We start from the raw sequence: 60,948 nt of genomic DNA, 5'->3' as shown, positions 1-60,948 counted from the left end.
GGTTTCTGGCGTGCCCAAGGGACGCAACTCTGCACAGCGAATCGCGGCGCCTTAGACGACTGGGGCACCCGTGCCCCCCTTTTTTTTTTTCTTTTTTTTTTTTTAAGCTTGGCAGCAGTGTCAGGTACAGATGAGACATCACAAGCAAATAATAATGAAAACACGTCAGACACGTGGTGAGCTATAAAACACTTATCCCTGCTTCCTCCTCCATCATTACAGAAAGCTGGTTCATGAAGGTAATGAAGAAATGGGGAGTCAAGGTACACCCTTGACGTGTGCCACTGTTACTTTTGAAGTATGGTGAGCTGGTTGATGAAAGTGATGAAGATATGGGGACTCAGGGTACACCCTTGACGTGTGCCACTGTTACTTTTGAAGTATGGTGAGCTGGTTGATGAAAGTGATGAAGATATGGGGACTCAGGGTACACCCTTGACGTGTGCCACTGTTACTTTTGAAGTATGGTGAGCTGGTTTATGGAAGTCATCAAGATATGGGGACTCAGGGTACACCCTTGACGTGTGCCACTGTTACTTTTGAAGTATGGTGAGCTGGTTTATGGAAGTCATCAAGATATGGGGACTCAGGGTACACCCTTGACGTGTGCCACTGTTACTCTTGAAGAATGGTGAGCTGGTTTATGAAAGTGATGAAGATATGGGGACTCAGGGTACACCCTTGACGTGTGCCACTGTTACTTTTGAAGTATGGTGAGCTGGTTTATGAAAGTGATGAAGATATGGGGACTCAGGGTACACCCTTGACGTGTGCCACTGTTACTTTTGAAGTATGGTGAGCTGGTTGATGAAAGTGATGAAGATATGGGGACTCAGGGTGCAGCCTTGACGTGTGCCACTGTTACTTTTGAAGTATGGTGAGCTGGTTGATGAAAGTGATGAAGATATTGGGACTCAGGGTGCAGCCTTGACGTGTGCCACTGTTACTTTTGAAGTATGGTGAGCTGGTTGATGAAAGTGATGAAGATATGGGGACTCAGGGTACACCCTTGACGTGTGCCACTGTTACTTTTGAAGTATGGTGAGCTGGTTTATGAAAGTGATGAAGATATGGGGACTCAGGGTACACCCTTGACGTGTGCCACTGTTACTTTTGAAGTATGGTGAGCTGGTTGATGAAAGTGATGAAGATATTGGGACTCAGGGTGCAGCCTTGACGTGTGCCACTGTTACTTTTGAAGTATGGTGAGCTGGTTGATGAAAGTGATGAAGATATTGGGACTCAGGGTACACCCTTGACGTGTGCCACTGTTACTTTTGAAGTATGGTGAGCTTGTGGATGAAAGTGATGAAGATATGGGGACTCAGGGTACACCCTTGACGTGTGCCACTGTTACTTTTGAAGTATGGTGAGCTTGTGGATGAAAGTGATGAAGATATGGGGACTCAGGGTGCAGCCTTGACGTGTGCCACTGTTACTTTTGAAGTATGGTGAGCTGGTTGATGAAAGTGATGAAGATATTGGGACTCAGGGTACACCCTTGACGTGTGCCACTGTTACTTTTGAAGTATGTTGAGCTGGTTTATGAAAGTGATGAAGATATGGGGACTCAGGGTACACCCTTGACGTGTGCCACTGTTACTTTTGAAGTATGGTGAGCTGGTTTATGAAAGTCATGAAGATACGGAGACTCAGGGTACACCCTTGACGTGTGCCACTGTTACTTTTGAAGTATGGTGAGCTGGTTTATGGAAGTCATCAAGATATGGGGACTCAGGGTACACCCTTGACGTGTGCCACTGTTACTCTTGAAGAATGGTGAGCTGGTTTATGAAAGTGATGAAGATATGGGGACTCAGGGTACACCCTTGACGTGTGCCACTGTTACTTTTGAAGTATGTTGAGCTGGTTTATGAAAGTGATAAAGATATGGGGACTCAGGGTACACCCTTGACGTGTGCTACTGTTACTTTTGAAGTATGGTGAGCTGGTTGATGAAAGTGATGAAGATGTGGGGACTCAGGATACACCCTTGACGTGTGCCACTGTTACTTTTGAAGTATGGTGAGCTGGTTTATGAAAGTCATGAAGATACGGAGACTCAGGGTACACCCTTGACGTGTGCCACTGTTACTTTTGAAGTATGGTGAGCTGGTTTATGGAAGTCATCAAGATATGGGGACTCAGGGTGCACCCTTGCCGTGTGCCACTGTTACTTTTGAAGTATGGTGAGTTGGTTCATAAAAGTGATGAAGATATGGGGACTCAGGGTACACCCTTGACGTGTGCCACTGTTACTTTTGAAGTATGGTGAGCTGGTTTATGAAAGTCATGAAGATATGGGGACTCAGCCACTGTTACTTTTGAGGTATGGTGAGCTGGTTGATGAAAGTGATGAAGATATTGGGACTCAGGGTACACCCTTGACGTGTGCCACTGTTACTTTTGAAGTATGGTGAGCTGGTTGATGAAAGTGATGAAGATATTGGGACTCAGGGTACACCCTTGACGTGTGCCACTGTTACTTTTGAAGTATGGTGAGCTGGTTTATGAAAGTCATGAAGATATGGAGACTCAGGGTACACCCTTGACGTGTGCCTATGTTACTTTTGAAGTATGGTGAGCTGGTTTATGGAAGTCATCAAGATATGGGGACTCAGGGTACACCCTTGACGTGTGCCACTGTTACTTTTGAAGTATGGTGAGCTGGTTTATGAAAGTGATGAAGATATTGGGACTCAGGGTACACCCTTGACGTGTGCCACTGTTACTTTTGAAGTATGGTGAGCTGGTTTATGAAAGTCATGAAGATATGGAGACTCAGGGTACACCCTTGACGTGTGCCACTGTTACTTTTGAAGTATGGTGAGCTGGTTTATGGAAGTCATGAAGATACGGAGACTCAGGGTACACCCTTGACGTGTGCCACTGTTACTTTTGAAGTATGGTGAGCTGGTTTATGAAAGTCATGAAGATACGGAGACTCAGGGTACACCCTTGACGTGTGCCACCGTTACTTTTGAAGTATGGTGAGCTGGTTTATGAAAGTGATAAAGATATGGGGACTCAGGGTACACCCTTGACGTGTGCCACTGTTACTTTTGAAGTATGGTGAGCTGGTTTATGAAAGTGATGAAGATGTGGGGACTCAGGGTACACCCTTGACGTGTGCCACTGTTACTTTTGAAGTATGTTGAGCTGGTTTATGGAAGTCATCAAGATATGGGGACTCAGGGTGCACCCTTGACGTGTGCCACTGTTACTTATGAAGTATGGTGAGTTGGTTTATAAAAGTGATGAAGATATGGGGACTCAGGGTACACCCTTGACGTGTGCCACTGTTACTTTTGAAGTATGTTGAGCTGGTTTATGAAAGTTATGAAGATATTGGGACTCAGGGTACACCCTTGACGTGTGCCACTGTTACTTTTGAAGTATGGTGAGCTGGTTTATGAAAGTCATGAAGATATTGAGACTCAGGGTACACCCTTGACGTGTGCCTATGTTACTTTTGAAGTATGGTGAGCTGGTTTATGGAAGTCATCAAGATATGGGGACTCAGGGTACACCCTTGACGTGTGCCACTGTTACTTTTGAAGTATGGTGAGCTGGTTGATGAAAGTAATGAAGATATTGGGACTCAGGGTACACCCTTGACGTGTGCCACTGTTACTTTTGAAGTATGGTGAGCTGGTTTATGAAAGTCATGAAGATATGGAGACTCAGGGTACACCCTTGACGTGTGCCTATGTTACTTTTGAAGTATGGTGAGCTGGTTTATGGAAGTCATGAAGATATTGAGACTCAGGGTACACCCTTGACGTGTGCCACTGTTACTTTTGAAGTATGGTGAGCTGGTTTATGAAAGTGATGAAGATATGGGGACTCAGGGTACACCCTTGACGTGTGCCACCGTTACTTTTGAAGTATGGTGAGCTGGTTTATGAAAGTCATGAAGATACGGAGACTCAGGGTACACCCTTGACGTGTGCCACCGTTACTTTTGAAGTATGGTGAGCTGGTTTATGAAAGTGATAAAGATATGGGGACTCAGGGTACACCCTTGACGTGTGCCACTGTTACTTTTGAAGTATGGTGAGCTGGTTTATGAAAGTGATGAAGATGTGGGGACTCAGGGTACACCCTTGACGTGTGCCACTGTTACTTTTGAAGTATGGTGAGCTGGTTTATGGAAGTCATCAAGATATGGGGACTCAGGGTGCACCCTTGACGTGTGCCACTGTTACTTTTGAAGTATGGTGAGTTGGTTTATAAAAGTGATGAAGATATGGGGACTCAGGGTACACCCTTGACGTGTGCCACTGTTACTTTTGAAGTATGGTGAGCTGGTTTATGAAAGTCATGAAGATATGGGGACTCAGCCACTGTTACTTTTGAGGTATGGTGAGCTGGTTGATGAAAGTGATGAAGATATTGGGACTCAGGGTACACCCTTGACGTGTGCCACTGTTACTTTTGAAGTATGGTGAGCTGGTTGATGAAAGTGATGAAGATATTGGGACTCAGGGTACACCTTTGACGTGTGCCACTATTACTTTTGAAGTATGGTGAGCTGGTTTATGAAAGTCATGAAGATATGGAGACTCAGGGTACACCCTTGACGTGTGCCTATGTTACTTTTGAAGTATGGTGAGCTGGTTTATGGAAGTCATGAAGATATGGGGACTCAGGGTACACCCTTGACGTGTGCCTATGTTACTTTTGAAGTATGGTGAGCTGGTTTATGGAAGTCATCAAGATATGGGGACTCAGGGTACACCCTTGACGTATGCCACTGTTACTTTTGAAGTATGGTGAGCTGGTTGATGGAAGTGATGAAGATATTGGGACTCAGAGTACACCCTTGACGTGTGCCACTGTTACTTTCGAAGTATGCTGAGCTGGTTTATGAAAGTGATGAAGATATGGGGACTCAGGGTACACCCTTGACGTGTGCCTATGTTACTTTTGAAGTATGGTGAGCTGGTTTATGGAAGTCATCAAGATATGGGGACTCAGGGTACACCCTTGACGTGTGCCACTGTTACTTTTGAAGTATGGTGAGCTGGTTTATGAAAGTGATGAAGATATGGGGACTCAGGGTACACCCTTGACGTGTGCCACTGTTACTTTTGAAGTATGGTGAGCTGGTTTATGAAAGTCATGAAGATACGGAGACTCAGGGTACACCCTTGACGTGTGCCACCGTTACTTTTGAAGTATGGTGAGCTGGTTTATGAAAGTGATAAAGATATGGGGACTCAGGGTACACCCTTGACGTGTGCCACTGTTACTTTTGAAGTATGGTGAGCTGGTTTATGAAAGTGATGAAGATGTGGGGACTCAGGGTACACCCTTGACGTGTGCCACTGTTACTTTTGAAGTATGGTGAGCTGGTTTATGGAAGTCATCAAGATATGGGGACTCAGGGTGCACCCTTGACGTGTGCCACTGTTACTTTTGAAGTATGGTGAGTTGGTTTATAAAAGTGATGAAGATATTGGGACTCAGGGTACACCCTTGACGTGTGCCACTGTTACTTTTGAAGTATGGTGAGCTGGTTGATGAAAGTGATGAAGATATTGGGACTCAGGGTACACCCTTGACGTGTGCCACTGTTACTTTTGAAGTATGGTGAGCTGGTTTATGAAAGTCATGAAGATATTGAGACTCAGGGTACACCCTTGACGTGTGCCTATGTTACTTTTGAAGTATGGTGAGCTGGTTTATGGAAGTCATCAAGATATGGGGACTCTGGGTGCACCCTTGACGTGTGCCACTGTTACTTTTGAAGTATGGTGAGCTGGTTTATGAAAGTGATGAAGATATATGGACTCAAAGTACACCCTTGACGTGTGCCACTGTTACTTTTGAAGTATGGTTAGCTGGTTGATGAAAGTGATGAAGATATGGGGACTCAGGGTACACCTTTGACTTGTGCCACTGTTACTTTTGAAGTATGGTGAGCTGGTTTATGGAAGTCATGAAGATACGGAGACTCAGGGTACACCTTTGACTTGTGCCACTGTTACTTTTGAAGTATGGTGAGCTGGTTTATGAAAGTCATGAAGATACGGAGACTCAGGGTACACCCTTGACGTGTGCCACTGTTACTCTTGAAGTATGGTGAGCTGGTTTATGAAAGTCATGAAGATACGGAGACTCAGAGTACACCCTTGACGTGTGCCACTGTTACTTTTGAAGTAAGTTGAGCTGGTTTATGAAAAGTGATGAAGAAATGGAAACTCAGGGTACACCCTTGACGTGTGCCTATGTTACTTTTGAAGTATGGTGAGCTGGTTTATGAAAGTGATGAAGATGTGGGGACTCAGGGTACACCCTTGACGTGTGCCTATGTTACTTTTGAAGTAAGTTGAGCTGGTTTATGAAAAGTGATGAAGAAATGGAAACTCAGGGTACACCCTTGACGTGTGCCACTGTTACTTTTGATGTATGGTGAGCTGGTTTATGAAAGTCATGAAGATACGGAGACTCAGGGTACACCCTTGACGTGTGTCACATTATTTTGGAAGTATGGCGATGAGCCATGGTGAGTTCTCACACAAGCAGACAGCGAGTGAGTGGGTGAGTGTAGTTTTACGCCGCTTTTAGCAATATTCAAGCAGTATCATGGCGGGGGAAACCAGAAATGGGTTTCACACATTGTACCCACTTCGGGAATCGAGCCCGGGTCTTCGGCGTTACGAGCGAACGCTTTAACCACTAGGCTACCCGACCGCCCGGGAGTTTTCAGAGGAAATTAACATTAGCACCCTACCTTTAGCAAGTCCAAGTTTGGCGGCATGAAATGGACGTACAACGCAGCCCACGAAAGAGTCACATATCCCACTAAAATGCAGGTAGCAGCGACTAACGGGATCGATCGGGTGGTCAGGCTTGCTGACTTGGTTGATCCATATCATCGTATCGTATATGCCTCAAATACTCGCTCTACACTCTGCTATCATAATATGAAGTTCCGTGACCCTCATCCAGTCACATTACTGTGCAGAGTTGCGTCCCTTAGGCACGCCAGAAACCTATGATTGTGGGTTCGAATCCCGGTTCGCCCCGATTATGTTTCTAGGTTTGTCAGCACAACTCCCGTGCTCGTGGGTTTCACCGAAGTGGTAAACGTCTGAGACCTGCATCACTTCGGGCTTTCCTCCCACATTAAGCTGACACGCCGCGATATAACTGGAATACTGTTAAAAGCGGCGTTAAACCCAACTCACTCACCCACTCACTCATCCACTCATATGCTGGATTATTTCTGGCAGGAAACATGGGTGCTAACTTTTAGAAACATGTCATACGAACACCGGGATGGACGAATGCACAACGAAGCAGACAATGCCACCAAAACCATATAGGACACCTTGAATATTTTTAGATGAAAAAAAGAAGATCAGACTAGTGGTGAACTTGGCCTTTCCGGATATTGAAAAATACTGAACAGCATTATTATTTTCTTCACTGAACTGAAGATATCCAAAGTGGGGTGTAAGTACCCAAAGTCAATTGCAGAATTGTTCCAGGGCCCCGTACCACAAAGCGATCGTAGCGCTAAGATGATCGTAACTCCCATACTTTAACATAGACTTACGACAGACTTAGTGCTAAGATCGCTTTGTGCAACGGGGCCCTGATTTGGTGTGTTGGTGTGTATGTGTGTGGGAAAGGTTGTGTTATGTTATTATCTCCTAAAGATTCTTGCTCCTTTTGACCATGTTAACACGGTGTCACGCTTGTTGTCATCGTTCTAACAATTGTATTCATTATTGTAAAACCTGGGGTGATCCCGCATTATTTCCTTGAGCATGTTAACACCAGGTGTCACTCTTTTTGTCATCGTTCTAACACTTGTATTCATTATTGTAAAACCTGGGGTGATCACGCATTATTCCCTTGACCATGTTAACACCAGGTGTCACGCTTGTTATCATCGTTCTAACAATTGTATTCATTATTGTAAAACCTGGGGTGATCCCGCATTATTCCTTTAAGCATGTTAACACCAGGTGTCACTCTTGTTATCATCGTTCTAACAATTGTATTCATTTTTATTACACCTGGGTGATCCCGCATTATTCCCTTGAGCATGTTAACACCAGGTGTCACTCTTCTTATCATCGTTCTAACAATTGTATTCATTATTGTAAAACCTGGGGTGATCCCGCATTATTCCCTTGAGCATGTTAACACCAGGTGTCACGCTTGTTATCATCGTTCTAACAATTGTATTCATTATTGTAAAACCTGGGGTGATCCCGCATTATTCCCTTGACCATATTAACACCAGGTGTCACTCTTCTTATCATCGTTCTAACAATTGTATTCATTATTGTAACACCTGGGGTGATCCCGCGTTATTCCTTTAAGCATATTAACACCAGGTGTCACTCTTGTTATCATCGTTCTAACAATTGTATTCATTATTGTAACACCTGGGGTGATCACGCATTATTCCTTTAAGCATGTTAACACCAGGTGTCACTCTTGTTGTCATCGTTCTAACAATTGTATTCATTGTTGTTAAACCTGGGGTGATCCCGCATTATTCCCTTGAGCATGTTAACACCAGGTGTCACGTTCATTATCATCGCGTTCTAACAATTGTGTTCATTATTTTAAGATCCGGGTTGATCCCGCAGCATTCCTTTTGACCACACTTGTTGTCACACTTCTCAGAAATAAATCGACCATCATCTATTATTGTAACATGTAGTACAGTCACTACAGATATATGACGTGGTCATCCTGCGGTGTCGCGTGGTGTTGGCTGATAGGGATGTAGACCAAGTGTCAGCAGCAGTCTGAAGTAGGAGATATTTAGCGTCCTGTTTCCATGGAAAAGTAGCAAAAGGTAAATCACGTATCAATACTTTGAATTATGTAACCCTACGGCATCAAAGTTATGTTAATTTCTTGATTTGCTGCCTCGCAGCCTGCTACATAATTAGTGTTATTCTTGGTGTAAGCGTGCCTGGTTCATCTCTCACTGTAACATATGAAAACTGAGCTGGTGAATGTGAAGGGCTGTGTTACGGACTGACTCCCGCGAAGTCTTTCTTTATGTCGGTGGGTTTAGAATGACACAAATTCGGATCAGTGTTGAGAATATGTCGATGCTAGTGACCATATTTGCTTTTATGCCTGTTGTTTGCGTTTTTCTAGATTTCTGTTTCAAGTTGTGCAGCATGCTCTATTGCATTTCACAATAACTCAATAACTCAATAAAGTTTTGAAGTTTTCATTCTAAACAGTTTTCCGTAAAAATAACCATAATGCTTGATAAATTGCATAAATGCATCAAATGCAATAAATTCCCACCTAATCTTGCCATCGACATGGAGCCATCGTCATTTCGGGCGTGACCAACATATTATCATTGAAACTTGTGTGTACGTTTATGAATTAATTTCCAAATATTCGGCGTAGTTTGGAACGCAAAAGGGAAATTGTATTTCAATAATTAGATGTTCATGTAGATCTTGAACAAAGTAACCATTATTATTTGAAGATGGTCGTTATGAACCATACATCCTAAACAAAAAACATTATATGCAGTTGCTCGTCAGTTGCATATTCGGCAAACGCCTATTGCGTTTGTACAATGCGGTATTTATATATTGGTAAGTAAAAAGCGTTCGTCTATAAATAGTATGCATCACTCTATTTCATTCACAAAAACATATTCCTTAAAACGTTCTTGTATTTGTGTCATCATTTAGTCTAACATAGTACAATGAACTACGTTCATAACGAACACGCTTATAACGAACTGACCGATATAACTTTTATTTTAGTCCCGGCCATTTGTTGCATATGCTGTATATATGCTTATAACGAACTACGGTTATTACGAACTGAAGTTAGTTGCCCCTTTGAGTTCGTTGTAACCGTAGTGTACTGTATGAGAGGAGGTAGCACGGAGAACGTAAGGGAGCCCAGTGAGATACTGTTGTAAATAAGGTGGTTTTCTTAAACCTTGGCATATGTCAGTTCTTATGTCAGTTCTTATGTCAGTTATTATGTCAGTGCTTGAAATGGTGCAATCTCAGAAACAAGAAATTTAATTCTGTCAAAACGTTTCATTTTTCTACGTTGTACTCCACTTTCCTACATAACAAACTTAAGGAAAACCGTCACTCCTAGATCCACGGGGTTTTCTTACAAAACGTGGTGACACAGCTACATACACAGTTACATATGTATCTTCAGAGGTCCCAGACAGTTTGAACACCATGTATCGTCATTGTTTGACATGCTCTTGATATGGTCGAAAATGTACAATCGACTCTTTTTATAACACTTCTTAGGGGCAGTCGGGTAGCCTGGTGGTTAAAGCGCTGGCTCATCGCGCCGAAGATCAAGGTTCGATTCCAAAAATGTGTACAATGTGTGAGTCTCATTTCTTGTGTCCCCCGCCGTCATATTGCTGGAATATTGCTAAAGCGGCGTGAAATCAGACTCACTCACTCACTCACTCACTCACTATAACACTTCTTATGGACATGGAAAAGATTTTGTCTCTTTTGTTTGCATGTATACGACTCGTCAAAAACGTCATTTATAAGATTTCATGAGAACGCGTCTATCAATTGCGTTGTTTCTCTGAGGTAAAATGTAATGTAACTGTTGGAGATCAATAGACGATATGTCCTCTTCTTGAAGTGTGTGGTCGGCGGTCGGGTAGCCTAGTGTTTCAAGCGTTGGCTCATCGCGCCGAAGATCCGGGTTCGATTCCCGACGTGGGTACAATGTGTGAAGCCCATTTCTGGTGTCCCCCGCCGTGATATTGCTTGAATATTGCTAAAAGCGGCGTAAAACCATATTCACTCACTCACTCACTCTTGAAGTGGGTGTGGCACTGGTATCGCACTGCCCGTGCCTACACTCACGTCAGTCACCGCCATGTACGATCAGGTGTCAATGTTAACATCACTTACAACAACGCTATAGCGGGGTAAGTTATATCACGGCGACCGCCTCCGTGGTCTAGTGGTAGAGCGTCCGCCCGGAGAGCGGAAGGTCCGGGGTTCGATCCCCGACCGCGTCATACCAAAAGACGTTAAAAGATTGTAACTGTTGTTACCCTGTCTGGCGCTCGGCATTAAGGGGCTAAAACAAGGACTGGTCGGCTCGGAGTCAGTATACTGTGTCTGAGTGGGGTATTCATGTTAAACTGCGGCATGGTATCTCAGTGAGCTAGCACTATAAATCGGCATCAGTCCGGACTAGTACAAGCAGCCACACAAACACATGTGCATGCACGTCGCTATATAAGTGCAATAATCTTGGACGCGACGTTAAACCCCATTTCACCTCACCTCACCTTATATCACGGCAGCTAGATGAGGGATTAAACTCCAAAGTAATGCAACTCTGAGACGTTTACCATTTTTGTGAAGCAAATGAGCACGGGGACCATGCTTGTGTGGATTCGAACCCAATATCATGCCTTTCTTACACATCTACGGGAGGGGCGGTCGGGTAGCCTAGTGGTTCAAGCGTTCGCACGTCACGCCGAAGACCCGGGTTCGATTCCCGACATGGGCACAATGTGTGAAGCCCATTTCTAGTGTCCCCCGCCGTGATATTGCTGGAATATTGCTAAAAGCGGCGTAAAACCAAACTCACTCACTCACTCACTACACATCTACGGTAGGCAACGCAAAGCGCATTGGCGACTGGTGACCAACACAAAGTCATGGAACGTCAATACGGGGGCTGGTCAAATAGTACTAAGTTCTCGTATGAAATGTAAATATTTATTTTCAATTTGTAATATGTTCAATGTTGTACAATATTTATTGTTTCATATATGCAATTTGGATAAACAACGTCCGTAAGCACAATGCGAACATTACATCGTGTAGATCTCTTGAAATTAAAGTATGCCGGGAGCAGTCACCTTATTTAGGTCACTCAGATCGAGATTTGTGAGACTGGAACCCTCCATCTGTTTCCCGACAGCGGATGGCTGTCGAGTGCTTGCGCACGCACTTGATCTAGGAATGCGTGCAGGAATCTGCTCATCTTGCAATCATGGTATTAATCTTCTCATGCTCGTCTTTGATTGATAAAGTATGATGTGAATATGACCACGGGTATAATTTCAAAAATATTTCCTTGTGTCAAGAAGAGTTAGATACTTTTCTATCGTTTTATATCTTGTCACACTCATTGTCATGTAAGTTATAATTGCTAAATGGGGCGTAAATCCCTACTCACTCACTCACTCGTTAGTGTATAAAACAAAGTAGTATGTACAGTACATTGGTAGTGCAATAACAATATGATTTTGACAATACATACAGTCTATCCCTACTCATTCACTAACTCACTCACTCACGCACTCATTGTATAAAAACGAAGTAGCTAAAGTACATTGGTAGTGCAATAACCACATGTTGTTTGAAAATACATTCAGTCTATCCCTACTCAGTCACTCTCTCCTTAGTGTATAAAAACGTACTAGCTACAGTACATTGGTAGTGCAATAATCATATGTTGTTTGACAATACATACAGTCTATCCCTACACACTCACTCACTCCTTAGTGTATAAAACGTATTATCTACAGTACATTGGTAGTGCAATAATCATATGTTGTTTGACAATACATTCAGTCTATCCCTACTTAGTCAATCACTCCTTAGTGTATAAAAACGTACTAGCTACAGTACATTGGTAGTGCAATAATCATATGTTGTTTGACAATACATTCAGTCTATCCCTACACACTCAATCACTCCTTAGTGTATAAAACGTATTATCTACAGTACATTGGTAGTGCAATATTCATATGTTCTTTAACAATACATGCAATCTATCCCTACTCACTCACTTACTCCTTAGTGTATATTGCCGATGTGACATAAAGCATTACCTCACTCACTCACTCACTTAGTGTATAAAAACGTACTAGCTACAGTACATTCGTAGTGCAATATTTATATCTTGTTTGACAAAACGTACAGTCTATCCCTACTCACTTAATCCTTAGTGTATAAACACGTACTAACTACAGTACATTGGTAGTGCAATAATCATATGTTGTTTGACAATACACTCAGTCTATCCCTACTCGGTAAATGACTCCTTAGTGTATAAAAACGTACTAGCTACAGTACATTGGTAGTGCAATAATCATATCTTGTTTGACAATACATACAGTCTAACCCTACACACTAACTCACTCCTTAGTGTATATAATGTAGTAGCTACAGTACATGGGTAGTGCAATAATCATATGTTGTTTGCCAATACATACAGTCTATCCCTACTCACTCACTCACTCCTTAGTGTATAAAAACGTACTAGCTACAGTACATTGGTAGTGCAATAATCATATGTTGTTTAACAATACATACAGTCTATCCCTACTCAATCACTCACTCCTTAGTGTATAAAAACGTAGTAGCGACAGTACATCGGTAGTGCAATATTCATTTGTTGTTTCACAATACATGCAATCTATCCCTACTCACTCACTCACTCCTTAGTGTATATTGCCGATGTGACGTAAAGCATTACCTCACTCACTCACTCACTTAGTGTATAAAAACGTACTAGCTACAGTACATTGGTAGTGCAATATTCATATGTTGTTTGACAAAACGTACAGTCTATCCCTACTCACTCAGTCCTTAGTGTATAAAAACGTACTAGCTACAGTACATTCTAAGTGCAATAACCACATGTTGTTTGACAATACATTCAGTCTATCCCTGCTCGGTTACTCACTCCATAGTGTATAAAAACGTACTAGCTACAGTACATGGGTAGTGCAATAATCATATGTTCTTTGACAATACATACAGCCTATCCCTACTCACTCACTCACTCCATTGTGTATAAAAAACCGTACTAGCTAGAGTACATTCTTAGTGCAATAACCACATGTTGTTTGACAATACACCCCGTCTATCCCTACTCACTCACTCACACACTCCTTAGTGTATAAAAAAGTAGTAGCTACAGTACATTCGTAGTGCAATATTTATATCTTGTTTGACAAAACGTACAGTCTATCCCTACTTACTCAGTCCTTAGTGTATAAACACGTACTAACTACAGTACATTGGTAGTGCAATAATCATATGTTGTTTGACAATACATTCAGTCTATCCCTACACACTCAATCACTCCTTAGTGTATAAAACGTATTATCTACAGTACATTGGTAGTGCAATATTCATATGTTCTTTAACAATACATGCAATCTATCCCTACTCACTCACTTACTCCTTAGTGTATATTGCCGATGTGACATAAAGCATTACCTCACTCACTCACTCACTTAGTGTATAAAAACGTACTAGCTACAGTACATTCGTAGTGCAATATTTATATCTTGTTTGACAAAACGTACAGTCTATCCCTACTCACTTAGTCCTTAGTGTATAAACACGTACTAACTACAGTACATTGGTAGTGCAATAATCATATGTTGTTTGACAATACACTCAGTCTATCCCTACTCGGTAACTGACTCCTTAGTGTATAAAAACGTACTAGCTACAGTACATTGGTAGTGCAATAATCATATCTTGTTTGACAATACATACAGTCTAACCCTACACACTAACTCACTCCTTAGTGTATAAAATGTAGTAGCTACAGTACATGGGTAGTGCAATAATCATATGTTGTTTGCCAATACATACAGTCTATCCCTACTCACTCACTCACTCCTTAGTGTATAAAAACGTACTAGCTACAGTACATTGGTAGTGCAATAATCATATGTTGTTTAACAATACATACAGTCTATCCCTACTCAATCACTCACTCCTTAGTGTATAAAAACGTAGTAGCGACAGTACATCGGTAGTGCAATATTCATTTGTTGTTTCACAATACATGCAATCTATCCCTACTCACTCACTCACTCCTTAGTGTATATTGCCGATGTGACGTAAAGCATTACCTCACTCACTCACTCACTTAGTGTATAAAAACGTACTAGCTACAGTACATTGGTAGTGCAATATTCATATGTTGTTTGACAATACATACAGTCTATCCCTACTCACTCAGTCCTTAGTGTATAAAAACGTACTAGCTACAGTACATTCTAAGTGCAATAACCACATGTTGTTTGACAATACATTCAGTCTATCCCTGCTCGGTTACTCACTCCATAGTGTATAAAAACGTACTAGCTACAGTACATGGGTAGTGCAATAATCATATGTTCTTTGACAATACATACAGCCTATCCCTACTCACTCACTCACTCCATTGTGTATAAAAAACCGTACTAGCTAGAGTACATTCTTAGTGCAATAACCACATGTTGTTTGACAATACACCCCGTCTATCCCTACTCACTCACTCACTCCTTAGTGTATAAAAAAGTAGTAGCTACAGTACATTCGTAGTGCAATATTTATATCTTGTTTGACAAAACGTACAGTCTATCCCTACTTACTCAGTCCTTAGTGTATAAACACGTACTAACTACAGTACATTGGTAGTGCAATAATCATATGTTGTTTGACAATACATTCAGTCTATCCCTACACACTCAATCACTCCTTAGTGTATAAAACGTATTATCTACAGTACATTGGTAGTGCAATATTCATATGTTCTTTAACAATACATGCAATCTATCCCTACTCACTCACTTACTCCTTAGTGTATATTGCCGATGTGACATAAAGCATTACCTCACTCACTCACTCACTTAGTGTATAAAAACGTACTAGCTACAGTACATTCGTAGTGCAATTTTTATATCTTGTTTGACAAAACGTACAGTCTATCCCTACTCACTTAGTCCTTAGTGTATAAACACGTACTAACTACAGTACATTGGTAGTGCAATAATCATATGTTGTTTGACAATACACTCAGTCTATCCCTACTCGGTAACTGACTCCTTAGTGTATAAAAACGTACTAGCTACAGTACATTGGTAGTGCAATAATCATATCTTGTTTGACAATACATACAGTCTAACCCTACACACTCACTCACTCCTTAGTGTATAAAATGTAGTAGCTACAGTACATGGGTAGTGCAATAATCATATGTTGTTTGCCAATACATACAGTCTATCCCTACTCACTCACTCACTCCTTAGTGTATAAAAACGTACTAGCTACAGTACATTGGTAGTGCAATAATCATATGTTGTTTAACAATACTTACAGTCTATCCCTACTCAATCACTCACTCCTTAGTGTATAAAAACGTAGTAGCGACAGTACATCGGTAGTGCAATATTCATTTGTTGTTTGACAATACATGCAATCTATCCCTACTCACTCACTCACTCCTTAGTGTATATTGCCGATGTGACGTAAAGCATTACCTCACTCACTCACTCACTTAGTGTATAAAAACGTACTAGCTACAGTACATTGGTAGTGCAATATTCATATGTTGCTTGACAATACATACAGTCTATCCCTACTCACTCAGTCCTTAGTGTATAAAAACGTACTAGCTACAGTACATTCTAAGTGCAATAACCACATGTTGTTTGACAATACATTCAGTCTATCCCTGCTCGGTTACTCACTCCATAGTGTATAAAAACGTACTAGCTACAGTACATGGGTAGTGCAATAATCATATGTTCTTTGACAATACATACAGCCTATCCCTACTCACTCACTCACTCCATTGTGTATAAAAAACCGTACTAGCTAGAGTACATTCTTAGTGCAATAACCACATGTTGTTTGACAATACACTCAGTCTATCCCTACTCACTCACTCACTCCTTAGTGTTTAAAAAAGTAGTAGCTACAGTACATTCGTAGTGCAATATTTATATCTTGTTTGACAAAACGTACAGTCTATCCCTACTTACTCAGTCCTTAGTGTATAAACACGTACTAACTACAGTACATTGGTAGTGCAATAATCATATGTTGTTTGACAATACACTCAGTCTATCCCTACTCGGTAACTGACTCCTTAGTGTATAAAAACGTACTAGCTACAGTACATTGGTAGTGCAATAATCATATCTTGTTTGACAATACATACAGTCTAACCCTACACACTCACTCACTCCTTAGTGTATAAAATGTAGTAGCTACAGTACATGGGTAGTGCAATAATCATATGTTGTTTGACAATACACTCAGTCTATCCCTACTCGGTGACTGACTCCTTAGTGTATAAAAACGTACTAGCTACAGTACATTGGTAGTGCAATAATCATATCTTGTTTGACAATACATACAGTCTATCCCTACACACTCACTCATTCCTTAGTGTATAAAACGTAGTAGCTACAGTACATTGGTAGTGCAATAATCATATGTTGTTTGACAATACATTCAGTCTATCCCTAATTAGTCAATCACTCCTTAGTGTATAAAAACGTACTAGCTACAGTACATTGGTAGTGCAAGAATCATATATTGTTTCCCAATACATTCAGTCTATCCCTACTCAATCACTCACTCCTTAGTGTATAAAAACGTACTAGCTACAGTACATTGGTAGTGCAATATTCATTTGTTGTTTGACAATACATTCAGTCCATCCCTACTCACTAACTCACTCCTTAGTGTATAAAAACGTAGTAGCTACAGTACATTGGTAGTGCAATAATCATATGTTGTTTGACGATACATACAGTCTATCCCTACACACTAACTCACTCCTTAGTGTATAAAAACGTAGTAGCTACAGTACATTGGTAGTGCAATAATCATATGTTGTTTGACAATACATTCAGTCTATCCCTACTCACTCACTCCTTAGTGTATAAAAACGCACTAGCTACAGTACATTCTTAGTGCAATAACCACATGTTGTTTGACAATACACTCAGTCTATCCCTACTCACTCACTCACTCCTTAGTGTATAAAAAAGTAGTAGCTACAGTACATTGGTAGTGCAATAATCATATGTTCTTTGACAATACATGCAATCTTTCCCTTCACACTTACTCACTCCTTAGTGTATAAAAACGTACTAGCTACAGTACATTCTTAGTGCAATAACCACATGTTGTTTGACAATACACTCAGTCTATCCCTACTCACTCAATCTTTAGTGTATAAACACGTACTAGCCACAGCACATTGGTAGTGCAATAATCATATGTTGTTTGACAATATATACAGTCTATCCCTACACACTCACTCACTACTTAATGTATAAAAACGTAGTAGCTACTGTACATTGGTAGTGCAATAATCATATGTTGTTTGACAATACATACAGTCTATCCCAAGTCACTCACTCACTCACTCACTCACTCACTTACTCACTCATTCATTTACTCACTCATTCACCCAACCATCCACCAATCACTCAATCACGCAATCACTCACTCAATCACTCACTCAATTACTCACTAGCTACTGTACATTGGTAGTGCCATAATCATTTGTTGTTCGACAATACATACAGTCTATCCCTACACACTCACTCACTCCTTAGTGTACAAAAAACGTTCTAGCTACAGTACATTAGCAGTGCAATAATCATATGTTGTTTGACAATACATACAGTCTATCCCTACACACTCACTCACTCCTTAGTGTATAAAAACGTACTAGCTACAGTACATTGGTAGTGCAATAATCATATTTCGTTTGACAATACATTCAGTCTAACTCTACTCCCTAACTCATTCCTTAGTGTATAAAAACGTACTAGCTACAGTACATTGGTAGTGCAATAATCATATGTTGTTGACAATACATACAGTCTATCCCCACTCACTCACTCACTCACTCACTCACTCACTCACTCACTCACTCACTCACTCACTCACTCACTCACTCACCCACCCACCCACCCACTCACTCACTCACTCACTCACTCACTCACTCACTCACTCACTCAATCACTCACTCACTCACTCACTCACTCACTCACTCACTCACTCACTCAATCACTCAATCAATCACTCAATCAATCACTCAATCAATCAATCAATCAATCAATCACTCAATCAATCACTCAATCAATTACTCAATCAATTACTCAATCAATTACTCAATCAATCAATCACTCAATCAATCAATCACTCAATCAATCACTCAATCAATCACTCAATCAATCACTCAATCAATCACTCAATCAACCACTCACTAGCAACAGTACATTGGTAGTGCGATAATCATATGTTGTTTGACAAGACATACAGTCTATCCCTATACACTCACTTACTCCTTAGTGTATAAAAACGTTCTAGCTACAGTACATTGGTAATGCAATAATCACATGTTGCTGACAATACATACAGTCTATCCCTACACACTCACTCGCTCCTTAGTGTATAAAACGTACTAGCTACAGTACATTGGTAGTGCAATAATCATATTTCGTTTGACAATACATTCAGTCTAACTCTACTCCCTAACTCATTCCTTAGTGTATAAAAACGTACTAGCTACAGTACATTGGTAGTGCAATAATCATATGTTGTTTGACAATACATAATACAGTCTATCCCTACTCAATCACTCACTCCTTAGTTTATAAAAACGTACTAGCTACAGTACATTGGTAGTGTAATAATGGTATGTTGTTTAATAATACATACAGTCTATCCCTACACACTCACTCACTCCTTAGTGTATAAAAACGTAGTAGCTACTGTACATTGGTAGTGCAATAACCACATGTTGTTTGACAATACTTTCACTCTACATTGAATATGATATGCAAGATTTAAACGATTAAGCTCCCACCGATATACAACTGGCAAACATGTGTCGTCCGCCCGTTCACCAGATTATATCAAACGTGCTCCAACAGATTACATTAAACGAGCTTCAACAGATTACATCAAACGTGCTCCACCAGTTTACATCGAACGTGCTTCAACAGATTACATCAAACGTGCTTCAACAGATTACATCAAACGTGCTTCATCAGATTACATCAAACGTGCTCCACCAGATTACATCAAACGTGTTCCACCAAATTACATCAAACGTGCTTCACCAGATTACATCAAACGTTCTTCCATAGATAACATCAAACGTGCTCCACCAGATTACATCAAACGTGCTTCACCAGATTATATTAAACGTGCTCCACCAGTATATATCAAACGTGCTTTACCAGATTACATCAAACGAGCTCCACCAGATTACATCAAACGTGCTTCACCAGATTACATAAAACCTGCTTCCACAGATTACATCAAATGTGCTTCAACAGATTACATAAAACATGCTTCAGCAGATTACATCAAACGTGCTTCCACAGATTAAATCAAACGTGCTTTAACAGATTACATCAAACGTGCTCCACCAGATTACATCAAACGTGCTCCACCAGATTACATCACACGTGCTTCACCAGATTACATCACACATGCTTCAACAGATTACATCAAACGTGCTCCACCAGATTACATCAAACGTGCTCCACCAGATTACATCACACGTGCTTCACCAGATTACATCACACATGCTTCAACAGATTACATCAAACGTGCTCCACCAGATTACATCAAACGTGCTCCACCAGATTATATCAAACGTGCTCCACCAGATAACATCAAGCGTGCTTCAGCATATTGCATCAAACATGCTTTTACAGATTACATCAAACGTGCTCCACGAGATAACATCAAACGTGCTTCACCAGATTATATTAAAACGTGCTCCACCAGATTAAATCAAACGTGCTCCACCAGATTACATAAAACCTGCTTCCACAGATTACATCAAACGTGCTCCACCAGATTACATCAAACGTGCTTCAGCAGATTACATCAAACTTGCTTCTACAGATTGCATGAAACGTGCTTCTACAGATTACATCAAACATGCTCCACCAGATTATATCAAACGTGCCTCACCAGATTACATCAAACGTGCTTCGCCATATTACATCAAACGTGCTACCACAGATTACATCAAACGTGCTTCACCAGATTACATCAAACGTGCTTCACCAGATTACATCAGACGTGCTCCACCACATTACATCAAACGTGCTTCACCAGATTACATCAAACGTACTCCACCAGATTGCATCAATCGTGCTTCTACAGATTGCAGCAAACGTGCTTTTACAGATTACATCAAACATGCTCCACCAGTTTATATCAAACGTGCCTCACCAGATTACATCAAACGTGCTTCGCCAGATTACATCAAACGTGCTACCACAGATTACATCAAACGTGCTTCACTAGATTACATCAAACGTGCTTCACCAAATTGCATTCAAATGTGCTTCAACAGATTACATCAAACGTGCTCCACCAGATTACATCAAACGTGTTTCACCAGATTACATCAAACGTGCTACCACAGATTACATCAAACGTGCTTCACCAGATTACATCAAACGTGCTTCACCAGATTACATCAGACATGCTCCACCACATTACATCAAACGAGCTCCACCAGATTACATCAAACGTAATCCACCAGATTGCATCAATCGTGCTTCAACAGATTACATCAAACGTGCTTTTACAGATTACATCAAACATGCTCCACCAGTTTATATCAAACGTGCCTCACCAGATTACATCAAACGTGCTACCACAGATTACATCAAACGTGCTTCACCAGATTACATCAAACATGCTCCACCAGATTACATCAAACGTTCTCCACCAGATTACATCAAACGAGCTCCACCAGATTACATCAAACGTAATCCACCAGATTGCATCAATCGTGCTTCAACAGATTACATCAAACGTGCTTTTACAGATTACATCAAACATGCTCCACCAGTTTATATCAAACGTGCCTCACCAGATTACATCAAACGTGCTACCACAGATTACATCAAACGTGCTTCACCAGATTACATCAAACATGCTCCACCAGATTACATCAAACGTTCTCCACCAGATTACATCAAACGAGCTCCACCAGATTACATCAAACGTAATCCACCAGATTGCATCAATCGTGCTTCAACAGATTACATCAAACGTGCTTTTACAGATTACATCAAACATGCTCCACCAGTTTATATCAAACGTGCCTCACCAGATTACATCAAACGTGCTACCACAGATTACATCAAACGTGCTTCACCAGATTACATCAAACATGCTCCACCAGATTACATCAAACGTTCTCCACCAGATTACATCAAACGTGCTCCACCAGATTACATCAAACGTGTTTCACCAGATTGCATTCAAACGTGCTCCACCAGATTACATCAAACGTGCTCCACCAGATACATCAAACGTGCTCTACCAGATTATATCAAACGTGCACCACCAGATTATATCAAACGTGCTTCACAAGATTACATCAAACATGCTCCACCACATTACATCAAACGTGCTTTACCAGATTACATCAAACGTGCTCCACCAGATTACATTAAACGTGCTCCACCAGATTACATCAAACGTGCTCCACCAGATTATATCAAACGTGCTCCACCAGATTACATCAAACGTGCTTCAACAGATTTCATCAACCCTGCTTCGCCAAATTACATCAAACGTGCTTCTACACATTACATCAAACGAGCTATACCAGATTACATCACACGTGCTTCACCAGATTGCATCAAACATGCTTCTACAGATTACATCAAACGTGCTCCACGAGATAACATCAAACGTGCTTCACCAGATTACATCAAACGTGCTCCAGCAGATTGCATCAAACGTGCTTCAGCAGATTACATCAAACGTGCTCCACCAGATTATATCAAACATGCTCCACGAGATAACATCAAACGTGCTTCACCAGATTGCATCAAACGTGCTCCACCAGATTACATCAAACGTGCTTCAACAGATTACATCAAACGTGCTCCACCAGATAACATCAAACGTGCTCCACCAGATTACATCAAACGTGCTTCAACAGATTACATCAAACGTGCTCCACCAGATAACATCAAACGTGCTTCGCCAGATTATATCAAACATGCTTCAACAGATTGCATCAAACGTGTTTCACCAGATATAACCGAATACACTTAACATCAAGATATAACCGAATACACTTAACATCCAGATATCACCAGGTTCACTTAACATCCAGATATCACCAGGTACACTTAACCTCTAGATATAGCTGGATACACCTAACGTTTATATATAAATGGGAAACTTAACATCAAGATATGACCAGGTACACTAAATATCCAGATATGATTGGGTGCGCTTAACGTCCAGATAGAGCCGGATACACTTAACGTCCAGACATATTCGGGTTCACTTAACATCCAGATATAACCCAATACACTTAACATCCAAATATAGCCAGATACACTTAACGTTTAGATATCACCGGGTACATTTACCACTTAACACTTAAGACCCCAAAATAACCAGATACAATTGACATCCCAAAATAACCAGGTACACTTTACATCCCAAAATAACCAGGTACACTTGACATCCCAAAATAACCAGGTACACTTAACACCCTAAAATAACCAGGTACAATTGACATCCCAAAATAACCAGGTACACTTAACATCCCAAAATAACCAGGTACACTTAACATCCAGATATAATTGGCTCCCCTAACCTATAGATATAACTGGATAGATTTAACGTTCGTATATAACTGGGTGCACTTAACATCCAGATATGACCAGGTACACTTAACATCCAGATATGACCAGGTACACTTAAAATCCAGATATCACCAGGTACATTTAATATCTAATATATAGCCGGATTCACTTAACATCCAGATATAACCGGGTACGCTTAACGTCCAGGTATAACTGGGTACACGTAACACCCAGATATAATCGGATCAACTCAACATCCAGATATAATTGGATAGACTCAAAATCCAGATATAACTGAGAACACTGAAAAGCGGGTACAACCCTTTACAATTCAAATACACCTTGTGTCGGGACGGTCACACGCTCTGCAGTTCACTGTCAGTCAGCTGCATACAGAGGCCCTTGGCCTCATCAAAACGATAAACGTCTACGATCGCTAATCATTTCTTCTCTCACACATTAAATTGAGGTACAGTGATGTAACTGTAATATTGTTCAACGCTTATTGAAGCCATACTCAGGCAACAGGCACGGATTCACAGTCCTTCAGTCAAAACAATAATGCATGATCAATCCAATCATGCGGAATGTCCATATTTCAGGTGACTTCAGGACGTTATCAGACCGCCTCCGTGGTCTTGTGGTAGAGCGTCCGCCCGGAGAGCGGAAGGTCCAGGGTTCGATCCCGTCATACAAAAAGACGTTAAAAGATTGTACTTGTTGTTACCCTGTCTGGCGCTCGGCATTAAGGGGCTAAAACAAGGACTGGTCGGCTCGGAGTCAGTATACTTGGTCTGAGTGGGGTATTCATGTTAAACTGCGGCATGGTATCTCAGTGAGCTAGCACTATAAATCGGCATCAGTCCGGACTAGTACAAGCAGCCACACACACACATACACGTACATGCACGTCGCTATATAAGTGCAATAATCTTGGACGCGACGTTAAAACCAATTTCCAAAACCTCACCTCAGGACTTTATCACAAACTTAAATGTTCCACGTTTATTTGTTGACCAGGTAACAATCAAAGGACCTCAAGGTAAAGCCTCCAGACAAGACTGTGGCCGCTTTGGTGAACAAATACCGGAAGAGCACCTAGGAGGGAATAATGGTACGAGTAAAACCGTTGAGGGTTGATTCACTTGACCAGAGCTCTGAGGCAGCTCATGTTATATTCAACGAAGACTCTGCGGAAGACCGTGTCGTTGTACAGACGCTGTGTGGAGGCATGGAGAGATCTGGGATCTCCTGTACATACCATGAGAGGGATGGGAGAGCCGGTAGGCCGGAGGTCGGGGACAGAGGCAGCATGATGGAGAACGCTGTCTGGGTGATCATAGTCTACCTTCAGATGTCGGTTGGAGACCATGATGCGATGTTTGCCTTTGAGGAGAATATGGCTCTCTTTTTGGCAATAACGCATGATGTGCAAAATGTCATCTACTTACTGGGAGGTGATGTTGAAGCTGTCGTGTCAAAGGGGTTTCCCTTTTTCCGTATGAAGAAGGATAAGAATTGGCTTGGGCATTTAACAGGTTTAGTGGAGACTACACCTACTAAGATTACATCAAACCTGTTTCACAGATTCTACTACCAACTAGTGCAACAAAATGGTTCCTTCTTTCCGATATCTCGAGAATCGTTATCTGTTTGGGCAAGTATATTGTCTTACACAAGCCTCAGTCTGAATTGGACACTACAGCAATCCAGTGGGTCTCAGGTTTATAATGTGACCTTTAAAGATGGGTATTTGGTAATAACACGATCAGAGATCCAGAACAATAACGAATCCAACGGTCAGGTAACAGAGACGTTATTTTCTGATAACCCAAGTGACATTATTCGCGATTGTGATAATGCAGATTCCAGTGACAAAGTATCTGAAGACTCACCTTTTCTGATTGAAAGGAATACCATACACAACATAAATTGGACTGATGTGAGAAATATTGAACCATCGTTGATACCAAATGATAGCATATGTACGACTGAGAGTATAATACTAATACAAGGTTTTCAGGTGATGTTCTTTATAGGGATAGGTGTCATGCTTGGTTATTGTACAGCCCCTATCCCTATTGGTCTCCACCTGTCACTACCTTACTTGTCAGAAGTACAACTAGGTTTCGTTGCTATAAGCTTCCTTCTCTCAGCTCTCAATGTGTTCCGCAGTAGACGCCTGATGTCAACTGAACTATCATACATGACATGCTACCAGTTGCTGGTTGCTTTTGTGTCTGTTATCCTACAAGGGCTGTTCACTGCAGGCCGTCTTCCCTTCCCTGTGAGAGTGACACCTCAAATAGGAGGTCTTGCCTTCTTCAGTATCTTCAACATGGGGCTCGTAAGTGATTTCATCGCATCCAATAGTCAGGGGCACACATGTAGAATTATTGTCAGAGCTCTTACATTAGGTTCGGTGATTTTAGTTACCGTTGGTTACTGCACCCTGTGTCAGCTCAGATACAAACAAGCTGGCGTAAGTTTTAGAGCAACTCTCATAATCACAGCTGTTCATTTCGTCAGCCAGTATGGGCTTTTCAAATGTGTCATCAAATACGTTCGGTATATCATCGGATTCTCCTGCCAACGAAAACTAGGGACGCTAGCTGAACAAATATTGCTTGTGATATACGCACTCGTTTGGTTGATTCCGATTTTTCTTTTTTATGAGACAAGGGCTGATCATTCGTGTCCTTTATGTCCAAATATAACAAACTCAACCTCACCAAACTGAAATACGGTTTGAAGTTCAAATCCCACTCAATGACTCTAGAATACGCATAGACTGTAAAACTAACATGAGGATTGTGTTTTTCGTCATGGTTGCCAGAATATGTCGGGTTATTGGATATCCGAGATGTTAATTTGAGATTGCTGATTCAAGATTGACTTCCTCCATGTTTGTTTGTATGTTTGTTGTTTAATGCCGCACTCAGCAATATTCCAGTTATATGATGGCGGTCTATAAATCATTGAGTCTGGACCAGACAATACAGTGATTGACGCCATACGTATCAACCCACGCAATTGGGATACGTTGACATGCTTCAACCAAGTCATCGATCCTGACCATCCGATCCCGATGCGACAAGCACAGTCGTCTTTTCGACAAGCGTGGTTTGCTGAAGACCTATTCTACCCCCGATATTCACGGGTAGACTACCCCCATGGATTGAACTGCCAATTGTATTCACCATCTGTTTCTGTTACATCATACTGAAACATTCCGTGGTGTGTTCTTTTCGTTTCACTGTCCGTCTTTTGTTATTTTCATACCCCTTTTGATATTGGGGGTTAGTGTTCGTCTTCAGGGGCTGTCCTGGCTGTAAGAGGCGACTAAATGAGTTGGGTGACCAGGCTCCGTGACATGGACGTCATTGTGAAATAATTACGAGGACGCTCGGCTAGCCCATCGCACCATATCATGACGACCATTCAAAGATACCAACAATAGTACAGAAGCTTATTTCATTTGCATCGTGGATACAAGCAGAGTGTTGTATGTAATATCTATGAACTTTTATACACAGCTGCAGCTAAATATGGCAGAAGTGGCATGGCTGCTGCAGGGAGGGTATGCTTTTGGAATTTGAATTTAGATGACACACTGTTTCTCATAATTGGTTCCTTTTCCGTACGTAGTATATTTAGACACACGTTACACTGTGCTCTGTTTTACATTTACATAGGCCTAGTGGTTAAAGCGTTCACTTGTCACGCCGAAGACCCCTGTTCGATTCCCAACTTGGGTACCATGTTTGAAGCCCATTTCTGTTGTCCCTCGCTGTGATATTGCTGGAATATTGCTAAAAGCGACGTAAAACCATACTCACTCACTCACTCATGATTAGCACTCACAGTCGTGACAAGGTGGTACAAACAGTTTCATTACATGTTAACACAAATTGCTTCTGGATAGAATTGTGCTCAACACATTCAGATTTCCACAACAATGTACATATCCTCTGTATTGTCTGTTTGTTTTCTTGTTATTTAATGTCGCCATGTAAATAAAGTGTGTCGACCAGGCAAAGTCTTCTTCGTTACCCCGAGGTTAACACCTACCGGTGCACATATTTCTGATACTCGTACAGTGTGCACATATTTCTGATACTCGTACACCTTCCACACTAGGTCTTTGTGGCACTACTTTCGCTTCATTCATTTCGTTCGTTATTCGATCACATTTTGTTAACGTTGGTAATGCAATCAAACGTGTCAGAGGAAAACAAAATAAAGCAATAATCCTTTTGGTATGTTAACACATAACATGCACCTGCAGTTGATAATCGTTGGGCGAGAGTTTGACAGTTCAGGATTTTCGACTTTGGGATGACGCGACGCAACACGTGCGCTTTGCCTCTACTACATAAAACATTCAAGTCCAGGATGTATAAGTGCCCAAGCTTAGACGACCGCCTTCGTGGTCTAGTGGTAGAGCGTCCGCCCAGAGAGCGGAAGGGCCGGTGTTCGATCCCCGGCCGCGTCAGACCAAAAGACGTTAAAAGATGGTACTTGTTGTTACTCGGCTCGGCTCGGCTCTCGGCATAAAGGGGCTAAAACAAGGACTGGTCGGCTCGGAGTCAGTATACTGTGTCTGAGTGGGGTATTCATGTTAAACTGCGGCATGGTATCTCAGTGGGCTAGCACTATAAATCGGCATCAGTCCGGACTAGTACAAGGAGCCACACACACACACATACACGTGCATGCACGTCGCTATATAAGTGCAATAATCTTGGACGCGACATTAAACCCAATTTCACCTCACCCCTACTATATAAAACATTCAAGTCATGTTGCAATGTCGTAAAATCATCACACAGAAACAGAGTGTGATATAAGGCAATATTAAGTTTATTGGTCGGGACAGGTCCAGCTACTGCCGAGTACGAAGTCCACTCAAAGGCTCTCACTTGTGTGGATGATTCTTAAGACGATATTTAGGAGATAAACATACTGTGTTTTCAATGTAGAGCTAGGTTACTTGTAGATTTACCCGCTCTGAATTGAATTTGTAACCGAACCGAAGATAAATATGACTTGTAACTGGATGTTGAAAAAGTTGAATAATGCCTGATGAAAATTATAGTTACACCTTTACACAATAGATATCATGAAAACATGTCAGAGGAAAACAAAATAAATCAATATCCCTTTTGGTGTCCTGCCCTAATGAACACTTTGAATGCATTCATTGGGCAAAACTGATTTCGCTCATTGGCGACATATTTTCATAACGCTATAAATTAGTTGCATTTTTTGATAAAAATGAGTTGAATTATGAGTCATGATACTTGTAGCCAAACTTTTATATGAATTTGCAAAATAAAAACATGGGTGTTGAGCAATGGAAAGAAATTTGCCCATGGCGTGTATAAGAACAGGCACACATCAGGGTGTATCGTCATGTGGCACACATGAGGTGTATAAGAACATGCACACATCAGGGTGTATCGTCATGTGGCACCTAGGAGGTGTATAAGAACATGCACACATCAGGGTGTATCGTCATGTGGCACACAGGAGGTGTATAAGAACATGCACACATCAGGGTGTATCGCCATGTTGCACACTGGAGGTGTATTAGAACATGCACACATCAGGGTGTATCGTCATGTGGCACACAGGAGGTGTATAAGAACATGCACACATCAGGGTGTATCGTCATGTGGCACCTAGGAGGGGTATTAGAACATGAACTCATGAGGGTGTATCGTCATGTGGCACACAGGAGGTGTATAAGAACATGCACACATCAGGGTGTATCGTCATGTGGCACCTAGTAGGTGTATAAGAACATGCACACATCAGGGTGTATCGTCATGTGGCACCTAGGAGGTGTATAAGAACATGCACACATCAGGGTGTATCGTCATGTGGCACCTAGTAGGTGTATAACAACATGCACACATCAGGGTGTATCGTCATGTGGCACTTAGGAGGTGTATAAGAACATGCACACATCAGGGTGTATCGTCATGTGGCACAAAGGAGGTGTATAAGAACATGCACACATCAGGGTGTATCGTCATGTGGCACCTAGTAGGTGTATACGAACATGCACACATCCGGGTGTATCGTCATGTAGCACAAAGGAGGTGTATCAGAACATGAACACTTCAGGGTGTATCGTCATGTGGCACCTGGGAGGTGTATAAGAACATGAACACATGAGGGTGTATCGTCATGTGGCACACAGGAGGTGTATAAGAACATGCACACATCAAGGTGTATCGTCATGTGGCACACAGGAGGTGTATCAGAACATGCACACTTCAGGGTGTATCGTCATGTAGAACCTAGGAGGTGTATAAGAACATGCACACATCAGGGTGTATCGTCATGTGGCACCCAGGAGGTGTATAAGAACATGCACACTTCAGGGTGTATCGTCATGTGGCACCCAGGAGGTGTATCAGAACATTCACGTATTAGGGTGTATCGTCATGTGGCACACAGGAGGCGTATTAAGTCATGCACACATCAGGGTGTATCGTCATGTGGCACCTAGGAGGTGTATTAAGACATGCACACATCAGGGTGTATCGTCATATGGCACACAGGAGGTGTAAAAGAACATGCACACATCAGGGTGTATCGTCATGTAGCACCTAGGAGGTGTATAAGAACATGCACACTTCAGGGTGTATCGTCATGTGGCACCTAGGAGGTGTATTAGAACATGCACACATCAGGGTGTATTATCATGTGGAACACAGGAGGTGTACTAGAACATTCACACATCAGGGTGTATTATCATGTGGCACCCAGGAGGTGTATTAAGTCATGCACACATCAGGGTGTATCGTCATATGGCACACAGGAGGCGTACTAGAACATGCACACATCAGGGTGTATCGTCATGTAGCACCTAGGAGGTGTATAAGAACATGCACACTTCAGGGTGTATCGTCATGTGGCACACAGGAGGTGTATTAGAACATGCACACATCAGGATGTATTATCATGTGGCACCTAGGAGGTGTATAAGAACATGCACACTTCAGGGTCTATCGTCATGTGGAACACAGGAGGTGCACTAGAACATGCACACATCAGGGCGTATCGTCATGTGGCACACAGGAGGTGTATTAAGACATGCACACATCAGGGTGTATCGTCATGTGGCACACAGGAGGTGTATAAAAACATGCACACATCAGGGTGTATCGTCATGTAGCACCTAGGAGGTGTATTAGAACATGCACACATCAGGATGTATTATCATGTGGCACCTAGGAGGTGTATAAGAACATGCACACTTCAGGGTGTATCGTCATGTGGAACACAGGAGGTGCACTAGAACATGCACACATCAGGGCGTATCGTCATGTGGCACACAGGAGGTGTATTAAGACATGCACACATCAGGGTGTATCGTCATGTGGCACACAGGAGGTGTACTAGAACATGCACACATCAGGGTGTATCGTCATGTAGAACCTAGGAGGTGTATAAGAACATGCACACATCAGGGTGTATCGTCATGTGGCACCCAGGAGGTGTATAAGAACATGCACACTTCAGGGTGTATCGTCATGTGGCACCCAGGAGGTGTATCAGAACATTCACGTATTAGGGTGTATCGTCATGTGGCACACAGGAGGCGTATTAAGTCATGCACACATCAGAGTGTATCGTCATGTGGCACCTAGGAGGTGTAATAAGACATGCACACATCAGGGTGTATCGTCATATGGCACACAGGAGGTGTAAAAGAACATGCACACATCAGGGTGTATCGTCATGTAGCACCTAGGAGGTGTATAAGAACATGCACACTTCAGGGTGTATCGTCATGTGGCACACATGAGGTGTACTAGAACATGCACACATGAGGTGTATCGTCATGTGGCACACATGAGGTGTACTAGAACATGCACACATCAGGGTGTATCGTCATGTGGCACACAGGAGTTGTATTAAGACATGCACACATCAGGGTGTATCCTTATGTGGCACACAGGAGGTGTATGTAACCTTATGTGGCACCCATATCAGAATGCACTGCAATTAATAAACTAACTGGCAAAAGAAACGCCACCAAACAATGTTCTGGTCGAAAACAAAAAGAATTTAGTAACAGTGGATGTTTTATTATAAAAAAACAATTATTAAAAAACGGTATTTGAAAATGACAAGATCAAGAACCATGTACTTAAAGTTCCGCAGACACGTTGTTCATGCTGGGTGCACTGTCCAGCATTCGATCACACCCGCAGAATCGATGTCGATATCTTGTAAAGTCCCGTGCTACCAACATGGCTCAGTACCGGATGTGACCCCCTCCAGCAACGATGCAGGCACTAACACGACGTCAATCTGAGTGCACGAGTCTCCTGACATATTGATTGGGGATCCTACGCCATTCTTCCTGCAGGGCAATTACCAAGGCATCCCTTGTCTATGGCGACTGTGGAGTTTCCGAATCCTGCGTCCAAGTTGGTCCCAGAGCGACAGGTACGCTGATCTGGCTATCCACTGTAATACGGTCACGTTGTTGGCGTTCAAAATGTCGCAAAACGTCATCAATGTAACGACGTGCAGTGAGATTTCCGTCGATGATGACCAGTTCTGTTTTCTGTCCCCGCAGATGCCACCCCAGACCATGACACTACCACCTCCTTAAGCCTCCACTTCTTGTACGCAACAACGTGACGTCCGTTCACCACGTCGTCGTTAGATTCGAACCCGCCAATCAGACTTGAAGAGCTGGCACCTACTCTCGTCGCTGAAGAGTACTCTTCGCCAATTTCTCTGCTGCCACTTCGGTACAATCCTGGCCTATCACAGTCTGTGACGTTGGTGTAGAAACGTTAACGTCATGACCTTGAAAGGGCGATAGGGACGGAGGCCATACAGCCAGAGTCGTCTAGCAACGGTCCTTCTGCTGACTGGATGTCCAAGTCTGTTTGCGGATGATGACGTCACAGTAGGAATCTGGACATTAGGTGAAGCACCCGTAAATACCGGTTTTCCTGCGGGGTCGTGGCCTTGGGTCTTCCACTCCTCGGCCTGTCTGCAGTACTGCCAGTTTGCCTGTGACATGTGACAAGTCTGGCGACGGTGCACTCGAAGCAACCATGATCCTGGCAACGTGCTCCTGCGTCGCTCCCATTTGCAACATAGCGATGGCTCTCTCCCTCTGCTCCGCGGTTAGTCGAGGCATGTTCGTTGTTATAAACGGTTACATTTAATGAGAGAATACGATCGTGCTCATGTTTTTTACCAGAATTTCATACGGGTAACCTTGTGCATATTTTGCATTTTTTAGTGATTAAATTCACTTTTCTCGCAAATCACGTGAAGCACGTGCCCATGTTCACAGGAAACAGGTCAGTTGCATTCCAGCTATGTGATCCCAACTGTTTTCGTGCTGTTGGCAAATTTGTTGAAAATTGACGACCATTATTTATTTGGTGGCGTTTCCTTTGCCCTCCAGTTTAGATGAATCCGTATAGTTTCATTGCTCACATCCTCCATGTACTGAACGAGTCAGTGGTCATTCAGAAATGGCCGAATTCCCTTACAGACACTTCAAATGACTGTATCAATCTTCACCATTGGACAAACTTTTACAATACATTGAATATGAACCCAGTGCAGTAATGAGTTTAACTCTGCATTAGAAATCACAATGGAGGACACCAAAAAATGGCTTCTTGCGTGACATGATTCGAACCCGGACTTTTAGCCTGTCAGTCCACAACTCTAACCATAAGTCTTTCCAACCACAATGCCTAATATTTACATTTGCACATAACAACTAATAATTGTGGTAACATATCTTATTGATTGAGAAAAGAGTTTAACCCCATACAGTAACTATACTGAGTTACATTTAAAGGGAAATAACTCTAAATACCTTGTTATTCAGAAAGAATGGGCGCAAGATGTGCATATGAGAGCAACACGTTTATTAATGTGTTGTCATAATAGTGTCGGGAAATACCGATCGACAAATCAATGCTATGAATGACCTTTCTGCGCAATTTAACTTTTCAAGGGACAAAACTCTTGGAATCTTAAAGTGTGAAACATATGAATATCTTTGTTGAAACGTTTTGAAACATAATTTAAACCTGCACAGGAAAACTTCACACTCGAGATAACATCTTATTGTTATGTGCCTCTCTAATTGATACATTAACAATCTCACAAAATGCATTAAATGAGTTAAAGTACCAATCGACCGCCTTCGTAGTCTAGTGGTAGAGCGTCCGCCCAGAGAGCGGAAGGTCCGGGGTTCGATCCCCGGCCGCGTCATACCAAAATACGTTAAAAGATGGTACTTGTTGTAACCCTGTCTGGCGCTCGGCATTAAAGGGTTAAAGCAAGGACCGGTCGGCTCGGAGTCAGTATACTGTGTCTGAGTGGGGTATTCATCTTAAACTGCGGCATCATATCTCAGTGGGCTAGCACCATAAATCGGCATCAGTCCGGTCTAGTACAAGCAGCCACGCACACACACGTACATGCACGTCGCTATATAAAGGCAATAATCTTGGACGCGACGTTAAACCCAATTTCACCTCACCACCTCACTTTAACATATACGTCCTATGTTTTCCTATGTTAGTGTAATGTATCAGGAACAACGTCAAAACACGTTGTAATGCAGTTTAGTCATGAACTCAGGAAGCGCATGTGTACCTTTCTGATTCCTTCTAAAATATACTAACGGAAATAAATAAATGGGTTTCATATAAAGTGGTGTAAATGTTATGTTATTTGACAAAACAACTTATTGTAGGGTCATTCGTCTGATCAATGTTTTGTCATCACAAATCCATCGACCAAACCCATACCTGGTAAAGGGAGACAGTCCGACACACCCTTAAAAAGGGGACATCTAACAACTCATAGACCAAACCAATACCTGGTAAAGGGAGACAGTCCGACACACCCTTAAAAAGGGGACATCTAACAACTCATAGACCAAACCAATACCTGGAAAAGGGAGACAGTGCGACACCCCCTTAAATAGGGGTCATCTAACTACACATCGACCAAACCCATATCTGGTAAAGAGAGACAGTACGACACACCCTTAAAGAGGCGTCATCTAACAACTCATCGACCAAACCCATACCTGGTAAAGGGAGACAGTCCGACACACCCTTAAAGAGGCGTCATCTAACAACTCATCGACCAAACCCATACCTGGTAAGGGGAGACAGTCCGACACACCCTTAAAGAGGGGACATCTAACAACTCATAGACCAAACACATACCTGGTAAAGGGAGACAGTGCGACACACCCTTAAAGAGGCGTCATCTAACAACTCATCGACCAAACCCATACCTGGAAAAGGGAGACAGTGCGACACACCCTTAAAGAGGCGTCATCTAACAACACATCGACCAAACCCATACCTGGTAAAGGGAGACAGTGCGACACACCCTTAAAGAGGCGTCATCTAACAACACATCGACCAAACCAATACCTGGTAAAGGGAGACAGTCCGACACACCCTTAAAGAGGCGTCATCTAACAACTCATCGACCAAACCCATACCTGGTGAAGGGAGACAGTCCGACACCCTTAAAGAGGCGCCATCTAACAACTCATCGACCAAACCCATACCTGGTAAAGAGAGACAGTCCGACACCCTTAAAGAGGCGTCATCTAACAACACATCGACCAAACCCATACCTGGTAAAGGGAGACAGTCCGGCACACCCTTAAAGAGGCGTCATCTAACAACACATCGACCAAACCAATACCTGGTAAAGGGAGACAGTCCGACACACCCTTAAAGAGGCGTCATCTAACAACACATCGACCAAACCCGTACCTGGTAAAGGGAGACAGTCCGACACACCCTTAAAGAGGCGTCATCTAACAACACATCGACCAAACCCATACCTGGAAAAGGGAGACAGTGCGACACACCCTTAAAGAGGCGTCATCTAACAACACATCGACCAAACCCATACCTGGTAAAGGGAGACAGTCCGACACACCCTTAAAGAGGCGTCATCTAACAACTCATCGACCAAACCCATACCTGGTGAAGGGAGACAGTCCGACACCCTTAAAGAGGCGTCATCTAACAACTCATCGACCAAACCCATACCTGGTAAAGGGAGACAGTCCGACACCCTTAAAGAGGCGTCATCTAACAACACATCGACCAAACCCATACCTGGTAAAGGGAGACAGTCCGGCACACCCTTAAAGAGGCGTCATCTAACAACACATCGACCAAACCCATACCTGGTAAAGGGAGACAGTCCGACACACCCTTAAAGAGGCGTCATCTAACAACACATCGACCAAACCCATACCTGGTAAAGGGAGACAGTCCGACACACCCTTAAAGAGGCGTCATCTAACAACTCATCGACCAAACCCATACCTGGTAAAGAGAGACAGTACGACACACCCTTAAAGAGGCGTCATCTTACAACACATCGACCAAACCCATACCTGGTAAAGGGAGACAGTACGACACACCCTTAAAGAGGCGTAATCTAACAACTCATAGACCAAACCCATACCTGGTAAAGGGTGACAGTCCGACACCCTTAAAGAGGCGTCATCTAACAACACATCGACCAAACCCATACCTGGTAAAGGGAGACAGTCCGACACACCCTTAAAGAGGCGTCATCTAACAACTCATAGACCAAACCCATACCTGGTAAAGAGAGACAGTACGACACACCCTTAAAGAGGCGTCATCTAACAACTCATCGACCAAACCCATACCTGGTAAAGGGAGACAGTCCGACACCCTTAAAGAGGCGTCATCTAACAACTCATCGACCAAACCCATACCTGGTAAAGGGAGACAGTCCGACACACCCTTAAAGAGGCGTCATCTAACAACACATCGACCAAACCCATACCTGGTAAAGAGAGACAGTCCGACACCCTTAAAGGGGGGACATCTAACAACTCATCGACCAAACCCATACCTGGTAAAGGGAGACAGTGCGACACACCCTTAAAGAGGCGTCATCTAACAACTCATCGACCAAACCCATACCTGGTAAAGGGAGACAGTGCGACACACCCTTAAAGAGGGGATATCTAGCAACTCATAGACCAAACCCATACCTGGTAAAGAGAGACAGTCCGACACACCCTTAAAGAGGGGCCATCTAACAACTCATAGACCAAACCAATACCTGGTAAAGGGAGACAGTACGACACACTCTTAAAGAGGGGCCATCTAACAACTCATAGACCAAACCCATACCTGGTAAAGGGAGACAGTGCGACACACCCTTAAAGAGGCGTCATCTAACAACTCATCGACCAAACCCATACCTGGTAAAGGGAGACAGTGCGACACACCCTTAAAGAGGGTACATCTAACAACTCATAGACCAAACCCATACCTGGTAAAGGGAGACAGTACGACACACCCTTAAAGAGGGGACATCTAACAACTCATTGCCATAACAATGATGAGTTGTGTTCTGCCATGATTTGGGATGCCACTGTGTGCTATTTGCATTAAAAAGATACACGTGTGTGAGTGTCATTTTTCCAACAAACACGCTAACATCCAATTTGTGCATGAACATGCACGAGTAAATTGTAAATCACGACCCTGAAGTCGAGGAGAAGTCTCCATGAATATGTAATGAAAGATGCATTATTTAATTTCTGAATGAAATAATCTGACATCACATTTTACGTGAAGTTCTGTTATTTTTTACTGTTAGCATATACTGTGTGTTGGTAATAATCATCATATTTTTTCAATGTCATATCAAAGTTGTTTCTAAGGACGAGTACGACACTAAAAAAGTATTTTGAAGTCTTTTTAATTAATAGTTACATTTTTTAGTCCCATACTGTGATTTCTGAATACTTCGGTGAAGTTCATGAATATTGCTTGGAGTTCCATGAAGCCAAGTACACATTTGATCTGAATGATACATAGGGGAATCCACATGTCTTAATTGTACATTTATACGTGCAACAACTTACATCTGTGTGTTTTGTTTGTATGTTTGTTGTTTAACGCCGCACTCAGGAATATTCCAGCTATATGACGGCGGTCTGTAAATATTCGAGTCTGGACCAGATAATCCAGTGATTGACATCATGAACATCGATCTAAGTAATTGTGATACGATGACATGCATCAACCATGTCGCTGAGCCAAACTGTAAGTCGCCTCAGTTCAAGTCACAGCCTTTTACGCCAAGCATTGTCGCCTCTTGTGACACTAGGTTGCTGAAGATCAATTCTAACCCTGACCGTCACGAGATTCATATGAATACGTATATATTCGTAAATTGCCACTTGTAAACTCATGTAAATAAAATCGACAAAATCCTTTCCATAATCATAAGACCCACTGTACGAATCCGACTACATAACAAACATGATGAATTCTATTACATAGTGATGATACCAGGTGTTCGCGAAAAGTGATTGTGAGTGAGTGGATACGCCCCTACGGTGGCACCCGTCACAAACACATGTCGATTGTTCGCCTAAAAAACAAGTCACAATTGCGTCACACATAATGTTGGGCTCTGCTGCCTCACCTATCTCACTTTCAAACACTCGTTAAGTTTACATCACTAAAACTTATAAAAATGTATATGATTCAATTTGTTCCCACTGTGCAATGCCCGCAGATTTCTCGGTATTTTCCGTTGATAGTGCGTTGTTTTGTAACACTGAACGACGGAACAGTGGTCAGGGTACACCGATACAGTCTGCAGTTTGAACTGAATATGATTTTAAGTTTTGTTTTGAATTACAAATTGAGTGTAGACGCCAATTGAATTACCAGGAATATTATATTCAATACTCGTATTATGAATTATAATATTGTATTTAATCATATATGCACATTGTATTGATATATTTGAGCGAGTTCAAGCCAATCCTGGTTATTCTAGGGCATATTTCAAATGACACGCCCATGATATCTGATGCTTCAAACATAACATGATGATTGTTATGCTACATTATTGTCACTTTAAAAATGGCGCAACTGTTCATAAAGGTAACAGAAAAGAGGGAATAACTCTACTTACCTTGCACAGGAGAGGGAAGTGTGCTTGTGCGAGACAAGCATTAATGATTGTGGCATTGTCATAACAGTGTCATGTGATATCGATGATATCTTGATACCCGTAACAACCTAACTGCACAGTAACGACTTAAAAGGGAGACAACTCTTCGTCTCTTGTGTTTCATGAGATGGAAGGCCATGTCTGCAAAGAAACGATTTATTTAATGTATATGCTCCCTTTAATACGTGGGGAGATGTTCGTTTGTTAATGTGTACAATATAAATACCAAGTCAAACACTCTGTTATGCAAATGCAATGACACGAGTATTCCACCCTGATCAGAAATCTGCCATCGCGTTATTGACGATGCATAGAAAAAATAGTTTAAAATAATTGCATGACATATATTCTTATGATTGCTTATGAATTTGCATCTTATCATGGGTTATCCTTAATAGTACTTGTAGGATTACTGTGAGTATTTTTATCCCATCCTGAAATACAAGTAAAATCCCAAAAAGTCAATTAGGAACATATGATAACAATATATATCTACATTATGTAACGTCCTTGGAAAATAATATATATATATATATATATATATATATATATATATATATATATATATATATATATGGTTTAATTTGCCATACTTACTTCTGAAAATGTGTGACTTCATAAAAAAAACATGAACATGCAGAAATGTCAATTTGCAAATCAATAGTATGTGTGTCAACTTCTGGTTGCGATGCAAGCCACACATCTTATGTATATATATGCATGAGAAGAAACAAATATGAAGGAAACATCATGTGCCAAGAATTTACTTTTCAGTTTTTTTCAGATCGCAAAAAGTTCTTTGAATATGCAGTCCCAGTCAGTACATACTTTGTGGAACAATATACCTTCTTGTTTTCTTCAATGCTAGTCCGGGACTTGACTGGATAAGACGATGATGACTGCAACAGATTTCACTATCAGCACACCGATAGAATGCCTGCTATCACCACCGGATCTAAAACAAAAAAATCATACAGATAATGTTTTTTAAATAGCATCATTTTAGACTTAACCACGCATATAAATATGCATTTATTTTCCTGTTGAAACAAAACAAAACATAATATTTACTTTGTTGAGAAGAATATAATAGGCAAACACATTTGTGTTAAGAATATTCAATGGTGAATAGTCAATATGTGGTTTTGTTTACCTAGTTATTATTATAATAATTCTAATCTATATTATTTCTTTGACGTTTGAAAATGAGATTTCATTGATGCATACGCCTGTAAAGTGCTCATGAAAAATATTGACTTTGCGAGGAAGTCACAACATCAAATATATTGGCAGGCCTTTTAATCGTGATTCTGTCCTGCCCTCTACAGAGGGCACTGCCTTAAGCCAGTGTTCATTGTCTTTGCAATACTCAACAGTGAAGATCTGAGCCGAACCTCCATTAAATTCCTGTTTCCAGGAAATGTGCAGCGAGGTCAAATCCAAAACATATACTGTGACATCAGTAGGAGAGGACCTATCGTTTGAAATAAGGACAAATTATTCATTGAAGTTTAAATCTGACTTTTAATATGTTCAACGTTTAATATGTTTATCTGGAAAGCTGTACTACAAATTTATTTATTATGTATGGCAACTTGTCTTTTAATATGTTTCACCTTGTGATACGAGTGTAAAAGTTTCCACTTTCTGGCATAAGGCGTTGTTTGCGTGAAGCTGGTACATCCCAAAGTCTTCTGGCTGTAAATTTCTCAATTGTAGAGTGGATGTCACTGTCACAGCCGAGGTACTGATCTCTCTGGATGTAAGGCTACTCTGGTGATGTCTCTCTGGTCTGTTCCAGGCGATACTTGGGCGAGGATAGGACAGGATGGTCATTGAAAGTATGACATTGCCACCATGTGATGATACGTATTTGCGTTTTGGAGACGACATGTCATCAGGTCTGGGCAAACCTTGTTATGTAAACAAGATAATTGTGTGGATAACAATAAAACCGAACGAATTAATTCGACGAAAGTATAACTTAAGCTGATTTTTCTGAATGTATAGTATTTGAATGTATTTTTGTATATATTACACTCGTCATATGGTATTTTTTAGAATTTTACGGGAACGTTTTCGTTGAAGATATTCATATATTCTTATCTTTTTCCTCTATATTTATTGCGAGTATCTAGTGACAAACATTACTGTTTAAAACAATCAGTGGTAATTATTACATTATTTCTTTTTCTGAAATCTTACAAAAAGTTCCAAATATCTTCTTGCAGGTTCTTCAATACTGTTTTCAGCTGTACAAGAGTATTTCCTGCTGTGTCTACAGTCCGCTGTCCACTTATATTCCACCGTCTCTGAGTTGAATGTGGCCGTCAGCTGTTTTCTTCCCTTCAACAGAGTGGATTGCTGTCAACTGTACACCTCAGTGTGATACTGTCATGTTCAGTGACAGTCACTCTGTTTGTTGCATGGTTTATGGACAGAGTAAGGATTTGAGGCTTATCTGAAGCAAATAGTGAAAAAGGAATATTCTGACAACAAACGCAAACAATATTTTCACAGAGACTTGTCCACTGCATACAGTTGCTCAAACCTCTCCATCAGGGACCATATAGAGCAACACTCAAACATCCAGATCCAGTGGACCAGCATCACCGTTTTGGCCTTCTAGCTTAATAACCTCCTCATCATGAAATGGCATCAACATTCAAACAACGCATCAACAGACATCATGGTTACTTCATCCCTGTCATCATCCTGTAACTACAACAGCATTTGGAATCCACATATTCATCAGGCATCCCTACAGATTACAATTAAGATTCTGTTGGGAAGTGACACTGTTGATGTCGAAGACGTCATCTATTGCTACATGTGCCATTCGTTATCCTGTTTGCTGATTCGGTTACACCCTGTAAGATGTGTGTTGCTAGACCGCTGCTCAAGTGCTTATCACTTAGGTGTGTACCCAAATGTCAACAAGAGGCATTTACTTCTTGTTTGTTACCCTTGCTTCTGAATTCCGCTTCCAGATATGTACAGCCTAAACTTAGGATTTCTTCTATCTGAGGGGGAACCCACATTGTGATGGGATGATACATATTGCTTGATATGTGTAAAGTTATGTGATAAACATTATTCTCATGTAATAAATTCAAATATTAGACATAAAAATGTCAAAAGGTACCAGTGAATCCACCAGTAAATGTGGTACAAGGCAGATTTTATAATGTCTTAATTTTTCAAAATATCGGCGCCTTAGCTGGCAACTTTAATTTTTATTTCTAATCAGTCTTTGCAAGGAAAACAGCTTCTTATTGTGTGTAAATAAGAAACTCAGCCTCCATCTGCTTGAACAAAAATAACTCAGCCTCAATCTCGACCGTAATATGGCCATCAACATCAGTACAGAGTATTTCATGGGCAAAGCCATAATCTTTGACAGAGAGACATCACCATGACAGACAATATGTCTGTAACCCTTATTCAATAAAAATCATTTCCCATCTTCCATTTCAAGAGGCCACTATCAGTGTTTCGTAGAATCCTACTCATGATTCATCATGGATCAAGAAACCTCAACAACTCAGAATTATGTCATCTATGATCAGACGCACTCTCAGAGGTTATTATCATTTTGAAAATAATCAGTATCAGTATCACAATCACATAATTGAAGAAAAAAGAAATTAAAATATGTAAATAATGACATATACTTATTATAATATAGTCATATATTTTATGTGTGTGTGTGTGTGAAAGATTTGGTAGCGTTACTTTGGTCAAGGATATGTATGTATGGTATGTCAATATTCTATATATTATTGCTGTATATATGTTGTATATATGCTTATAATGAACAACGGTTATAACGAACTAAAATTAGTGGTAACTTTGAGTTCGTTATACCCTTAGTTTACTAAATGTATGTATGCTTGTATGTATGTATGTCTGTGTATGTGCGCGCATGCGTGTGTGTGTGTGTCTGTATGTATTATGTACTTATGTATGTGTGTATGCGTGCGTACGTGCGTGAGTACGTGTGTGCGTGTGATTGTGTGTGTGTGTCCGTCCCCACGCACGTGCAGGATGGCGGGCCCCTTCAAGGACACCCCCCTGGACAACCTCCAAGTATCCCTAATAGGCCTGGTGCCCAAGAAGCAGCCAGGCTATGGTCAGCATCTGGGTAAGCATGCGGAGGAATTCCGTTTAATTCACCATCTACCCTATCCCAGGGGTAAATCTATAAATGACTTCATAGACACAGAGGCCTGTTCCGTTGTGTATGCCAGATTTGATGAAGCTACTCATATGATTCAACAACTGGGAAAGGGAGCACTACTAGCAAAATTCGACATCCAGTCGGCCTTTAGAATTATACCAGTCCACCCATCCGATTTCGAGCATCAGATTCGAAGGTGAGTTCTATTTCGATAAATGCTTACCATTTGGCTGTTCCATATCTTGCGCTATATTTGAAACGTTTAGTACCTTCTTGGAATGGTGCATGCAATCACATCTTCCAACGTGTCCGATCATGCATTACCTGGATGACTTCCTAACCGGGGGCACAGCAGGCACCAGCCACTGCTCAGACAACCTCAACGGATGCGTGAATAGACTAGAACAGCTTGGGGTCCCTATTGCACACGACAAGACGGTGGGCCCCACGACTAAACTGACATTCTTAGGGCTGGAAATCGACACTAACGCAATGCAGATCAGAATCCCAGAGTCCAAGATCAAGGAGGCGAAAAGGGAAATCCAAGACATCCTGTCAACAGGTAACATCAAGGTCACAAAAAGGACCCTTCAGTCCCTCATAGGCAAGCTTAACTTTATGTGCAGGGCTATACCAATGGAAAGGGCATTCAGCCGAAGGCTAATCGATCTGCTTAGTAAAGGTAAGCAACCATTTCACCACATTAGGATTACCAGCTGGGTCAAGGAAGACCTACAAATGTGGTTAACATTTCTTATGAGTTATAACGGCATTTCAGTGTTTCAGGACCAACTATGGGTAGACAGCGATTTCCTCCAGCTGTTTTCAGACACAGCAGGTGGTGCCGGCTTTTGGCCCTACATGCAGGGCAAATGGTTTAACGGCGCATGGCCAACCCAGTGGGTGACGGATGGAACTACACGGGACTTGACGCTCCTGGAGCTGTTCCCCATCACACTGGCCATCCAACTTTCGGGCAAGCAACTTTCAAACAAAAAGGTCCTCTTTTACTGTGACAGCCAAGCCGTCATAGCAATAATCAACAAACAGCCTACCAAGGCCCCCAGAGTGATGAGCCTACTCCGTCGCCTAATCCTGCAGTACCTCCGATATAATATTATGTTTAAGGCAAAGTATGTATGTTTCACTGCTAACACTATTGCCAATGCTCTCTCGAGGTTTCAGCTCAAACGCTTCCGACAGGCAGCACCAGCCGCGGACCAGAACCCCATACCTATCCCGTGCAACATATGGCTGATCGGAGGCAGGAAGCCGGCAGACTCCTACAACAATCTCTGTCTACAAATACATGGGCCACTTACCAAACAGGCATCAATGCCTTGCACCAGTTCCGGTCCACACACCAGCTACAAGAGGTGTGGCCAGTCCCGCTGGATCAGGTTGTAAACTTTATTGCTTATCTGTCAGTCACTCACCACACCCCTAACACAGTCAAGACTTACATTGCAGCACTGTCTTCACAGCACAAATTCCATGGGCTCACCGACTGTACAAACCATTTCCTGGGGGACAAGATTTTAACAGGCTTACACAAATCAGCAGGCCGACCAGACACCAGAAAACCGATCACTGCAGATCTGCTGCAGGTAGTAACCAACAATCTGCCACACTATGCTCATCAGCATATGAAGCCAGACTGTTCAAGGCAGTCTACTACACAGCCTTCTTCGGTTTCTTTAGGGTTAGCAAGCTTGTCCAAACTGGACCCTCAAAAACAGGTTGCGCCATCCAGAATTTAAGCTTCTCGGGCAACCCCCAGCAGCTTTCAATCCAGCTACCACACTCAAAGTCTGATCAGTACAGGATGGGGACAACAGTTACAATGTCATCTATACCAGGTAATCCGCTATGTCCGGTAGTCACCATCAAGCACTACCTGGAGGCGCGCCCCTCCGGCCCACATCATGCATTCGTTCATTTCGACCATTCCCCTGTTACAAGGTACCAATTCCATGCATTCCTAAAAAAGGCCTTAGCACACAGCAACATAAACACGGCTTGCTATTCTTCGCACTCCTTCCGCATTGGGGCAGCCACATCAGCAGCCATGAACGGGGTGCTGGAACACCTCATACAACAATACGGCAGGTGGAAATCAGATTGCTACAATGCTTACATACGCTTACCAACAAATTTAATGTTGCACAATTAATTCAATTAGTCTTTTCATGGTACTTACTACACTTCTTATTGTTTACAGTTTGGATGCTGGGATCCAGCTACATGGCCAGGGCACGGCAGTACTTGCTCCTGAAGGGCACCAGTCTGAACCAACCGAGGATGCTCTGGCTAGCACGAGGGGGGATGAGGTGGAAAGAGCTGGACACCATTCTAGATGCACAGGTCAAGGCGACACGGCGCAGCCCCAGAGCCCTCATCATTCACCTGGGCTCCAACGACCTGTGCTCGGTCAAGGGCAACCAACTCTACCTTGACATGGTGGCATCAATCCTTCGGATACAACTCCAGCTTCCTGACACCAAGATCATCGTATCCTCAATGCTGCTTTGTGGCGGGGTTCTTGTGGGCTACACTGCTAGTAACAAATTAACTTGCTTCCAACTTAATACTCGTGCTTAAGGCTACCTGCTTTTCAGCGGGAACCTTTCTGGGGTTACCTGCTTCTCAGTGGGAACCTGGTCTTTCCCGACTTTGCAGCCGGGGAATCGTAAAATAACATACGTTGGGGCAAACAATTGCCACGTATATGGGCCCGGCTGCGGAAGTTGTCTTGTCAAGCGGTAGCTGACAGTTGGGTCCGCGGCGGTAGTCGCACAATGGTTTTGCTAATGGGGCCAGGCATTGGAATCTGCTTTGGCCGGCAACCTTGGGCCGGGCAGCTGTAGTCTGACTGAAGCCAGCAGCGGAAGCTGCTTTTGGCAGCGTGGTAGTTGCCAAGCAATGGTAGCGTTTAAATATGCTACCGTGGGGGCCGGACAGCGATAGCAGTCTCAGGCCAGCAGCGCTAGCTACGAATCTCCGTTGGCCAAGTTAGTGGCCATGGCAACGGTAGCATTTTGGTATACACAATTAGCAGCTTAGTAGCCAAGGTACCTGCACACCCTCGGCCATTTAAACCCCTTTTTTACCTTCTGTTTTTATTATAGGCACGGGCATCCACGGCTCAGTGGCCCATGCCTCTCCTTGGCATATCGCGGGATAATTACATTTAGTACTAACTACTAAATCACTTTATCGCTCGTATCCAAACCATTGGCTAATTACGTCCGTAACCCAATCAACCCTTGTAACTCAATCACCCACGGGTCACCACTCTGATGCGTGCCCGGGCAATTATCCTGCGCAAGCATCATCCAGCCTTTGTTACAGCCCATCATTCGCGCACCGTCCCTCTTCAAGTACACACGTGTTTCACTGTATCTAATCACTTTCCCACCCACCCACCCAGCTTGCCACTCCTTTTCTTTCCTCTTCAGTCAGATGTGTCCTCTTCACCTGGAATGCTAATCACTTCTTTTCTTCAGCGTTCTTTTTTTTTTCTTTTCTTTTTTTCTATTACAGGTACCAGCAGAGCAGATTGTATATATGTAAATAAACCTGTACATATGTAAAATAGGTTTTCAGGGCGCTTGTATATATGTACATACCTTTTAAACGATTCTGATATATGTAAATAAACATGACTTCTAAATAGCTGTATATATGTATATATGCGAATACCTGTCTCAACAATAAACTATGTTGAGGTGTGCGGGGTTCTTGTGGGCTACACTGCTAGTAACATATTAACTTCCTTCCAAATTAATACTCGTGCTTAATTAAGGCTACCTGCTTTTCAGCGGGAACCTTTCTGGGGTAACCTGATTCTCAGTGGGAACCTGGTCTTTCCCGACTTTTCAGCCGGGGAATCGTAAAATAACATACGTTGGGGCAAACAATTGCCACGTATATGGGCCCGGCGGCAGAAGTTGTCTTGTCAAGCGGTAGCTTACAGTTGGGTCCGCGGCGGTAGTTGCACATTGGTTTTGCTAATGGGGCCAGGCAGTGGGATCTGCTTTGGCTGGCTACCTTGGGCCGGGCAGTGGTAGTCTGACTTAGGCCAGCAGCGGTAGCTGCTTTTGGCAGCGTGGTAGTTGCCAAGCAATGGTAGCTTGCTGCGAATCGCCGTTGGCCAAGTTAGTGGCCAAAGGTAGCATTTTGGTATACACAATTACCAGCTTAGTAGCCCACTAGTACCTGCACACCCTCGGCCATTTAACCCAATACCACGGCTCAGTGGCCCATGCCTCTCCTTGGCATATTGCGGGATAAATGTATGTATGCTTGTATGTATGTATGTCTGTGTATGTGCGCCCATGCGTGTGTGTGTGTCTGTATGTATTATGTACTTGTATGTGTGTGTATGCGTGCGTACGTGCGTGAGTACGTGTGTGCACGTGCGTGTGATTGTGTGTGTGTGTCCGTCCCCACGCACGTACGCACGCACGTATGAATGTATGCACACTCGAATCATAGTGACAATTTAAATGACGGAACTATGAAAAGCTATTTATCACAGACAGCACGGCAAATGATTAGTCCAATAAGGTTAAAAAAACAAAATAGAAAAAAATGTTTATTCACATCTTCACTATGTCATATGTTAAGACAAGTCAACATATTGTAAAGCAGAAATGTTGTCAGCAGGTGTTTCTTGACTACAGCCATCCCTCATTAACCGTTCTGTGACATGTGAGTACTGAAAGTGTATTCATTGTGGCTTCTGTGGAAAGTGCAGAATTGTGTGTTAGTTCTGAACCAGCCACACCATAACATTTAAGATTTAGTCTCAGGTGATATTCAAAGTGGAAAATGACAAAATTCCTAAGAAATAAGCTGCTACCTTTCCAGCCTTTAAGAGAGGAAACGTGCATTTAATGAGATATTTACTGAACCAAACCATAGCATTTAGTGAGATTGATACTGGACCGAACTAAAACATTTAGTAAGAATGTTACTAGTCTCAATTAATGCATTTAGTGGGATTGTTACTGGCCGATATATATATATATATAAGCCTCTCGCTAGTCAGTCATTCGACACTGGTTCGCGGTTGGGAGTAGATGTAACAATGCCACTAAATGTATTAGTTTAATCAAGTTTAATCTTACTTAATGCCTTACTTCGGCCCAGTATATAGTTTACTCCCAACCGCGAAGTAGTGTCGAATTACTCACTAGCGAGAGAGGCTTGTCGACATTTAAATATTGCGTAATAGATACAGCCGGTGATTCAACAAGAGGCTTTTGTACATCGTATACGATGAGAGGTCGTGGGATCTACCTGCAATTGTTCACCGTGCGCTACATTCCACCAGCCACTCTTGACTGTACTTAACACTTCTATCTACCATTGTTGTCGACACACACTTCCTTGTTGATGCAATACAATTGCAGTGATTTTTCTATTTCATCATTTCATAGTTTTTTTTATAAAATTCATGGCGTCGTCTGTAATGTGTGTTAAAGGGAGACTACATCGTGTACATGTCGTCGTCTACAAGGTGTGTTGAAGGGGGACTACGTCGTGCACATGTCGTTGTCTACAATGTGTGTTGAAGGGGGACAACATCGTGTACATGATGTCGTCTTCAAGGTGTGATGAAGGGGGACTACATCATGTACATGTCGTCGTCTACAAGGTGTGTTGAAGGGGCACTACATCGTGCACATGGCGTCGTCTACAAGGTGTGATGAGGGGTGTCATTAAAGTGTGTATTCCAGTTGAGAATTGCTGCACAATTTAAGTGATGCTACGGCTGCTGTAGATCACCTTCTTCTGCATTAAGTAACGATAAGAATTTATGGATGAACAACCTCGTTATTACAAATCATCCATAAATTCTTATCCTTACCTAGAACTGCAACTTCTAATGCCTATCAAAGAAGTTCTTCCACATGGGTTATAGCTCACTGTATTGTGTAATTATAACACGTTGTTTGAGATCATGCATCCTGAATACATGGTAGACATGCTCCGAAGGCTGAGTGAAATTGCTGTATTTACACACATGTGTTGGCAACAGCACAGTAACAAAATAAATAAGCCTCCAATATCCATACAAAAAGGGTCTGTGATGTATAAAACACAATGACCAAACTAACTACTCAACAGACATTCTTAGCAACACTCAATCAGTGAGTGAATATTTTTGTACGCAAGAGACAGCAATGTTCCATCTCTGTCACAGTGGCCTGTACATATTCGCATCTGGGCCAGAACAGCATGTGGCTGATAGCATGAGCAACGAATCACGCCGTCGGGTTACGACAACAGTCAGCCAGATGACCACCTGATCCTCCTTTTGCTCTAAGGGCAATCATGGGATGAAGCGGAACCTGCTCTGCCCCGATTTCCGATGTGTTTGAATAAACTGTGATTACCTTACAACACAATCTACATGAAACGATCCTCCTGGATACACGAACTCATCACTTTTTCTGCCTTCATAGACAGCTGGGTATACCTAGTATCCGGTGACTTCCCTATAGCAGGATAGCAGCATAGCTATGGAACCATGGTCTGTGTAATTGATACACAGTGAGGACAACAAATTGGGCAACATCAATATTTTGGAGATTTATTTTCTTTTTGCAGTGAAGACTGGGCTTCTTCTGTATGGTACAAAAAAAACTTTTTTAAGGATCCTCACTCTATTGTTCAGTTTATTTTGTCCTCTCACTCAAATCAGGTTTCTCTTGAAATACAAGGAAAACTACACCACACATATAATGGGTAGGCTTCTCGGCAGGCTAAAGCCAACGGATTAAAACGATATCTGCTGGGGTCATATGCGGCTAGAGATGAAAATATCAAAGGTCAAGTAGGGACTACTTTCACTGTTTGCAAACAAACATGGCGTCACTCTTGTCATTCGGCGATCGGGTCAGAATTAACCATCGGGAATCTGGAGAAATTACTGGGATAATTGCTTTCATTATCAAAATAACTGTCTAATATACTGAAAATCAGTGTCTAACTTTGTCGTAGCTAAGGCATTTTACAAGTTTGGGCAACTTTGGAGAAATTAATTGCGAAACAATTTTGCGAGGGCACTAGCAGGGGATCTAGCGGGATCAGTAGCCATATCTGTGCTTGTAGACCTCTGTGGCTTGGAACCTTTTCCACCAATTAAACGAGTTGGATTTTGCCGAAATATGTTTGTAATACATAAAGAAGCGTGTCCTCGACACTTTATCATAGTTATTAAAAAGAAGCAGTGTATCAACTCCTATAGAGTGTAAGCCTCAAACCCTGATACACTCTTATTTCAAAGTTTAAGCTTAAATGCAGCACACACCAAGACCTGTTTACAATACCTGTAATACGTAAAGAAGCGTGTCCTCGACACTTTAACATTGTTATTAAAGGCAGATTATCATCATAACGAAGCTGAGGTCGTGTTAATGGGATGCTGGGACAGTTGAGGTTCAAGATGGGCCAATAGTTACACAGCATGCACTTCGTTCAAGTACCTCTTCACTCTGAGTTATCTGTGTAAGCGATAAGATTGCTTTCACTGTGTGTGTCACTATATATTTTAGAAATGCCCCCAGCTTTACATGAATTGGATGTTGAAATATCATCGATCTATGTTTGTCCAAGCGAAATATGTTCAGAAATCTCTCGACTAATACAGATCTGTTTTTTAATTGTCTATTGAAGTTAGAAACACAACCCATGCGAAACTGAACACAAAGGTCGAGTGGAGATCATATTACACTATGAAACAACCGGGTGCATCATGTCACTGTGACATCACTTATCCCTCGCAGCTCACAATTCATCATTCTCGGAGAATGCTTGCTTCGTGGACTTATAAATAGAACGAAAAGTAGGTATCGGATAATCGTGATCACATGACGTGCCGCCCCCTTTCCACAAGATTCATTCCTTCATCGTTCTGCGGAGTGAGGAGAGCTGTTACATATACAACTACATCGGCCCGTGCGTCAGTCTTACAGGTGAGCGTTACTAATACTCGATAAGTAGTTTCTAGTTGTATCTACTGTATTTTGAGGGGCAGCGGGAGATCAATGTTTTTTTGTTTTCAAAAACCTGTGTATGGTTTCCCACATTTGAAGAATGCATGCGTGAAGCCCTTTATCAACGTCCCCAGATACATACTAATATTCATAACAATATCATAGTTTGTATTGTAAAACTTCCTGAAGTGTGTATGCTTTGTCTCTTGTAATTAATACTTTAAATATGCCTGATTTTTAAATTGCATATCCGTATAGAAAACACACTGACATCAAGAGTGTGATTGGTTATCATAGACTGGGTACCTGTCTACCAACATATGGTAGCCTGGCTTGTTTATCCATTCGACACACCCAGTTGAGCTGGTAATCGCGTTGTGTATGAAGCTGTTGTAGTTCGATATCGAGGCCAAAAATAAACGAAATAAATAATAAATTAATAATTGAATGCTAGCCTTTCTCTACTAGCGTACCTACAATGTGTGACTGTTTCTTTAAGAACTAACATGTTATTGTTCAATATCATACATACAATTATTTTCATTTTATTTATTTTTGCCTTAGGTATGAGCAATACAGTGTTTTACCACTACACGGATGAGGATGGGAAAAACGCTACAGAGCAGAGTTTGTGTATCAAGAGAAGTGGCTCTACACCCAAGAGTGGCGATGCCCGCTTCGGCGAAGGTAAGTTAGTAAGCAATGATTTGAAGGAGTTTTTTCTATCAATAAATCATGTTCTTGAAGAAAGGGGACACATTTCACCAGTGTTGAGACTGACAGTTATGTTACAAGTTATCGTAAATTCACAGACACCTCCATAGATATGTGATTACAATCACAGTTTCTCTCTACTTGACTCAAGCAAAATGTGAAATATGCTTACTAAAGGTCAGCTGATTAACTACACGATACCCTTGAAGATCCGGGTTAGAATAAGTCTTCAGCATGCCATGATTGTCGTTAGAGGCGACTAACGGGATCGGGTGGTCAGGCTCGCCGTCTTGGTTGATGCATGTCATCGTATCCCAATTGCGTGAATCGGTGCTCATGATGTTCATCACTAGATTATCAGGTCCAGACTAGTATGATTTGGAGACCGTCGTAATACAGCTGGAATATTGGTGAATGTGGTGTAAGACAACAAATAAACAAAGCTGTATACCAACGCTGTATATATTGCATTGTAGGAGTGTATGGGACGACCATGGACCCAGACCTCTTCTCAAAATACGAGGTGGCCAAGAACAACTACGACACCCGTCCCGGATACTGGGAGATGCTGATGGATATCGGGAGGGTAGATTATGCAATCAAGATCCTCCTCCCGACATCGAGTTTGAGGCTTGTGAAACACGAAACACGTGACATACTCATCCATAAAGGGGACATCGATCTTCGCAAGTACAGATTTACGGTTATTAAAGTAGAGGACGAGGACAGCGAGGACAGCGACTGACTCCCGTAATAACGCTTCCATTCCCTGTCGAAGAATGTCATAAATCTGTTGGCTGAATCTTTAACATTTGATCAGTAGGTTTCAATTTGTAAGAAAGGGATCTCTTTTGTTGTTTTCAAATATAAGGCTGTATAGTTAATAAAGTGACTAAACCAATTCTGTATTAGAATTTGTATTTAGTGTTTAAAATATATTTTGTTTGACATATAGAAAATATTTATCACAAACACGACAAAAAGCAAACAGAACATGTTATCGATGTCTTCGTAATCGTGTAGGATTTTAAAGCCGCTGTCTCATCTGAGTAAATATGATGGAAAGAGTGAAAGGTTTGAAGTGAGTGAGTGAATGCCGTTTTGCGCCGCACTCAAACAATATTCATGTTACCACATGACGGCACATACATAGCCTGGGACAGACAGACTGGTGGTTGACAGCATGACCACGCCATCGGGGCACGATGACCCTAAATAAACAAGGTCACCATTCTTCTTCAGTCGACTGTCACAAGGGACCCTGCTAGAGGCTTCAGGGGTGGATGTACGTCCTACTACTATTATACAACTATAAAAATATTCATTTGCAGTTTTAGCATTATGAACCGTCACGTCTGAATGAGATAATAAAAATAGTGTCTGGTCGATCGTGGGTATATATTGGGGCACTGCATATCCGAGATCCACGTATACACGACGATGCTAACGGAATTCTAAAGTGAATGTTTGCAAGTGTTATGTGTCGACTTCCAAATTGAAACATTATGTTAACCCAGAAATCTGTACGTAAAATAACTTGTACACAATTAACAGAATTGATTGGTTTCACAAATCAACACAAATTACTGCACAGCAATAACAATGGCAGTAGAACACAATAGAGTGGTAGTACAATATTCAATGGCAATACATACTATCATGGCAGTGGTCAGTATCAAATACAAAAATACAGTGGTGATAGCAAAAGTCAGTGATAATAGTATAGTCATGAAGCAGCGATGTGGTCAAGCATTTGAGATGGTCCCGACAGGGAATACGGGGTGATCTTCACACGAAAGCTGGTCTTGGTTTATTTAGGAGATAAACCTACTGTGTTTTGAAATTTGATGTAGTCCCACTGTAGAATAGATACCTCTTTATTATAATTTAGAACCGAGCGCTTTAGTAAAGAGGTATAAAGAGGTATCTATTCTACAGTGGGACTACATCAAATTTCAAAACATAGTAGGTTTATCTCCATTCTACCATTACGGCAACAAGGCTTGAAAACGGCGCTCTCTTGCAATGCGTAATAACACAGGTGCACAGGTCCGCGATCTTAGAACATTCCGAAAAGTGGTCACAGGTAGTTATATATGTAACAAATATTACTTAAGTTCAAGATTAAAAAACACCAAAGTCGTGAGTAGTTCATAATAAGTGTTCAAAACATATAGTTTTTCAAACGAAGTTGACAAATAACACTCCTAACTTAATCCAAAGAGAGATGTTTTAATTTCTATCAAACTGTTGCACACTGTTGAACACTGTGAACTGGCTGTCGTTTCTCGGAAATTTGTGAGAGAGGTCATTTCTTGGAAATCGAACATGCCATCATTTCTATTGTAGGGGTGACGGGTAATAGAAAAAGGTTTTAAAATGCTGTTGTAGTGGGCCATACTTCAAGCCAGGTACATGTACGATGCACACTGGCTCTGGATCACTGGGGATACGTTTCCGTTTAGGTTGAGATGTCAAAGCTGTCTTAGAGTTGTTCCCGGTTGTATAAGATGTTGGTCTCAGTCACAACAGTTCAACCTCAAAAGACACATAATCATGGTGATGACATTGTTACAAGGTGGGACATTTCCATATATATTAACTTGGGTATTCTGTAAGAGAATCTTAAGTATGTAATTGGAATATAATTTATTTCTGTGAATGCATGGTCCCTGTTCATTTCAAGCCATTCATATACGATTTGGACGATTCGCATTTGGACATTTTCTGTAAATTGGAAACTTAGGCAGCTAAGTGATGTATGAATTAAATGTTAGTAGGTGAATTCGTCTTTTACCTTCGGTGGTGCCCCCTGCAAATTCACCTTAACTACTAGCTGTACTAAAACATCTGAAACTCAACTTGAAATGGCAAAATTTGTAAAAAAAATCAAGCCTGCGTCCAAAAAATTGATTTGTATATTTGCTGAAAAAAATAACATTTACATTATGATCAGTTTTTTTGCACAGCTTTATGGTTGCCATCTTGAATATGTTACAAATAGGTCTATTTCATTCAAAGTTCTGAAATCGACTCGAGCATTATACTGTGAACCTCTTATATGCATACAAAGTGATTGATATGAGAGTTGTCAAGAGGTATTCTATATGATTGTCCAAAAGTAGATCAATAATCAGCCTACATCAAATTATGGTGTTTATATATGGTTTCCTATGGTATATAACACATCAAGGACGGTGAATAAAACACAAGATGACAAGCCAAATCCTGAGCATACATCCAAGCGTTGTTCCGATGTAGCTAAGCCGAGAATGCAATATTAGGTATCCTACTCTGACATTATAAAAGTAAATTTGTTCCAAATTGTGCAAAAGATTTTCACATGATAACATCACATGTTAAGTAAGTACTTCAAGAGATGTACTGGAACACGTGTTTGACGATTATAGTGGAATCAGGCACACGTACCTAGAACATATACCGGATTAAAGGTTTCTGCGAGAAAAAAATAGTTTTGTCGGTATAAATGACGTTCGATTTGCCATTGGTTGGTCCATATTCAATACCAATTATTGATACCTCATTGGAGAGGTATTTATATATGGATTCCAGTGGTATATCACACTTGAAGATCAGTGGATCACTAGTGAGATGACAACCCAAAACGTAATCATACCCCCAAGTGATATACGGCAAAACCGGGCGAAAACGCGATATAGGGTACCATACTTTGAAAGGCTGTAACAACAAGTTCGTCCTAACTTTTTTTCTTGTTAACATTCAAAATCATGTTTAGTATGTTTAGGAGCAAAGTTGTATCAGCTCAGAATTATCTAAACATTTGGCATAACGCCACACAGTAGGTGTATACTAACCAAATAAAAAAATCACGAAACTGAAATGTTGGGAAAATATTTACCAATTATTGATATCAACTGACGTCCAAAAGAAACTTTACCAGAGTTTGAAATCACTCTTGCTCAAAAACAACAAAACATACATGCATGAAGTAAAGTGTATTGAGAAGATCAATATATCAACATAATCAACACTGAAAATGACAATCATACCGCGACCGAGAATGACGTCAGAGCCCCCAATAGTTGGGCGTGGTACAAAACTCGAGCTTTCAGAATCATGGACAATAGTCAGAGTACAAAAACAATCGCTCACGTTCAATAACAAGCCATTAGTAGCGTGTGTGACCACCAAATGCCTCAATACACGCAAAAACTCTTCGACGCACAGAAAAAGTCGGTCGTCTGATGAGGTCACATGGGATTTGACTCAGGCCACGGCAGGACGTTGACGTTGTTGGCTGCGAGGAAGTTATAGTGATAATTCTGGCTGTATGGGCTCTAGCGTTGTCATGCTGATAAATGACACCACGTGGATGCTGTTGGAGAAATGGTAGGACAACTGGACGAAGAATGTTATCCATGTACCGCTGAGCTGTCAAGTTTCCGTCAACGATAACCAGCGGTGTCCTCTCCTGCCCACAGATCCCTCCCCACACCATGACACTCCCTTCACCATATGGTCCGACCTCCTGCACGCAACACGCCGCCGTTCGTTCATCCCTTCGGCGGTAAACACGTTTTCTTCCATCAGCCCTAAACATACAGAATCGACTTTCGTCAGTGAAGACAACCCTCTGCCAGTCACGTCGTCGCCAACGTCGTACAGTCCGGGCCCATCTCAATCGCAGACGACGATGTTGCGCTGTCAATAGCTGTCCTCCGTATGGTCTAAAGCCCTGATTCCATGAGCCCTGAGTTTCCTGGCCACTGTCTGTCGACTAACCCTGTGACCTAAAGCATTTGTCGCCGATGACGTCACTGCCAGGAAGCGATTTCGGAGGTGCAAGGTACACAAGTACCGGTCATCATGGGGCGTGGTCACCCTGGGTCTGCCTGTTCTTGGCCTGTCCGCGGTCCGCCCTGTCTGTCTGTAATGTTGCATCAAGTTGGTAACGGCAACACGGGAGCAACCGAAGGTTCGTGCAATATGGGCGTGGGTGGCTCCCATCTGTTCCATACCCAAGGCTCGTTCACGTTGTTCGACTGTGAGTCGTGGCATTTCTTTTGTGTTTTTTTATCACTGTGGATGTCTGACTTGCCGTTGCAATCGTTTTATACCTTTACCCGCGCGTGCATTTGCAGTTGTCCGTGGTGCACGTGTTTTTCACTTTTTCGCGTGTTATCTCGCAAACATGTAACAGACCATTAACATTTTCTGCAAACACTATTGTTGTATTTAGGTTATGTGTTTTAGATAGACTTCATCGGAAAAAAAAATTATACTCAATGGAGGACACCAAAAAGTGGGTTCTTGCGTGACAGGATTCGAACCCGGAACTTTAGCCTGTCGGTCCACATCTCTAACCATAAGTCTATCCAACCACAATGCCTAATATTAACATTTGCACATAACAACTAATAATTGTGGTAACATATCTTATTGATTGAGAAAAGAGTTTAACCCCAAAAAGTAACAATACTGGGTTACATTTAAAGGGAAATAACTCTAAATACCTTGTTATTCAGAAGGAATGGGCGCAAGGTGTGCATATGAGAGCAACACGTTTATTAATGTATTGTCATAATAGTGTCAGGAAATATCGATCGACAAATCGATGCTACAAATCGAATGACCTTCTGTGCAATTTAACGTTTCAAGGGACACAACTCTTGGAATCCTAAAGCGTGAAACATATTAATATCTTTCTTGAAACATATGGTCGCGTAGTTTGAGCATGGACAGGAAAACTTCACACTCGAGATAACATCTAATTGTTATGTGCCTCTTTAATATATACGTCCAGTGTTTTCCTATGTTAGTGTAATGTATCAGGAACAACGTGAAAACACATATTAATGCAATATAGTCATGAAGCGCATGTGTACCTTTCTGATTCCTTCTAAAATATACTTACGGAAATAATAAAAAAATGGATTTCATATAAAGTAGTGTAAATGTTATGTTATTTGACATAACAACTTATTTTGGGTTCATTCGTCTGATCAATGTTTTGTCATAACAAATAAATCGACCAAACCCATACCTGGTAAAGGGAGACAGTCCGACACCCTTAAAGAGGCGTCATCTAACAACCCATAGACCAACCAATACCTGGTAAAGAGAGACAGTGCGACACACCCTTACAGAGGGGACATCTAACAACTCATAGACCAAACCCATACCTGGTAAAGGGAGACAGTACGACACCCTTAAAGAGGCGTCATCTAACAACTCATAGACCAACCAATACCTGGTAAAGGGAGACAGTGCGACACACCCTTAAAGAGACGTCATCTAACAACCCATAGACCAACCAATACCTGGTAAAGAGAGACAGTGCGACACACCCTCACAGAGGGGACATCTAACAACTCATAGACCAAACCCATACCTGGTAAAGGGAGACAGTACGACACACCCTTACAGAGGGGACATCTAACAACTCATAGACCAAACCCATACCTGGTAAAGGGAGACAGTACGACACGCCCTTAAAGAGGCGTCATCTAACAATTCATCGACCAAACCAATACCTGGTAAAGGGAGACAGTACGACACGCCCTTAAAGAGGGGACATCTAACAACTCATCGACCAAACCAATACCTGGTAAAGGGAGACAGTACGACACACCCTTAAAGAGGCGTCATCTAACAACTCATAGACCAAACCCATACCTGGTAAAGGGAGACAGTTTGACACACTCTTAAAGAGGGGACATCTAACAACTCATTGCCATAACAATGATGAGTTGTGTTCTGCCATGATTTTGGATGCCACTGTGTGCTATTTGCATTAAAAAGATACACGTGTGTGAGTGTCATTTTTCCAACAAACACGCTAACATCCAATTTGTGAATGAACATGCACGAGTAAATTGTAAATCACGACCCTGAAGTCGAGGAGAAGTCTCCATGAACATGTAATGAAAGATGCATTATTTAATTTCAGAATGAAATAATCTGACATCACATTTTACGTGAAGTTCTGTTATTTTTTACTGTTAGCATATACTGTGTGTTGGTAATAATCATCATATGTTTTCAATGTCATATCAAAGTTGTTTCTAAGGACGAGTACGACACTAAAAAAGTATTTTGAAGTCTTTTTAATTAATAGTTACATTTTTTAGTCCAATACTGTGATTTCTGAATACTTCGGTGAAGTTCATGAATATTGCTTGGAGTTCCATGAAGCCAAGTACACATTTGATCTGAATGATACATAGGGGAATCCACATGTCTTAATTGTACATTTATACGTGCAACGACTTACATCTGTGTGTTTTGTTTGTATGTTTGTTGTTTTACGCCGCACTCAGGAATATTCCAGCTATATGACAGCTGTCTGTAAATATTCGAGTCTGGGCCAGACAATCCAGTGATTGGCATCATGAACATCGATCTAAGTAATTGTGATACGATGACATGCATCAACCATGTCGCGGAGCCAAACTGTAAGTCGCCTCAGTTCAAGTCACAGCCTTTTACGCCAAGCATTGTTGCCTCTTGTGACACTTGGGTTGCTGAAGATCATTTCTAACCCTGCTCGTCACGAGTTTCATATGAATATGTATATATTCGTAAATTGCCACTTGTAAACTCATGTAAATAACATCGATTAAATCCTTTCCATAATCATAAGACCCATTGTGCGAGTCCGACAACATAACAACCATGATGAATTCTATTACATAGTGATGATACCAGGTGTTTGCGAAAAGTGATTGTGAGTGAGTGTATATGCCCCTACGGTGGCACCCGTCACAAACACATGTGGATTGTTCGCCTAACAAGCAAGGCAACATTATGATACAAGTCACAATTGCGTCAGACATAATTTTGGCCTCTGATGCCTCACCTACCTCACTTTGAAACACTCGTTAAGTTTACATCGTTAAAACTTTTAAAAATGTATATAATTCAATTTGTTCCCACTGTACAATGCTTGCAGATTTCTCGGTATTTTCCGTTGATAGTGCGTTGTTTTGTAACACTGAACGACGGAACAGTGGTCAGGGTACACCGATGCAGTATGCATTTTGAACTGAATATGAATTTTAAGTTTTGTTTTGAATTACTAATTGAGAGAAGACGCCAACTGAATTACTAGGAATATGATATTCAATACTCGTATTATGAATTATAATATTGTATTTAATCATATGCACATTGTTTTGATATATTTGGTTATTCTAAGGCATATTTCAAACGACTCGCCCAATTCATGATATCTGATGCTTCAAACATAACATGATGATTGTTATGTTACATTATTGTTACTTTAAAAATGATTATAAATGGCGCAACAGTTCATAAAAAGTAACAGAAAAGGGGGAATAACTCTACACACCTTGCACAGGAGGGGGAGGTGTGCCTGTTGGAGACAAGCATTAATGATTGTGGCGTTGTCATAACAGTGTCATGTGATATCGATGATATCTTGATACCCGTAACAACCTAACTGCGCAGTAACGACTTAAAAGGGAGACAACTCTTCGTCTCTTGTGTTTCATGAGATGGAAGGCCATGTCTGCAAAGAACCAATTTATTGAATGTGTGGGGAGATGTTCGTTTGTTAATGTGTACAATATAAATACCAAGTCAAACACGAGTATTCCACCCTCATTAGAAATCTGCCATCGCGTTATTGACGATACATAGAAAAAATAGTTTAAAATAAATGCATGAAATATATTCTTATGATTGCTTATGAATTTGCATCTTAACACGGGTTATCATTAATAGTACTGGTAGGATAAATGTGAGTGTTTTTATCCATACCTGAAAAACAAGTAAAATCACACAAAAAAAGTCAATTAGGAACATATGATAACAATACATATCTACATTATGTAACGCAAATGGAAAATAATATATATATAGAAATATATATATATATATACATGAGAAGAAACGAATACTAAGGAATCATCATGTGCCTAGAATATACTTTCCAGTTTTTTTCAGATTGCAAAAAGTTCTTTGAATATGCAGTCCCAGTCAGTACATACTTTGTGGTACAGTTGACCAACTTGTTTTCTTTACTACACGCCCGGGACTTCACGGATAAGACGATGATGACTGCAACAGCCATCACTATCAGCACACCGATAGAAATGCCTGCTATCACCACCGGATCTAAAACAAAAAAATCATACAGATGTTGTTTTTTAAATAGCATCATTTTAGACTTAACCACGCATATAAATATGCATTTATTTTCCTGTTGAATCAAAACAAAACATCATATTTACTTTGTTGAGAAGAATAAAATAGACAAACTCATTTTTGTTAAGAATATTCAATGGTGAATAGTCAATATGTGGTTTTGTTTACCTAGTTATTATTATAATAATTCTAATCTATATTATTTCTTTGACGTTTCAAAATAAGATTTCATTGATGCATACGCCTGTAAAGTGCTCATTAAAAATATTGACTTTGCGAGGAAGTCACAACATCAAATATATTGGCAGGCCTTTTAATCATGATTCTGTCCTGCCCTCAACAGAGGGCACTGACTTAAGCAAGTGTTCATTGTCTTTGCAATACTCAACAGTGAAGATCTGAGCCGATCCTCCATTAAA

The 60,948-nt window shown here is 41.5% G+C and overlaps 4 protein-coding genes across 4 annotated transcripts in view; all 4 read left to right on the top strand.

Annotated features, from left to right (window-relative positions):
- Positions 1-464: 464 nt before the first annotated feature.
- Positions 465-22,877, top strand: LOC124119521 (extensin-2-like). Its single transcript, XM_048384991.1, has 8 exons — positions 465-509; positions 874-954; positions 1,120-1,200; positions 1,366-1,446; positions 1,776-1,856; positions 2,268-2,376; positions 20,625-20,924; positions 21,154-22,877. Exons 1-8 carry the CDS (start codon positions 465-467, stop codon positions 22,875-22,877), a joined length of 2,502 nt encoding a protein of 833 aa, XP_048240948.1.
- On the top strand, positions 8,728-26,444 carry LOC124119545. The gene is made up of 2 exons (XM_046482095.2): positions 8,728-8,827; positions 24,440-26,444. The coding sequence occupies exon 2, from the start codon at positions 24,531-24,533 to the stop codon at positions 26,157-26,159; it is 1,629 nt and encodes a 542-aa protein (XP_046338051.2). The 5' UTR covers positions 8,728-8,827; positions 24,440-24,530; the 3' UTR covers positions 26,160-26,444.
- Positions 26,445-42,974: 16,530 nt separating this feature from the next.
- Positions 42,975-44,066, top strand: LOC125374161. The gene has a single exon (XM_048384990.1). It carries the CDS (start codon positions 42,975-42,977, stop codon positions 44,064-44,066), a length of 1,092 nt encoding a protein of 363 aa, XP_048240947.1.
- Positions 44,067-50,329: 6,263 nt separating this feature from the next.
- LOC124119547 overlaps positions 50,330-60,948 on the top strand; it is a 21,028-nt gene continuing 10,409 nt past the window's right edge. The window contains exons 1-3 of the mRNA XM_048385108.1: positions 50,330-50,644; positions 51,230-51,352; positions 51,856-52,120. Coding sequence (XP_048241065.1) covers positions 51,232-51,352; positions 51,856-52,120 — 386 coding nt within the window. The 5' untranslated portion in view covers positions 50,330-50,644; positions 51,230-51,231. The remainder of the gene's footprint in view (positions 50,645-51,229; positions 51,353-51,855; positions 52,121-60,948) is intronic.

The sequence above is a fragment of the Haliotis rufescens genome, unplaced genomic scaffold (genome assembly GCF_023055435.1).
Source record: "Haliotis rufescens isolate VD_foot unplaced genomic scaffold, xgHalRufe1.0.p SCAF_53, whole genome shotgun sequence".
NCBI lineage: Eukaryota > Metazoa > Mollusca > Gastropoda > Lepetellida > Haliotidae > Haliotis > Haliotis rufescens.
This window is presented reverse-complemented; position numbering and strand designations above follow the sequence as displayed.

Excerpts from the sequence above, each read along its gene's own strand:
- LOC125374161 (XM_048384990.1), top strand. The coding sequence starts at position 42,975 with ATGCATTACCTGGATGACTTCCTAACCGGGGGCACAGCAGGCACCAGC.
- LOC124119521 (XM_048384991.1), top strand. The coding sequence starts at position 465 with ATGGTGAGCTGGTTTATGGAAGTCATCAAGATATGGGGACTCAGG. Across the intron at positions 510-873 it reads TCAAGATATGGGGACTCAGG|TATGGTGAGCTGGTTGATGA; the intron begins GTACACCCTTGA and ends TTACTTTTGAAG. Across the intron at positions 20,925-21,153 it reads TTCACCAGATTACATCAAAC|ATTACATCAAACGTGCTCCA; the intron begins GTACTCCACCAG and ends GTGCTTCAACAG.
- LOC124119545 (XM_046482095.2), top strand. The coding sequence starts at position 24,531 with ATGGTACGAGTAAAACCGTTGAGGGTTGATTCACTTGACCAGAGCTCT.